Below are 72,089 nucleotides of genomic sequence, written 5' to 3'. Positions count from 1 at the left end.
CTCAAGGGGCTTACATGGAATAAATAAGACATCATATGCACCATGTCTGGTGCATGGGAGTCCCCTTCTCAGCTGGGTTGGGGACCTTGGAGGCTGGTGGAGGTGATGGGGACCACTGGCTATTTGGTCCAAGTTCAGTGGCAATCTAGAAACCTTGCAAGATGATCTGAGTTTCAGGTTCCCGTGATTTGAGGATTCTTGGCTCCCTCTTACTGAATGGAAGTGAAGCCCACTCATATTTACTGGCCAAGAAATATTCTTTCCACCAGCTGGGAACGAGGAGGGGAAAAAAAGAAGAGAAGAAAGCACATCAAAACTCGCTGCTTGTACTGCCCTGGAGGAAGGGCAGTGAATGGTTGCGGGAGGCACTGACACAATCCTTCCCGTGGTAATGTGGAGAGAGCATGGGAACTAATCTTGGTTGCTGTGTTTGCAGTTTCCACTAGAATAAAAAGGAACTGAAGGAAAGAGCTGAGTCTCTCAGCTTAGGCTGGAAAAGTCCTCAGTTTTGACCTTTTCCCTATTTTCTTGGCCTGGCAATAGGCTTGCAACTTCCTGATTGGACAATGACCCTTCAGGCATCTGAGCCCAGGGAGCATTTTCCAAGACTAATCAGAGTTGAGGAGACCGTTTGCTGCAGGGCTTCCCTGTTCAATGGCCTCCCCTTAGGCTTCCTTGTCCTGGGGGAAGGAGAGAGGGGAGCCTGCTTGCCTGAGACCGAATAGGTTGGCTTAGAAGGGAAGACCGTGAGCCCGATGCTTGTTGATCCTGACTTCGTTAGTTATGCTGGAACAGCTAGATGACAGACAATGTGATGTCTGTTCCCTGAGATTAAGCTGAGAACACCAAGTAAATAATACTCACGAATTCCACCCGAAGGGGCAAGGACGCAAGGACTCAGGTTACAGGCTTTGGGAACAGCCCAGCACGCAGCTGGGGCTGGGCTGGCGCCCAGGGGCAGGGAGGTTGTCACGCATTCTCTTCTTCTTCTCTACCTTTGAGCCCTTTCTCAAGGCCTAGAGTTGTCTCTCTGTTTTCAGGGCTCCCAGCTCCTCTTTGCTCTTCCAGTGGGAGGAGGAGGAGAGGTGCTGAAATGCTGGATGGCACATGGGTGGGGTGCTACTTCCATCTTGGGCTGAACTCAGAAGTCCTAGAAACAATGTTTCTGGTACTGTTTATCTTCTGAGTCTCTGCAAGCCTCAGCGACAAACTGCCTGGCCGTGCTCTATACTCACTCAGACAAAAGGCTTGTGTCCAGGGCATCCAGAAGGGCCAGGGCAGGAGGGTTTTGGAGGTGGTGACCTGGCATCAAAGGAGCTCCCCAGTGGCTGGCTCAGAGCAAAGCACATCCTTGGCTGTTTATTTATTTATTCATTCATGCATTTATCAAGTAGCTACATCTGTCACACATTGTTCTGGGCACTTGATATACATAAGAGAACAGACTGAACATTCTTTTTTTTTTTTCTTGAGGAAGATTAGCCCTGAGCTAACGTCTGCTGCCAATCCTCCTCTTTTTGCTGAGGAGACTGACCCTGAGCTAACATCCGTGCCCATCTTCCTCTACTTTATATGTGGGACGCCTGCCACAGTGTGGTGTGTAGGTCTGCACCCGGGATCCAAACCGGTGAACCTGGGCTGCTGAAGCAGAATGTGTGAACTTAACTGCTGAGCCACTGGGCCGGCCCTGAACATTTTTGCTTTCATTGATTTTGTATTCTAGCAAGGGGAAGATAGATAATAAATAATAAGCATAATAAGTACATAGAATGTTTAAGGCGTAGGGGAGGAAGACATTTCCTCTATCCAAAGTGGGTTCGTCTGGCCGGAGAACGAATTAAATTCACATGAGACAGAATAGCAAGAGAAAATTAAACAAAGCTTTATAAGGACCATGGCCCGGGGCCTTTCTTCCCGAAGGAAGAAAGGGCACCGAAGAAGTGGGGTGCAAGGAGTGGTTATATACCCCCAAACAGGGTGTTTCACATATGATTGAAATGTCCCTCCCACAATAGTCACAAGATTGCCGTGTCGGCACAGCGCTTGATGGACACAGCAGGTAGTGGTCCGCTATCTCAGAGGGCATAGCAGGAGGCAAGTCTATTGTCTCAAGCTGGGTGGTCACAGGTGAGCGCAGCAATCAGTTCCTAGCCTAAGGAAAGATGCTTAATCCTTAAAGAAATGCCAACGTTGGGAGGGGGAGGGAAGTCAGTTACAGGAGGTTACCAGACAAGCACAATAAACAAATGCAGACTTAAGTCCTTGCCTTCCCCATTGATTAAGAGTTTCTAGAGACAAGGTCATCTCCCCTTCTTCCTGGTAGAGAGGGAGATATCTTTACAGATGGAGAGTTCCTTTACACTGGAAATGTCTCTTACAAAGGGTAAGTAAATTATACTTTTCAGTTGCTTTCCTGTCTGCAAAGTAACGAGCCCCAAATAATCATCATGCCAAAGAGACATATCTTGGGGTGGCCAAGACCAGACCCCCCACAAAAGTTAGAAGATGTTAATGGTATGGAAGCAAGAAAGAGTAGAGCGGAGTAAAGAAGATGGCGTGCTGGTGGGGTGGTTGCAGTATTAGACAGGCGGTCAGGCTAGATGCCATGGAGGAGACTTCAAAGACTTGAAGGAGGTTGTCAGCTTGGATCACACCTGAGGGCAGAGTGATCAAGGCCAAGGGAACTGCTAGAGCAAAGGCACAAACGTGGGAAGATGTCTGGCACGTCCAGGGAACAGCAAGCAAGCCAGTGCAGCTGAACCAGCCGGAGAAGCAGGGAGAGTAGCAGAAGGGTTCAGAGACGTGATGAGTGTGGAGGAGGAGCTCATCCTAAGGCGCCTTGGAAGCCATTGTGAGGACTTCGGCTTTTACTTTTGGTGAAATGGGAAGGCATTTCAGGAATTTTGAGAAGTGGCATTGTCACCAACTAGTTCCCCGGAGGAACTCAAGGGCGGGTTTGGATATTTTAATTGTTTCTCCAAATTGTTCTTTTTCCTCTTGTTATGTTAAGGAGATGCAATCACCAAGAACCCTGAACCAGACCAAGCCTCACCACAGAGCTATGCCTATGACCTTGGCCTTATTTTTAATGCCAAGATCTCTTCACAGGAGCTCAGGCCTCATTGCTATAACCTGCAGTGTATACGGAAGCATGTTTTCCAACTGAGCCTGTGTGAGCAAATACCTACCTCTCCCTTTTGAATATTCATCCCCCATCTGAAATAAAAGGTCCCTGCTTCCCTTTGCTGGGGGACGCCATGACTCTGGAAAGGATTCTGCATGGTTTCCTATTTGCTGCAAATATACTTTACTTTGTGAGACAACTACTTCTGGTGGAGAGTCTGATTTAACTCACCAGGAGGGAACCCACTTCGGTTTCGGTAGCAGCATGATCTGGCATGTTTCCAAAGGATCACTCTGGAAAGACAGCAGCAGCAGTGGCAGCATAGTCTTTGGATATTTCTGAATCCCCACATAACAGCAGACAGAGAAATTAGAATGAAAACGAAAAACCCTTGGACAACATTTAGCTAAAAACTAGGTGATGAGGTATCCTCTTAAGCTCCAAAAAAGAAGTGGAAGGAAATCACTGAAAACCACAAGACCGGGCTGGTTCAGCAGCTCTGCAGAGGGAAGGAACACGGCATTTGATGGACCTGAGGACAGGAGAACCACAACATGGGCAACAGTTATTCACCGGGAGGTGCAGGACGTTAATTTGAGAAGAGCATATCACTGGTGGGTAAGGCCCATGGAGCTGGAGCACACTAGTCCCTCTGAACTTTTTTTTTTTTTTTTGAGGAAGATTAGCCCTGAGCTAACATCTGCCACCAATCCTCCTCTTTTTGCTGAGGAAGCCTGGCCCTGAGCTAACATCCATGCCCATCTTCCTCTACTTTATATGTGGGATGCCTACCACAGTATGGCTTTTGCTAAGTGGTGCCATGTCCGCACCCGGGATCTGAACTGGCAAACCCCAGGCCACTGAAGTGGAACATGCGAACTTAACAACTGCGCTACCGGGCCGGCCCCTCTCTGAACTTTTGAAGGTGACCATTCCACCCTCCCTTCTTAGATATAGTCCTCCTTGAGAAGCTGCTGGGAGTGGATTCAAAACGGAACGAAATAGCACAAGGCTGACGTAGAAAGAGAAGCTCCACAGCAACGTGGTGGAGGAGAACAGAACCCGGGAACCTCGGACAGCAAGCTACCAGGGTTTGTTTTGTTTTTAATATTACACAAAAAACAACAGAGGAAGAAGCTCTGTAGAATTAGAAAAGCTACCTGAATCAAGGCTTCTTCTAACAGTTCTGGAAAATATAATTGACCTAAAAATGGGCAACAGAAAAGTATCCAATTTAAATCCATATAAAATTGTTATAACAAAAAGCAGAATAATGATAAGAATAACATTTCTACAGATCATGAAATCATGCCAGAAAGATATGCTAAAAAAAAAAGATCAACACTGTAATATATTTTTAAAAAATGAAATAAAAGACGCTAAAAAAAGTCTTAAATCAGAATTAGAGGAACATAAATCAGAATTAGATAAGCTCAGAAATGAGGTGACAAAACCCGAGAAATAATTAGAAGTGAAAGGAAAAACGTCAAAGTAAATCTCAAATTAGAGGGAACGTAAAAGCAAATACACACAACAAATAGCACCTTAACAGAAATAGAAAGAAAAAAGGCAGAAAATTTTAAACATCAAAAATTAATCAAGATAAGGATTTGAGAGAATGTGACAAGTATTTCAGACTGGCAAAAAGATACAACATAAAGAGAAAGGGAGTCCTGAGGAAGAAAACCAACACAAGGAAATAAGACGAATATTAAGCATTACAACTCAAGAAAACTTTTCTAAATTGCAGAAGAAAGAAAGAAAAAGATTTGGAACTATGTATTGAAAGAGCATGTAGCGTACTCAAGAGTAAACACATATTAGTAAAATTCTTAGACTACAAAGACAGCAAACAAAAAAATTCTGTGGGCATCTCGGTAAAAAACCATGTTGGTTATAAGGAAAAGAAAGTTTATTATCAGACTTCTTGATCACAATGCTTTATGCCAGAAACAACTGGAGTAACATGTTGAAGATAGTCAAGAAAAGAAAATGCGAACTAAAGACTTTATATACATATATATATATTTTTTGAGGAAGATTAGCCCTGAGCTAACATCTGCCACCAATCCTCCTCTTTTTGCTGAGGAAGAGTGGCCCTGAGCTCACATCCATGCCCATCTTCTTCTGTTTTATGTGGGACATTTGCCACAGCATGGCTTGCCAAGTGGTGCCATGTGTGCACCCAGGATCCGAACTGGGGAACCCTGGGCTGCTGAGATGAAACATGCGCACTTAACTGCTGCACCACCGGGCTGGTCCTCGAACTAAAGACTTTAAATCCAGCAACACTTACCTTAAAGTAGAAAGGGCCCTGACAAATTTATCAACATGCAAGAACTCAAGGAATATTGTTCCCATGAGCCCTTTTTGAGGAATTTTCTAAAAACGTGCTTCAGATAACCCAAATGACTTGAGAATAATCAGCATAGGGACTATTGGTGAGTATTAAATTTATAGTTACTTGTAGAATTAGATTAAATGAGAGTTAAAACTCATAGAGCATAGTATATTTAATAGCTACGTGCTCTGACAATGTAAATTTAGTACAATCATTAAAAAATAAAAAGGAAGAGAATAGAGATGGCGTAAGCAAAAGTTTTAAAACTATTTTCGATAATTATAATTGGTGGTGGTATTACTGGTATTGTCATTCTGTGACTGCTGTATTTATAACGCAGAATAAAGCGAATGAGTACTGTGGGATATTCTAGTTCTATTTTCCCTGGGTCCTTGAGAAATAGTATTCTCAGAATTTGAGTTGGACATGTCAGTCCTGCATTTGAATTAGAAACATCACTATGAGTTCATAAGAATTTTATCTTCAAATATGTATATTTCTCCCCTAGTTCTGTCTGCTAAATGGTTCAGAAACACTCCCGTTCTGGGCCACAAAAGTGTTCCAAGATGAGCCTAGGACATCTTTTCACACCAGACAATGAAAAAGTTATCGAAGACTATGTATTAGTCTCCAAGGCTGCTGCAACAAGGTTCCACCAACTGGGATGGTGACAACGACAGAAATTTATAGTCTCTCAGCCTGGAGGCTAGTGGTCTGAAGCGAAGGTGTCAGTAAGATTAGCTCTTTCTGGAAGCTCTGGGGAGAATCTGTGTCAGGCCTTTCTCTACCTTCTGGTCACTGCTGACAATCCTTGGCTGGTAGATGGAGCACTCCAGTCTCTGCCTTTGTGGTCTCATGACATTATCACTGTGCGTCTGTGTTCAAATGTCCCTCTTCTCATGACAGTCATATTGGATTTAGGGCCCACCCTAATCTAATACCACCTCATCTTAATTTGATTACATCTGCAAAGACCCTATTTCCAAATAAGGTCACATTCACAGGTTCTGGGGAAACACAAATTTTGGGGGGGAGACTATTCATCTCAGCACAGACCACTGGGGTCATGGCAAAAGAACTCAGCTTGAAGAGGCTCTCGCTGGCCGAACCTGGGATGAAGGAAAGCATTTTCTTCTTGAGGAGGCTCCTCAACTTGGATAATTATTGGTGGACAAATAAATGAAAAAAAGAAGTCATAAATCTAAGAGAAAAACTGAAGGGCCATGAACATCTTTTCATTTTAATGATCTCGCTTGGCAATTCTGACAAGTAGCAGGTTTTTGAGCTTCAATAAGGGTAAAAATTGCAAAGAGTTGAAACTCATTATGCGTGGGCATGTGTAAATCTATGAGTTTAAAATTATACATGCACATATGCATATAATAAAAACTGGTCACTTTTTTTTTTTTTTTTGGTGAGGAAGATTGCCCTGAACTAACATCTATTACCAATCTTCCTCTTTTTGCTTGAGGAAGATTGTCCCTGAGCTAACGTCTGTGCCAATCTTCCTCTACTTTGCATGCAGCACACTGTGACAGCATACCTTGATGGGCAGTGTGTAGGTCCACACCCAGGATCTGAACCCACCAACGCTGGGCCACTGAAGTAGAGTGCGTGAACTCAACCACTACACCACTGGGCCGGCCCCCAAAATTGGTCACTTTTTGAGGATGAGAGAAACCAATTTATTATCTGAAAACTGAGGATAGAAATGGGAAGAACCAAGCACTTGTGCTAATGTTCCTGTATCATCTGTAATAATAATCGAAGAAACATCTCTTCGTAAAACTGAAATGAAAGCAAAATCATACAATTAGAATATGCCAATTTTACAAACTCTAATGGATTAATGGATCTAGGCATTGAGCAGCAATAGTTGCTAACATCAAAAAAGGGTGGAGGTTGGCCCGGTGGTGTAGTGATTAAGTTCACTCACTTGCTTCAGCGGCCTGGGGTTCACAGGTTCAGATCCCTGGGGCTGACACAGCACAGCTCTTTAAGACGTGCTGTGGCAGCATCCCACATAAAATAGAGGAAGATTGGCACGGATGTTAGCTCAGCAACAATCTTCCTCAAGCAAAAAGAGGAAGATTGGCAACAGATGCTAGCTCAGGGCCAATCTTCCCCACACACACACACAAAAGAAAGTGAAAGCTAAAAAGTAAAGTTTATTAAATACAATTAAAAAAATAGAATGAAGGCCAGACTCTATGTGCCTCCTGTTGAAAGAACATACCACAGTTTGCCAAAGGGATCAAACCGGAGTCTGATCAGACTCTGGTCCAGCTCTCAATGTGCAGGACACACAGAGGACAGAGGAACATGTTGAAATGCACTGTGAGTGTTCAGTAGGCAAAACCCAGACTGCTGGGGGAGTAGCAGGTCACGGCCCAGGTTCTTCAACAGAAAAACTGTAAAGAAAAGAAAAGCATGGAAGGGATCCTGCAGATTAAAAGAGACTTAAAAGATGTATCAAGTTTTAAAAAGTAGGCAAGTCTAAACGGTATTGCCTGGGGATGCCCCTGTGGATGTTAAAGCCATAAAGAAACACAAGGAAGTGAGTGCTACAAAGGCAGGATAATGTCTACCGTTGGGGGCACAGAGGGGCTGTGACTGGGATGGGGCACATGGAGGGGTCCTGGGGTGACTGGGAACATTCCGTTTCTGGACCTGGGTGATGGTTACAGGGTGTACATCTTACAGTAATTCATGAAGCTGAGTATTTGGGTGTTTTTTTGTATCTTTGTATTTTTTACAATAAAATAGTGAAAGGAAAAAAGGTCAGGATCAGTCTGGCTCTAGGTTAAGAATAAATTATAGGGTTGTCAGAAGAGAAGCTGGGAGTCCAGGTAGGAGGGAATTACAGAAACCTGGGGGGCCGGCCCGGTGGCGCAGTGGTTAAGTGCGCACATTCCTCTTCGGGGGCCCGGGGTTCGCCGGTTTGGATCCCGGGTGCGGACATGGCACCGCTTAGCACACCATGCTGTGGCAGGTGTCCCACATATAAAGTAGAGGAAGATGGGCACGGATGTTAGCTCAGGGCCAATCTTCCTCAGCGAAAAGAGGAGGATTGCCAGCAGTTAGCTCAGGGTTAATCATCCTCAAGAAAAAAAAAAAAAAGAAATCTGGGTGAGAGAGAAGACACTGGATCATACTAGAGGAGGCGGTACAGAGTGGTCAGATTCTGGATGTACTTTGAAGATAAACCAACAGGATTTCCTGATGGTTCAGATGTGTGGTCTGAGAAAAAAGGAGGAGTCAAAGATGGTTCTGGGACTTTGGACTTGAATAACTGGAAGGATGAAGTTGCCATTAGCTAAAACAGGGACCATTATGGATATTAGAGATTTTCTGTTTTGTATGGGGGAGTAGGATAAGAGTTCAATTTGAACAAGTTGAATTTGAGAAAGCTACTGGATGTGTGAATGTTGAATGGGGAGTCCTAGAGGATTTTTTTTTTTTTTTTTAAGAAACCTGGAGTCTGGGTCTGCCCGGTGGCGCAGTGGTTAAGTGCGCACGTTCCTCTCGGGGTTCACTGGTTTGGATCCCGGGTGCGGACATGGCACCGCTTGGCAAACCATGCTGTGGTAGGCGTCCCAGATAGAAACTAGGGAAAGATGGGCATGGATGTTAGCTCAGGGCCAGTCTTCCTCAGCAAAAAGAGGAGGGTTGGAGGCAGATGTTAGCTCAGAGCTAATCTTCCTCAAAAAAAAAAAAAAAGAAAGACAGAAAGAAATCTGAAGTCTGACAGTCAGGAGAGGTGCGCCTGGGTCAGAGATTATGTCCTTGGGAGTCATTAGCATAGAGATAGTATTCACACAGATATAGATGGCAGATAGACTCAGATGATTTGAGGGTGAATTTCCTGCTTCCTAGCTTGTGCCATCCTCCACAAGCTGTTTACTGTCTCTGTTAATTATTCACTTTGCTCACTGGAACTGTTACGTGGCGCCCACAACCTAAGGTTGTGGTGCTGCGAGTCTGAAATGAGATAAAGTGTGTCAACTGCTTAGCAGAGTTCTTACATAGCAAAGCACTCAATAATTGTCAGGTTTGTTCCAGTTTTCTGTGTTCCAGTATCCTGTGTTCCGTTTTCTAAAGCCCCTGTTTCCTGGTAGTTTATCTGGTAGGCGAATTGAACCAGTTAATGTTGGTAATGGTTTAAGGAGCCGTTTAGACACGATCAACACGTACATTTTCACAAACGCTTTTAAAGCTGTGACTTAAAGAAGAAAATCCTGAGGAAACATTTGGTCCTCAGCAGAAGCAGTGAGACCACACTGCCAACGCAGGAAGCTCAATTCTTTGCTAAAGAAAAGACCCCTCTGAGTCTTACCCCTTAAAGAAGAAGCTCATGACAAATGCCCTTGCAGGCAGCAGAAGTTTTTGCTCCAGTTCGACTCCTACCCAGAGCCCTGTCTGTTTCTTAGCCCGATTAGACTGAACTGAGTTATTTTCTTGTCTGGCCATTGAGCATGGAGAAAGTACCACAGAGTGATGCAGAAATGGGCCTCAAGCCAACTTCTCAAGGCTTTTTCAGGATAGAGGCTCAGAGTCTTATGCTGTGGGATCTGGAGGGTCTGATCACTCTCTCCCCAGGCAGCTATGGGCCCAGGGTTCAAAGTCATGGGTGCATGAGAGTTCACTGCGTCCCACAATCTCTGCACTACCTCACAGAGAAGGGAGTGACGAAGCATTTGGTGATGGAAAAATTGACTGCGTTTTCTTCTCTCCGTCTTTAGCACTCAGCCGCGGTTCTCTTAGCCACACAGTGCACAGAGCTCAGCTCCTCAGCACCCACCCTCCCTGACAGACCTTTAGGTGATGGGCGAGAAGGTGGACAAGCGGACGCTCCCATTTCAGCTTCAGCCTTACACTATGCAAACAATCAATGTTCAGTTTCCCGAGGTCATCTTTGGCCTCTGAGACTAAAAACTGCACAGGAGAAAAGGATGCTACAGTATCAGTCTGCTAGAGGAGACAGTATTTGCGTGATCGAAGGTTTTCAGTGACGGCGTCTCATCGCTCTCTGTGGATTCACAGGAGGCAGGCGTGGGACTTGTGAGCACTAATCCTTTTACATTATAAGACTTTTATTTTGAGATTTATATTGGCCCTCAGGATATCCATAAACCTTCTTAAATTGTATGAAAATTTGATAATTATGTACATTATTTTCCTGGAGAGTTTGCCTATAGTTTTTATCAGATTCTTTGTGTGTGTGCAAGACCAAAAAGTTGTTAATGAAAACAACTATACTGTCCTTTCGCTATCTCTTCTGTTATCCATACATTAAAACGTGTTCTCCTTTTTGCTGTCTGCTACCTTCTTTCATAACTCTGTAACCAATAAAAAAAATAATAATAAAAAGCACTAACAAATATTTGTCCAGGGATTAAGAGTGTTCCAAGCTCTCAATGTCCTTTAAGAACCTTCACAGAGACACTGTGAGGCTAAGTACTATGACCACTGCATTGTAGAGAGGGAAACTGAGGCTCAGAGAGGCAGGAAGACGAGTCAAGATGACCTAAGTCAGGATTCAACTCAGGTCCTTCTCACTCTGAAGGTAATTCTTTTCTCACTTTACACAAAGCTGAAATAGTACATGATGCTACTCCCTTTGTACCCAGATGCCAAGAAATTGTGTGCCCAGAGAAAAAAGTCCCACTAAAGCAACAGATACTCAGTTTTTGGTGGGAAAGGATGATTCACTTCTTCTGCTGACAATCTTCTTTTGACAATCTTACGAGGGTACACGTATGGGAGCTCGTGGGGAGTTCTGGGAGGCTGGTTTTTCAGAAGTGATTGAAGGGCTGGGGTGGAAAAATATTCTTACAAAGGAAAATAGCCCCTTTCCACCAGTTCTCAGGAATGTCTCCTACCATAGCCAGTCTCCTAATTTCCATCTGTAAGGGGTCGTGACTGAAAGGAGCTTTGCTGCACAGTTCAAACAGCCGCCCACTCACATTTTTCTAGCCCACAGACTGTTTCCCTACCCAGCAAACATCGCCCTCTGTCACTGCAGCACTACCTCTGGTGGCTGTAACAATACCCTAAAGACATGTCTTAGACAGTTCAGGAGTTCACATTTTTATTAAGTTCCTCATTTGCCACCTGTGTTCCTTTTGGACTGGCTTCACATTCCCCAGGCCCCGGAGAACAGGCTGCATGGGAACGGTGCCATCCCGATTTAAAGCTGAAGTTCTATGTTGTTTTCTTTAATCTGTGTCTGTAATCCCCAGGAATCCTGCCACGTCGTGTGCCTTCTCACAGTCTCCTAGGTCCACAGCGACTTCCTGGCACACATAGACTCAGGGTCCCCAAGACTACCACCTCACATGCCCTCCGGCTGCCCCCAGCCTCACCTCTTTCTTTTCTGTCCCTGGAGCTTGGGCTCAATGGACAAACACTCGGACTCCGTCTTGTTATGTAAGCTTCCTGGTCCCTGAGCTGGATGACTCAGCATGAGGTGGTGCCCCGCTGTTTCCCAGCCTGGGGCAGCATGCTCGCCAGAGCCAGGTCAGCAGCAAAGTGGAATGGAAAACAAGGCTTCCTAATGGGGTCCAGCTGAGCAGACTTCATTCCCAGGGGTGTCTGGTGAGCCCAGGAAGCCCATGGGAACCCCCCAGGGCTGTTTTGGACTAGGCCATGGGTGGGATTCTCCAATTCCCTGCTCATGTCCTGTTTCCTCTTCTCACCTTTGCTGAGGATCACCGTAGGTTCCATTCAGTTTCCCCTTTGCCCTGGGGCTACCACCTTCTGGGTCCCTGTTATGAACTGAATGTTTGTGTCCCCCCAGAACTCATGTGGTGAAGCCCTAGCCCCCCAGTGTGACAGTGTTAGGAAGTGGAGCCTTTGGGAAGTAATTAGGTTCAGATGGGGTCACGAAGGTACAGCCCCCATGCTGGGATTAGCACCCTTATAAGAAGAGGAAGAGACCAGAGCACCCCACCTGCCCCACTCCACCCTCCCCTCCCCCGCCCTCCGCTGTATGAGGACACAGGGACTCAGCAGCTGTCTGCAAGCCAGGAAGAGGGCCCTCACCAGAACCTGACCATGCTGGCACCCTGATCTCAGACTTCCAGCCTCCAGAACTGTAAGAAAATAAATTTCTGTTGTTTAAGCCACTAAGTCTGTTGTATTCTGTTATAGTGGCCCAAACAACCCATTCAGCCTATAACAACCAGTAGGCTGTTATAGCAGCCCGCTTTGTCTTAGTCAAAAACAGTCCTACTTGCCTGAGTCCTCACCTCTGGGTTCTAGTGAGGCTCAGGCAGGAAGTGATGCTGGTGCAGGAGGATGCACCCTTGGGTATGGCTCAACCTGGACCCAAACTTTCTCCAGTTTCCCAGGTCCCAAGCACGGAGTAGGAAGTCCGCTGGGAACACTGGTTATGGAGAGGACAGACGTTGGCTGATTCTGGTCTTATATGCCTCTCCCTCATTTCCCTCCCTTGCAGGCTTGTCATTGAGTTTTCTTTTCTTTCCAGGACAGGAACAGGTGCTGGCATCTTGCTAACTACAGGACTAGGAGCCAGAGACCTCAGATTCTAGTAGAGGCTGGCCGCTGACCAGGTGTTCGGGGTGGGCAGCTCACTTTTTCTCTGTGCCCTAGAGACTCATCTAAGTGACACCTGCCTTAGAATTGTTACTCATTCATTTAATAAAATTGTGTAAAATAAAAATTCCAGTGTTGGGATATGCTGCTAAAAAGACAGCTGTGGTCCTTGTTCTCACGGAGCCTGCATTCCAGAGTCAGGAGATAATTAACAAAGAAAACAGGTAAATAAGATAATTACTGATTGTGACGAGTGCTCTGAGGGAGATAAACAGAATGACGAAATGGAGAGCAACTTGGAGGGTGGAGTAGAGAGCAACTTGGAGGAGGTGATATTTATTTAAAAGCCTCCACCTGCAGGCTGAAAGGAGCCAGCCCTGTCAACCGGGAAGAGTTTTCAATGCAGAGTTATGGGCTAGCAAAAGTGAAAATGCTGGGGCCGGCCCCGTGGCTGAGAGGTTAAGTTCGCGCGCTCTGCTTCAGCGGCCCAGGGTTTCACCGGTTTGGATCCTGGGCGTGGACATGGCACTGCTCATCAGGCTATGCTGAGGTGGCATCCCACATGCCACAACTAGAAGGATGCACAACTAAAAATATACAACTATCTACTGGGGGGATTTGGGGAGAAAAAGCAAAAAAAAAAAAAATCGGCAAATTGTTAGCTCAGGTGTCAATCTTTAAAAAAAAAAGTAAAAATGCTTTACGAAGGATATAGCGTAACATAGATATCAAATTTAACACACGTTAAACCCCCTTCATTCTAGGTGGCTTTGCCCCACACGCCTTGATCAGAGCCTAGAGTTAGCTAGTGTCTGAAAACCAGTGTTAGGACAATTTCAGTCACACAGGAGCCAACATTAGGGCTCCCGGTGGGAGGGTGCGGTGGAAAGATGAGTAGACTCAGAGTTTTGCTTTCTGTGACGGTGTGACAATGCAATCTATACAGGGAGGCCCTTCTCCTCCGACAGCCTCACGTCTCCAAATGCTTCAGTTCTTTCTCATCCTTCTTTCAACATTCAGCTCGCATTTATGGAGGACCTGTAAGGGGATGGGGATAGGGATCCTCCCCTCCTCCGAGCAGGAACTCAGGAAGTAACACAGCCCTCCTCCACACCTTAGGCCTCTCGGAGGCCTCCTCTCCTAGCCTGTCCATGTTTGGGTCCATGTTGGCTACCATCCATTTTGCTTGTCATTTTGTTCTCCAATTAGATCCCTTTGAGGAGCCAGAGGGTCTCCAAGTATGCCATGTTTGTCAAGTGATGCCATTTACCAGCCAGAGGGGCCATCTAGGGGCTGGAATGTTTCAGCATGTGTGTTTTCTCTCTGGACAAGTGTCGGGAGGCATGTGGAATGGTCATACGGCCCATCTCCCTCAGGGAATCCTAGTAGCAAATTCCCCAACTGACCAAGTGAGCAAACTTCACTACCGTGGGCCTAGTGGGCCTACTCTTCAGATTCTCTCTGGGTGCATTTCCTTAGAACCAAGAACACTGGACAGAGAGCCACATATCAGGGTTTCCATGTGCTAAGCCTGGGGCCTGATTAGCAGTTTTATGCCCCTTTGACTCTCAAAAGTCCTGAAAACATAACGGCCAGCATTTGTACAGCATTTGTCTATACCAGTCAGCTTCAGCACTTGTCGCTGCATGTCTCCCAACTGAAATGTAGCTCCTGTGTGGTAGTGACATGCCTTGTCAGTTTGGTGGCTATCAGTGACTATCAGAGCTCATGGAACGTAACAGACAATTAATAAAGTTTCCTCAAATGAATGAATGAATCCATACATTGCACAGGGCACTTTGCAAAAGTTCTGGGAGTGTAAGTGGCTTGGTTCTGATCACACAACATCTAAGACTTCTGAAGGTCCTTTGGGGTAAGGGTCTTTCTTATGTGGGCATCATTCTCATATGCTCACACCAGAGAACAGTACAGGTGTACACATGACTCATATGGCAGAGAGAAGCGTTTGTAATGACAACCAGAGGAGTGAAAGAAAAGTTTGTAAGACATAAGTTCAAAGGCAGACCAGGTGCCATGTGCTGAAAGATGTGTGTGTGACAGGCGGGGGTGAAGGGTCACGGGTAGGAGCTGTCATTTGAATTTCCTCATGTGGCTTTGAAACACATCATGTGAGGCTTTCCCCCTACTGATTTGCCTTTCTCATGATCAACTTGCACGTTTGGCTTTAGTGAGTACGAGGACAGATTTGTGACTCTTAGCACACCACAGCAAGAACTAAGGGAGATTGTTCCTGGAAGAAACTAATCTGAAATTACATGCCATGTGTCGCATATTTCGTCTGGTTTAAGGGTCAGACCCAGGGGCTAGACTGACAGCTGAACACATCCTTGGTTCTTACAATGCAACCAGGAGAGAAAGCAGCCTACCAGACTCCCTTCACGAGCTCCCACTGCTGTCAGAGGAAATTCTAACTACGGTATGGCCACACCAACCACCTCATATATTCCTACCTGTCGGCCCAGGCTCTTTCTCTCCTCAGAGGCTTTGACATTGCTGTCCCTGCTGTCTGCAGAGTCTTCTTCTGGCTCCTTAAAAGGATGGCTTGTTCTCATTCTTCAGGTCTCAGCTCAGAGAAGCCCTCGCTGACCTCTCTAAGACATCCTCCCTCATTTATTTTGCCTACCATTCTACTTATTTCCTTTGTCTCACTTACAACAATCTCTAATTATCTTGTTTAATTATTTGCTTATTACCGGCTCCCCCATTACTGTAAGTTCCTTCTGGTTAAGGACCTTGTCTGTCTTGAACACGACTCTAGCCTCAGCCTTCAGCAAAGATTTGTGGAGTGAATGAATTAATGAGAGTGTAAAAGAGGATTCTTCAAGACAGTGGTTCTCAGACTTCAGCATGTAAGGGAATCAATCAGCTGGAAGGCTTTTTAGTACAAATTGCTCCATCTTCACTGCCAGAATTCCCGATTCTGAATGTCTGGGCAGGGGCATTTCTAACAAGTTTCCAAGAGCTGCTGATGCTGCTGGTCCAGGGACCAGAGTTTGAGAGACACTGCACAAGATCAAACCCCATATGGACCCTATTAAAGGACATCTGTTGGCCAGTCATGGGGAGGAGGCTGGAAGGAGGGATCAGGTTGAGGGAGAGGGGACGTCAAGATGAGATGATCTTAAAGTTACTGTGGGAAAGGTAAGGGACTCCAGGACAATGGTCAGGTCTCTTTTGTCTCAGACATCCTGGGCTTCTGAGATAAAAGGCTGCTTTTCCAATGAAGAAGCCTGGGTGGACCAACAAATCTTTCCTCCCTCGGCTGCCAGAATAAGCAGAGCTAAAAACTTGTTCTCAGGTCCCTAAACTGAACATCTATCATACTCTTAAGGTGCAGTGGTAACTTGTGTTCTAAATCAATTCTGGCTTCAACAATCCCAAAAGATCTAAACCAGAGGTTAAAAAGTAGTCAAAAGAAAAATTCTTATTTTTATCCAAAGACAGCTTTTCCCAAAGTGTATTCTGAAGAATATTAGTTCCACAGTCAGGCTGTGAAATAAGAGTTCCATAGTCAAATGCAATGAGAGGATGCTGAAAGCCGTGTCCCCTTCTTAGAGACTTACAGTGCACATCTGAGTCTTATAGTCAAGAAAGTGTAAGATGGTTAAGCTTAGTCTTTGGAAATAGGACCAAAGGGCATCCTTGCTTATAACACATATTCTGCGGCACGCATTTAGAGAAGCACTGATTTTGGATATCTTTTCTCTTCAAAGGGAGGAATTTTGTTTTGTTTGGGATGGAAACTTCACGTAGGCATGCAAAAACAATACACACATGCACGCACACACGCTCACACACACACACACACACAAACACGGCTGCCTCCAGTCTCAGTGCCCAGATAGGCAGGAGAGGATGTATCCAGAATAACCGTTCCAGTCTCTTCCCTTCCAGATGTGAAGCTGCCCGAGGTATGACACTGCTTGCTGCCTGGGTGGGGCGTGGGGTTGTGCTTTAATGGGGCAGTTAGGGTGGGTGGAGGAGGAGGAGGAGGAAGCTCTGGGAGTGGGTGATACGCAGCCAGGAAAGTGCTGGCCTCGGGAACATCAAGTGGAATTTTCCTCTGGAAATGCTTTTGTACTAAGTGGATTTGAATGTTGCACCCCTGGTTGCCTAGATCCCATGGCTAAGTGATTTTGTCTTCATTTTCCAGTAATGATTAACATTGCTGTAGTCACTGCTGTCTGGGGACAGTTTGTCGAACTGTGGTGATGGAAATAAAGAGGAAGCCCCTCCCCATACCCCTCAAAAAAACCTGATTTCCACTTCTGACTGTTAGTGGGAAGAGGGGGGACACAAAATACTCCTGTGTTTGGAAGGATTGTTCTGCCTTTTCTTAAATCAAGCACTTCTCAGTGTCTTACTATATTCTTTTAACAAAACACCTGTTTTGGGCTAATAGACCATGTTTTCATTAGTTATCCTAGTGAAACTCCAGAGATGGTGCTTTTAGATTAATAAGCAGAGGCTAAGAGGTCCAAATCTTTTCGGGTCAGGAGCAGGGAAGAATATGGTGTCTTGTCTCCTAACCCACTGGAGACCTCTGATGCCACCTGGCAAGTTGTGCTGGTCCCACATTTCACTTTGAATAAACAAGTTGAATCTGATAACCAAGTGAGGTCAGAGAGGCATGACCCTGGGGTGGAATGCTGTTTATATAGCCCCTGCATTGCAGATGGGCCACCAGCCCCCTATTCCCAGCAACCAACCAACGTTACAAAGCATGACTTTGTTTTGCGCTTTTAATTTTGTTTGTTTCCAAAAGCTTTTCTCTCTCCTCCCTCCCTTCTTTCCTTCCTCCTTTCCTTTCTTTCAATGAAAAAGGAAAAGATAGCAAAATATTACTCGTTTGAGAGAAGTAACAGTAGGAAGTCATCAGAATCTGCCTCTGGGAGTAAGGGGAGAGCTTCCTTTTCCATGACCTAGTGCACGTCATAGAATGTCAAAACAAGGAGGGACCCCAGGGATTGTCCTGACCCACCCTCTCAAAAAGGGTGGAGGCCCAAAGGTTAAGCTCTTCACAGGATTCTCAATCAAAGCACCTCCTCTTTCTACACTCCAGGCTGGAAGTGGGAGCACTTCGTTATGCAATTTCATGAGTTCTGCTGGAGCTCTCTCTGAAGCATGGCATGACATGACACTTTTTGGACCTTTAAGCTGGAGCATCCTGTGCATCGTGCTGAGGACTTGGCCACCTTGGTGATATCTGTGGGCCGACTGGGTGGGTTGAGGTAGGGATGAGATGATGAGCCTGCGAAGAGAGGCTGCTTACCCTACACCTGAAGATATTGAAAACATGCTTGATGCTTTTCTGAGTGTTCCAACAAAATTAGTTTGCCAACTTTAGAATGTCTGAGGCTTCTAGGATGGAGACAGAAGGAAATTGAGCAAGGTGTGGAACATCCCAGGCTCAGGGAAACCAGCCGGGACTCTGCCATCACTTGAAGCCCCTGTGTAGCTTCATGTCTCATGAGATGATGGCCAAGTTTAAATTCTGGGCCTCTCAGCCATGCTGTGAAAAGCTGCCTCCCACAAAGCATGGTCACTATGTAAGTTAGGGCCTGGAGCTGAAACAACACCTACCCATCTCGTTCCTCCTTCAAGGGGGGATCTCCCTATCCACAGTTTCATGTCATTTGGCCTTGGAGCTACCAATGCAGAGCATGACAATGTCTTTCTCAATACTTTATTCCTTATTCTTGTGACAGAGGGATAGTCTATTATATGGGCTTTTTTATGATCAGCAATATCATCCAGTATCAATGATTTGTTAACCACATTCTTAAAGTTAATATGTAATGACAGGAACTAAGTTAATTATACCTGTGACTATGTTAATAAAAGTACCCTTTAATGTCAAGTATAGAGATGGAGTGATGGAGAGGACAGGGAAGAGAAAAGCAAGGAGGGGGAAAGGACATAGGGAGACAGAGAGTTCTGCAGGTGATCAAGAGCGTTGCTGCTGAATCTCTAAAATCTCAGTCAAGTCCTCATCTAATCAGGTATGTTGTTTTCTCTGGATCCAAAGTAATAAGTTGAGCTACAAATAGGAGTTAGAAAGTGCATTTCCCAGAGTAGGGGTACGAATATGTGGTTTACAGCCTGAAAGTGAATCCCCATGGCTGCACTGGCTCACATAGGATGCAACACAACTTGACACGTTCCTCCGGTACAGCCACAAAGAGGGGCGGCCATCAGGAACCTAAGATTGCTGAGGACATAAAGCCCACCAAATACTACGGTTGGGAGGACTCTGGAGGTCATCTAGTCCTTTCTCCTGTTTTCTAGCTCTCAATCAATGAGTGAATTGTGTGTGTGTTGGGGTCAGCGGTGGTGGGGGGAGGACCTCCTGACTCTGATTTTGTCCTAAATATCCCAGAAATAAGGATGATGCCCTGGCCATCAAGATGCTATCAATCTATTCTAGTGCTTGGGTTTTAAAGGATCCCCAGTATATGAATAAGAGTGGTTCATATTATTGAGGGCGCATAATGTGTGCTGAGCTCCTCCAAGGCATCCTACCTCGCTGAATACTCACAGCAGCCCTATGAGGTAGGCACTTCATTTCACAGATCAAGAGCTCGACACATAGGCAGGGTGACGACCTCATTCGAGATCACAGTTAGCAAGTGGCAGAGCTAGGATTCAGACCCAAGTTTGCCTGATTCCACACTTCAAATTCTACAGAGCCATTCTACTCCCCGTTGGCAAGAAAATCCTACTATTGTGAAATGGTTCTCTTTATATGCTGAATAACTAGTTTTGATTTATAGGTCAAAAGGCAATTTCCCTTACAAGTAATAAGAGGTTCATTATTAGGGTTGCCAGATTTAGCAAATAAAAATATAGAGTACGAAGTATTTTTGAATTTCGGATAGATAACAAATAATTTTTTAGTTTAAATATTTTTAGTATAAATATGTCCCACATATTGCATGGGACATACCTAACACAAAAAAACTATTCTTTATTTACCTGAAATTCAAATTGACTAGACATCCTGTATCTTTTTTTTTTTTTAAAGATTTTGTTTTTCCTTTTCCTCCCCAAAGCCACCTGGTACATAGTTGTATATTTTTCGTTGTGGGTCCTTCTAACTGTGGCATGTGGGATACTGCCTCAACATGGCCTGATGAGCGGTGCCATGTCCACACCTCGGATGTGAACTGGTGAAACCCTGGGCCACCGAAGCAGAGGGCGCAAACCTAACCACTTGACCACAGGGCCGGCCCCCTGACATCCTCTATCTTATCTGGCATCCATATTTAGAATGAATGAGACCAAATGGGCTCTGTTCCAGGCTACCACTATCGACTGGGAACCTCTTCATGTAAGGCTTCTGTGAACCCCTCAGTCCCAGAGTCCCTCGGTGTCTATGTATATCATAGACTATATTCTAATTTATTTATTTTAAAATCTTTTTATTGTTAAATGGTTGATGCAAACAGAAGAATATGCGTAACACATTCTAGCTGTCAATTGCTGAGTCAAAGGTTATAGACATGTTCAGCATTGCAAGGTAAGGCCAAGTGTTTCCCAAAATCATTATTATTCAATCCTTCCATTGGTGCGCACGAGTTCCATTTGCTCATATCCTCAGCACACATCGGGTATTGTGAGCCTCTTTAACCTGTGCCTTTGTAGGGGGCATGAAGCGCTCACTCACCGTGACTTCAATTTGCATTTCCCTGATTTCTGATGAGGCTGAGCATCTCTTCACAAATTCATTGTCTCTGTTTTTTCAGATGTCTGTTTGAATTCCAGCTACATGCTGAGATCTAAAAGTCCATTGTTTTAAGGAAGATACTTGGAGATAGTAATTCAGGAAAAGATGAAGCCAATGAAGCTTCAGATATAGAGTGCACACGGGCCTCAGTGAACAGGATAAGTCAACTGTGCTTTGTAAACAGCACTACCTGGGGCCTGGAAAGCTCTCGATTGCCCAACCACCACTTAGTTCCTCCCCAGTGGCAGCCAGGTGTTGTGGAAAGAATTTCCAAGTCAGATAGACCTGAATTAAATTCTACTTCCTAGCTACATGACAGCAAGTTACTTTCTTTCTCTGAGTCTCAGTTTTCTTGTTTATAAAGTTGGTATGGAAAAACAGACTTGGTGGCGTTGCTCCAGGATTACACAAGATAGCAACTAGACAGCACTGCCAGGTAGGTGTTCAGTCAAAGTTGCTTTCTTCCAGGCTCCTTTATGCTACTAAAGAAATGACTAGAAGAAAAACACCTCAAGGCAACCAATGTTCTATTCCAAAGCTTAGAACAAATTGTCAGCAATTTTGCACTTAATATCCTATTAGTGGCAAAGGTAAACCTAGGGTTTTTCCTAGAATCACAAGAGTGAGTGGATTTTGGAGGCCATCTGACTTGATGACTTCTTTGCAGCAATATTAGTAGATCGTTTGGGAGCTGAGTATCAGCCATCATCCTGATACACCTTCAGAGGGAGATTTCACCAGCACCCAGAGACCTGTCTCAGTGCCTCACAACCTGTACAGAGTTCAGAGTCCTTCCTGCTGTCTTACTTAGAATCTCTCTTGCTTCAGCAGAAACTGTGCTCTCTTCTTCTCATAGTGAGGGAGCACTGCTATGAGACAGACGTTTGAACTACACAGCAAGGTCTTGTTTCATTTAAAGTTCTGCCAGCTGCTTCACTGGCCTGGTTCACAGGTTATTATATTATGGAACGTTGGGCTTAGGCCAAACCTCTTAAATCGCATGAGAAAACCGAGGCCCAGAGGTCCAGTACCTGGCCACAGTATACAGCTGGTGAAGGGCAAGAGCTGGGTTTCAACTCAAGTTTTCTGAGTCACAAATTTAGGACTTTGTTTCTCTGTCCCCTTTCACTGAGGGTCTCCTTCTGTTGGGCCTATGTACAAAGGTGACCCAGAGTCCTGCAGGTATCTTCAAGGGCCAATTTCGGACATCTTAGCCTGGGCCCAGGAGACCGCAGGTCCAAACTTGGTTCTCTTCAGAATTGCTCCTCTGGAGAATGCAATGACAATAGAGCTTTTGCTTGTGTTTTTGAGGGATACCAAGTGACACGTGTCAAGCAGGAATAGCCTTTGGAAACTGGAGTCTTTTCATGGGAACATATATATATATATATACATATTATTTTTTAATGGAGAAAGGAGTTATAACTTTCACACCCCCCTTTTTTTATGCGAGAGATAGGCCCTCAGCTCACATCTGCACCAGTCTTCCTCCATTTTGTATGTGGGACGCCGCCACAGCACAACTTGATGAGCGGTTTTCACTCAGTTTTTTGTTTGTTTGTTTGTTTGTTTCTCTTTTTTTTTTGAGGAAGATTAGCCCTGAGCTAACATCTGCTGCCAATCCTCTTTTTGCTTAGGAAGACTGGCCCTGAGAGAACATCCATGCCCATCTTTCTCCACTTTATCTGTGGGACGCCTGCCACAGCAAGGCTTGCCAAGCGGTGCCATGTCCACACCCGGGATCCAAACCAGCGAACCCCCGCCGAGAAGCGGAATGTGCAAACCTAACCGCTGTGCCACCAGGCCGGACCCTTCACTCAGTTTTTAAAAAGGGGTCCAGGAGGGGCTGGCCCCGTGGCCGAGTGGTTAAGTTCGCGCGCTCCGCTGCAGGCGGCCCAGTGTTTCGTTGGTTCGAATCCTGGGCACGGACATGGCACTGCTCATCAGACCACACTGAGGCAGCGTCCCACATGCCACAACTAGAAGGACCCACAACGAAGAATACACAACTGTGTACCGGGGGGCTTTGGGGAGAAAAAGGAAAAAATAAAATCTTTAATAAAAAAATTAAAAAAAATAAATAAATAAATAAATAAAAAGGGGTCCAGGACCTAAAAAAAGGCTAAGTAGTTCATTCGTTATTCACTCATTCAGCAAATGCTTTTCAAGTGCTTACTGTATGTGAGGTACTCTACTAGGCCCAGAGAATATAATGGAAATGAAATAGACCTTATCCCTACCCCCATAGCACTTACCTTCCAGTGAGACAGACAAATGATAAACAATCAACAAATAATAACACATGGAATAACACCTACGACAGACTGAAAGGAAAAAGAAAACAGGTTAAGGACGGCTGATGTAACTAGACTTTGTATTTCTCTCTTGAGAAAGTCGAAGCCCTCTAGAAACAGACTCAGTTTAACTTTTCTGTTGTAAGTCGAAGGTATGTGGTTAAGTCCCTAAGCCCTCTGCCCCACCTCCACTTTAATAGGATTGTTTTGTGCAGCCAGGCTGATGAGATTAACCCTTCATTTCTCCCTGCCTCCCAGGCAGGCAGGATAATTCTAGGTCTCTAGAAGTGAAAGGCAAGTCTGTCTGGTCAGGATCAGCAAAGTACTTTCCCCTGGCAGAATCTCCCTGCTGATTACAGCCGCTTGTGCAAGACTGCAGGCTCTGAAAGCCCCAGAAAGACAAACCACCGAGAAGCATGGGTGAATTTTCAAAATTTGTAGATTCTCATAATGAGGATATTGTTCAGAATTTTATCTCAGATCAAGTTTTGTTAATTGCTGAGTGGACTTTTCATATGTGCACATCTATTGTTCAAAAATGCAAGTGGTTTACACCCCCCCACCCCGCCATTTCCAATCCTTAACAAACTCACAGAACAATATGACATTGTGCAGCTAGAATTGTTGCTAATTTTGAACTGGTGTTGTCCTAAATTCACCTATGGGGGTGAGCAGTAGAAAGAAGGGGTGACTTGTTGAAAGCCTTGCAACCCAATGGCAAAGCTGAAATTTGAATCTAGGATGTCTGACTCTGCTCTCCGTGCGCTAGATTAGATCCACTGCCTTGCTCAGATTACACATGCATGCACACACAATAGTATCGGAATGCTGTGTGGTCCAGTTGATTAGAATCCTCAGGCCTTACTAATTCTAGGGAAAGTGTCACACCATCAACTGAAAGGCTACTTCTGATTTAGGGAAAAACAGACTCTGTTACTTAAACATGAGTGCGTGGTTGTAACATTTTGGAATGAAAACACAAGTAAATGAAATTTAAGAAAAGATGTTGCAGAAATCATGGATACGCTTGGAGGGTGAATAATGAAAAGTAAACGAAGATGTACAATTAAAGTTACCAGCTTAGTATTTGAAGTCTTGTTGATTGTCCAAAGGGGGTCTGAGTTGGTTTGAACTCAGTCAGTGCTTTCTCTTTTCCATTACTTTCTTCCTGCATCTGCATCTTCCACTCCATTTCTCTATTCCATCTATTCATATCTTGGACCAGGTGGGAAGGTGACATCTCCTTCCCCTGAGAGTCTCTTTGGGGTTGGGCTTCAGGTCATGATATTCTAACCTTAGAAATGAGTTAGCTTTTGGGGTCTCCTTTAGACAACATTGCCCTCTGCAATCCCCCAGAGAAGGCCTGGGAAAGTGTCAGAGAAGGAAAAGAGCCTGAGCTGGCGAGAAAGTCAGTCTTCCTTCCCAGGCAGCTAGTGACTATTTCAGGAGAGCCAGGCCCAAGATTTAAGCTTATTGTTGAGAAGGAGTCATGGCATAGACTGAAATACATTAGGCACTGTGTCCTCCCATCTGTGAAGTCCATGTAGCATTGGTCCCTGGGCTGGAGGCAGGGAGAGGGGAGTGCTGTCCTATACTAGAAGAGACTGAAAGCCAATCTGAACAGGAGACGCTGCCTTCGTAGTTACTGTGACTCAGCCAATTTCAGGATTTAAGCTCAGGCCTGTCAGACCCTAGATCCACTTTTCTTGGGAAATGCTATCTGTTGTGATACTTATTTCTGGGCAGCAAAAATGCTATTATTTCTATATTGATGATGTTGCTATGTGGCGCGGCTTCTATTACTCTCCGCCCAGACAGCAAGGAGAAAGGGTAGGTGTCACCCAGTTGTCATCATTCAATTCACCCTTTTCTTGTATGTTCTTCTTGTATGTTCTCAGTTGACTGTCACAACGTTCACTCCCTTGACCTCACACATACACACCCAACCCCTCCCTTAGTTTTAAAGCCATGACACGATTTAAATGCTTGTGTGAATTTTCACATGCAGTCTAGTCTTTGTATCGAGTGTACTAAGGCTCAATATTTGCCTAGAGTAAATAAGGAAGTGTTGCTAGGAAAGTCATTCCTTAGGATCGTGTTTATGTCTTAAACTAGGCCAGTACCTTTTGTTATTACACTTGTTTTTTAGTGTGGTATACACAGGCTTGCCTTTCTGACTCCTTATTTCGAATGCATTGTTGGTTGACACTCACCTGTAAGATAAATTTCTACACTTTCTCTAATCAGTGGGCCAAGTTCACATGCCAATTTAGGCTGGTTCATCTGCTCAGTGCTGTGAATGATTTGAATAGGGCCACCTTCTCGGCACTTCTTTGACCCCAATGTATAGGCACACTCTAATCAGGAATGTAGTCGTCTTGGCATGGGAGCTCGCAAACTCCTTACAGGTTTCAGGAGTGCGTGAGCACAGGCGGATGGAGACGAGGGACACATCCACTGGCTTGAAACTCTGGAGACAAATCCTGCTCAATGCCCAGGAGAGCTGGTTTTCTGGTTGAAGTCTCAGGGAGACCAGAAATTCTTGGGGTGTGGGTTATAGAAGCTAGGGCTAGAGATGGAGAAGGGAGAAGGAAGCCATGTGCTAAAGACAAAAATCATAGATGACGGTCTTGATTTTTCTCTCCTTCTTACCCCTCATAACCAACCTATCAGCAAGTCTGCCAGTCCCACCTTCAAAGAGTGTCCTGAGGTCACATCTGTTTCCCTTCACTATCATCACCATGGCCAAGCCTCTGCCATCTCTCACTTAGTCAACCAGATTATTTCCTCCAACTAGTGTCCAGGCATCTTCTCTTGCTGCTTTCTAATTCATTTTCCATGCAGAAGATAGAGACATCTTTCACAATTGCAAATTAGATCACATTATTTCCCTGCTTAAATCCCGTCGTCACCTCCCCGTTGTTCCTAGAAATACATCAAGTTCTCTCCCAAGACCTATAAGCCCCACGTGCTCTGATTCCTGCTAACCTCCTCCAAGTCTTCTCACTCCACTCTCCTCCATAGTCATTGTCCTCCAGATACACTGGAGAAGATTCCCAGCCAAGCATTTTGATGCCTCAGGGCCATTGCTCTCACAGTTCTCTCCGCTTGGAACACTATTGCCCACTTCTTCACCTGGCTGGTTCATTTTTATGTTGCAGGAACCACCCAATCCTCCCTCCTATGAGAGGCCCCAGATGACTTCCTCATCTAAAGTAGCAATACTCCCCATCCCTACCCCAGTTGCTATCTCATCACCATTATTTCACTTCTAGCATTTATCATAATCCAAAATCATCTTCTTTATTTATCTGTTTATGCATTTATTTTCTAGCTTTCACACTAGTATTATGGCAAGAGACATTTCTATCTAGATCTATGCTGTCCAGTATGGTAGCCACTAGACCTGCATGTGGCTATTGAGAACTTGAAATGTGGCTAGTCTGAATTGAGATGTGCTTTAAGTATAAAATATACACCAGAATTTGAAGATTTAGTATGAAAATATCCTAGGGATAAATTTATACTAATTACATGTTGAAATGATAATATTTTGGATACATTAGGTTAAATAAAATATAAAAATTATCACTTTTTTCTTTTTACTTTTTTAATGTGGCTACTAGAAATTTTAAATTACATATGTATGTAGGGGAGGAAAACTTTTCCCTTCTCCCCTTCTAGGTTCTTTGTCTGGCCTAATAATTAGATTGACATAGACAGATTACCAGGAGAAAAACAGATTTAATTTTGTATATATGGGAACACCAAAGACATGAGGCTGTCTGACAGTCAGGCATTTGAGACTTATAAGCCATCCTGAGTTAAGAATAAGTGGGTAGGGGCCTGAAACTTCAAAGGGAAGTGAAATAATTCACAGGAAGTTGGGAAGAGCAAATGTTTGGTACACAAATGTTTGCCATGCCATGTAGATAAGTCTTTCCAATGTAAAAAGTTATCTTTTGTAATAGCTTTCTTCCTGGTACAGGCCCGCTATCTAAATTCTTTTAGGCAGTTAAGAGGAAAGTAAAATGCTCTTCTTGAGTCTGTGGGGCCTTGATTGTCTTCAGCTTAAAATAGCCTACATATCAAAGTGGCACATTCTGGGGCAGCCTGCCCTGAACCTCATCAGTTCCCTCCTCTGAAACTGCCCTGGAAGTTTCACATATTAAAGGCTGAGCTGGTAGATTGCTCCATTATTTCACTGAATTAATCTCTGAGTCTTTGAAATTAAACAGCTGTGCCTCGTTTCAGGAGGTGGGGACGGAGGTGGCCTAAGTTAGGTTTATGGTGCTAGCAATCCGGTATTTAAAAAGAGGCATATATACGGAAACAAAAAGAAATGTTTAATGAGTGGGGCAAATTATAAACCAGTTTCTGAGTTCTGAGGATAACCAGGCAAGAAGATTTCTAGATGTCAGGCTCAAAACATCTTCAGATAGAATGAGGGCAGGCAGTGACAATCTGACAAATTTTCCCGGTTTTCAATTTGAACATCTATGGTGATCTTTTTGAGTGGTCCACACGGCAACTGGAATATTGTCTGTCTGTGAGCCATTGTTATGAGTTCCTTGAGATTATCTAAGGTTGTCCAACTTTAGCTTGCCTGGCTTTAGAAAAACGGCAGCTTTAGTCCTCAATGATTCCAAGTCAGAAAGGTGGGAGAAAAATTGGAAACGTTAGTTTAGAGAGTTGTAGCTACATATTAGAGGTAATTAGAAGAATTCAGGATCTAGTTGAGTTTACAGGTAGAAAACAAAACCTCAAAGACAATTAACAGAAGTAGAGTCTAATCTCCACAAGTGAATATAGTAGTTTGTACTGAAATGTAATTTTTTTTCTCTACAATTACCCTCTGTTCTATCAAAGATAACCATAGTAAGACTAATATGTTTGTTGGGGCTGGCCTGGTGGTGCAGCGGTTAAGTTTGCACGTTCCGCTTTGGTGGCCCAGGGTTCGCTGGTTCAGATCCCGGGTGTGGACATGGCACCACTTGGAAAGCCATGCTTTGGCTGGCATCCCACATATAAAGTGGAGGAAGATGGGTGTGGATGTTAGCTCAGGGCCAGTCTTCCTCAGCAAAAAGAGGAGGATTGGCAGCAGATGTTAGCTCAGGGCTAATCTTCCTCAAAAAAAAAAAAAAAAAGACTAATAAGTTTGCAAATTAAGTCTAGTTTCAATAAACTTGGCTTGATTATTTACATAAGTGTAGCAAGAATAACAGTGACCATTTAGAATCTTTTAATATGCTTTACTGGAACTTTTCATAAGGAATCTTGGATTGGACTTTAAAAGACTCTTAAGGCTAAGAAGCCAAGCCAAGGACTTGCCATCAGACCTCAGATGCAATACCTATAGATTTGGGTTAATTCCTCTCTTCTTAAGGTCCCCAAAATATTCTGAGGTTCCTGGGCCTTCCAGGAAGTGACCTTCCTTACTCACCTGGTAAGGCTGACAGGAACCCCGTAAACAAGATACCAGACTGACATTTCCAAGGGGCTTTATTGGCTCTGTAAAGTCAATCTTAGTTCCTTAAAGATGTCTGATCATATCTGAGTCTATGTATGTCTCTTTGAAATATGACATTCTAGTCAAAGCTTTGGTAATATAACAAATGTTTCCAATTGTATACTGTTACAAGAAGAACAGATTCTTATTGAATTTATGCAAATAACTATATTGCCACGAAAATATAGGAATACTCACTGAGAGTTTCTAAATTCTGGAGGGATCAGGTAGGGAGAAAACTAGTAACTGTTTCATAACAATTCATTCATAAAAGGTATATTTTACCAAATTGCCTACGGCATAGATAGCTTAAGAGAAAAAGTTTCCTTAAATCAGGGAAAGCAAGACATTAGACAACCAGCAATATTTCAAACAAGAAGTCGAAAAAAATATAATTATCCTCCTCAGTTAATTCAGCCACATGTTATTAATTTTTATTCTACTTGAATCCAGTTTTTCCACTAGTTTGGAAATTCTTACCCAGTTCAGTTGTATTATCTTAAAGTTATCAGAAAGTTGTATTTGTCAAAAGTCCTCTTCTTGAATCACCTTGAAGAGGAATTACTTTTGCAAGGACACTTTTGTGAAGCATCAGAGTAAAACAATAACTCTCTGTAAATGACAAAAGACTGAAAAATGCACACTATTAAAGATTTGGTGAGAGTTCATTATAATGCAAGTGACAAGGAAATTTGCTTATCTCTGTAACATAGGACACTTTATGATAATAATTGGGATTATGACTGATAACATTAAACCAGGACATATTAGATTTCTAGGAATTTCACATAATTTCTGAAACACTTATATCATATACCTATACAGACACAACATAAAGAAGTCTTGGTATTCCTTCTTACTTTACAATGCTTCCCATGTAATTTAATATACCATATAAGCCTAATTTTGTTAGCATCTCCCTTTTTTTCCTTTGATTTTTCTCCCCAATTCCCCCCAGTACATAGCTGTACATTCTAGTTGTGGGTCCTTCTAGTTGTGGCATGTGGGATGCCACCTCAGTGAGGCCCAGTGAGTGGTGCCATGTCTGCACCCAGGATCCAAACCAGCAAAACCCCAGGCCGCTGAAGCGGAGCATGAGAACTTAACCACACAGCCACAGGGCAGGCCCAGCATCTCCCTTTTTGTAAAGAGAGAGAACAAATCCTTTGTGACATTTCAAGGGCCCTCTGGAAATTTCAAAGTTAGTTCAGGGTCAGAAAGACTTCATTTAGAATTTGATTTTTGGGAAGTTTTTCAAAAACAACAAAAAGCTTTTAAAACGCTTGGTCAGATAGAATCAAAGTAAAGCAATAAGTGGTAAAACATAAGTAAGTAAAGACAAGTAAACAATAAATTTACATAACTTAAGTAAAACAATACTATTGTTTACTTAAGTAAAACAATACTTAGCTATCTATTTAACCAGAGTGACAAAGATTTCCCAGGCAAATATAGAGGATTACACAGCTCTGAACAAAACTTAGCTCTTTTAATATTGAGAGAACTAGGTTTAAGTAATAAAAGATGCTTTGAAACACAGGAAATTATTTTGGTAAGACACAAAATCTTTGTTTTCTAGGCAGATCACTTAAAACGTAAAGGAAAATCTTTCACAGTATCTTATTAAGAGCAGACCAATAGTCCAAGAAAACTTTGTTCTTTTATCAGATGAAAGAAAATTAAGTTCCAGTTTTATAGAAGTACACTATTGATATTAAAGCTGAGTGTTACAACTCTTATAACAAATTCTTTCAATCTTATCCAGCTTGATCACACATAAAATTCCTTTCCCCAGGATTCCTCTTCCACAAACCTTCTACAAGTTTTTTTTCATTTTTATTTTGTCCTATGTTTTTCCTCTTTCCTATTTTGAAATAGCCAGAAATAATTAGCCTCTCTTTGGGACAAAATTATTTTATTTTCCCTCAGCAAAATGCATTTCCGTTTCTCATACTTTAGCTGAAAACACACATATTCCTTGTCTATGGAGATATTTTCTTTATTATTTCTAGTAGCTTTTAATTACACATTTTAGAATTTTTAACTCTTAAAAATGTTAACCCAAAAGTAAGCAATTGTGAACTCTCTGTTATAGCTGTATTCTTTAGCTTAGCAAATTTATGAACACATATCATAATTTCTAGAGATATACTTCTTCATAGTACAGTTTTTCAATGTGATACGAAAAATGTTTATAACAGACCCAAATATCTTTGTTTCTCTGTAATAAAAAAGCCAAAAGTAGATAAACATATATATACAGTAATTAATGTTTCTGTATTTTATCTTATTTGGAAATGATCTAGATAATTAATGAATTTCCATCCTTTAATTTAACTTAGCAAAACTCTAAGAGTATAAGTTACCAGTGATTTAAGAAACTGTTTAAGTAGACACATACTAAAACAATTATTGTTAAAAGTTCACCTAAAAACTCTTATCTCACTTACATCTATTTAGTTCATTTGTTCTTAACAACCAGATTACTCATGAAAATTTCATGAGACATTAAAGCAGTTAGTCATCACCTTAAGTCATTTTTTTTTGCTGACAAATTTTGTAACAGAGATAGCAAGAGAGTATTTGACTTTCAGTAAACCTAAGTGGAATAAAAACGTTATACTTAATGTTGATAACTCTAAAGACATACCTGTATTAATTAAACCAACAAAATTAGCCTAGCTTTTATTTACTGAAAATTATCCAAGATCATGTGAACTTGAAAAGCATTTGGGTTAGTTTTGATTATATATTTAGTTTATTTAAATGCTTGATTTACGTTAAGCTAATCATATAGAGCTCTTTTACAAATTAATTTGGCAATACCATCCAAAGTAAAAAAAATCATACCTGTAACATACGTGCATAGACATACATAAACATCCTGACAGACACAAACAGAGATTGCATAGCTTTAATTCTAAAACTTTAGTCATGACTCAAGTACAATACAAAATTCACTAGTTTATAAATAATTGTGTCTCTGGCAGATGGAATGAGTTAAGGTTACCCACTTAAAAGAATTTTTTTGCTAATATTTGTGGAGAAGACTTTTAAGATTTGTATTTGCCCTTGAGGAGTAATCTTAAGGAGGCTGTGGTCTAGAGTTTGGGTAAGAGAGTCTTTCTAGAAGTTTGTATTTTTAAAAAGTCTCTTTCCTCTTTTTTCTTCTTCAGTCTCAAGCAAGTTTTAGTTGCCTCCTGGGATGTTTACATTTCAAAGACGTGGTAAGATTTACGTCTTCAAGGGACAGAGAAAGAATGCAAGTTTTTCCTCAGAGTTTTGGGACGTATTTGTCTATTATCAGAAGTCTAGGGTAATTACTATTTAAAATTTTTCTTCTTTTTCTTAAGTATGGGAAATTTTGTTTCTGATATCTTGATCTTTTATAATATCTACATGCATTTTGAGAGGAATAGGAATAATCTCAAAAATAGTTTTGAGATTGGTAAAGATAGGTGGGCTTTGAATTGCTTCTAGAGTTGCATTTCTGGTTTTGTAGAGACTTGTAAGACAAAGACAGTTGCTTCTATTGGCCCCTGAACATTGGCCTCCAGCTGATCCATTTCCTGATTACTTGCCTGGGAATTTGCTTAGGAAACAGGGTCATTTTTTTTTTTTGAGGAAGATTAGCCCTAAGCTAACATCTGCTGCCAATCCTCCTCTTTTTGCTGAGGAAGACTGGCCCTGAGCTAACATCCATGCCTATCTTCCTCTACTTTTTTTAATCTGTGGGATGCCTACCACAGGATGGCTTGCCAAGCAGTGCCATGTCCACACCCAGGATCTGAACCAGCAAACCCCAGGCCACCGAAGTGGAAATTGCAAACTTAACCACTGCGCCACCGGGCCGGTCCTGGAAACAGGGTGATTTTTATGATGGAGAATTTACAGTGGATTTTGTTTTAAGTCTAATTTCTGTTCTTTCATCTTGTTAAGGGAATCCCCAAGGCTAGCTGTTATTTTCCTTTGTATCCACTTTATAATTTTGTCTTTCTATAGGTACCAATAAGACAATTGTTTATGATGAGAGCTCTCTAAAAATTCTTTTCTTTTAAATGCAGCCCATTCAAAGGATCCATAAAAGGATCTAGTAAACTCAACCGTGACCCAACCAATAAACCTTTTTATGGCTTAACTAAGAATACAAGAGATGTCCCACAAGAGAGTGCAAAAAACTCAGCTCTTACAAAACTCAGAGAGTTCACTCCTGAGTTAGCCTAAGAGAACAAAGGCTTTTGTTGTCCCAGGCAGTAAGAATCGTATAGTGAAAATGGCGTCTCTGGTCTCTCACAGGGATGTGAGACACCTCTAGTCACAGACCCACTGACCTGTGACACTGAGCAGGTGCTACTGGAGTGAGACTTTTCTAGCACTAACAAGATAACAAAGGTTGAGACGACAAAGGCTCCTTTAGGACTGGGACCACTTATAACAAAGTCCCCTGAGAGCTGGCATGGCCAGATAAAGAGAATGCTGCTTGTGACTTCAGGTCTCAGAATCCCGGTCTATTCTACTGGCCGTCAGATGCACACTGGTGTGTGCACCTTCTGGATGGCAGAGGACAGAGAGACTATTCTCACTGGTCACAAACTAAGCTCTCAGGACAAAGATGAAAGGAAAACCTTATCAGACCTATGGTTTCCTGACAAATGACACAAAAGACAGAGACAAAAGAAAACACTGATCATCTCTAGGAAGAACAGTATCGATAGAAAGCAAGAGTACTCATAACAAATCTTTATCAGATTCTCTACACCTAAGAAACAAATTCACAAAAATATTTTCTCCTACTAGTCTAAATTTCAAAAAAGGAAAGGACTCTCATCGCTCTCACTTCCACCAGACCCAGCAGGCAGAGATCCAGGGGACTGATGCAGTAAGAATTCTTACCTTCAGCCAGCACTTGTCAGATGCTCCAGGATCTCAGCTGCAGCAGCCTTGGAGCAAGCAGCATCCAGCCAGTGAAGTCTCCTGGCTGACTTGCCAAAACTGTAGGGGAGAAAAACTTTCCTTTCTTCCTTTATAGGTTCTTTGGCTGGCCTAATAGTTAAGTTGACATAAGGCAGATTAACAGGAGAAAAATAGATTTAATTTTGTATGTATGGTAACTCCAAAGATGTAAGGCTCTCTGATCGTCAGGCAATTGAGACTTATAAGCCATCATGAGCTAAGGAGAAAGGCGTAGCTGTCTGGAACTGCAAAGGGGAGGATAATAATTCACAGAAATTTGGGAAGAGCAAATGTTTGGTACACAAATGTTTTGCACGCCATGCAGATAATTCCTTCCAATGTACAAAGTTTTCTCCAGTAATAGCTCTCTTCCTGGTACAGGCCCCCTGTCTAAGTTCTTTTAGGCAATTAAGGGGGAGGTAAAAAGCTCTTCTTGAGTCTGTTGGGCCTCATTGTCTTTAGCTCAAAATAATCTACATTCCAGGGCTGGCCTGGTGGTGTAGCGGTTAAGTTCACACACTCCACTTCGGCGGGCTGGGGTTTGCATATTCGGACCCCAGGCTTGGACCTACACATCCCTCACCAAGCCATGCTGTAGTGGCATCCCACATACAAAATAGAGGAAGATTGGCACAGATGTTAGCTTAGGGTTAGTCTTCCTCACACACACACACACACAAATAATGACAATCTACATGCCAAAGTGACACGTTCTAGGGTGGCCTGCCCTGAACACCATCATATGCTCACATTATATTTCTATTGGCCAAGTCTAACATGGATCACTGTAGCTCTCCTCAATGTGCATTAAATACTTGTCTACTGAATAGCTGTTTATTTGCTTTCCCTTCTCCTTTGAAATTTACCAAAGATAAGTGGCTTCTAGAATTGTCAACCATTCTTCATTTCTCTTCTATCTGTTCTGAATTAGGAGAAAGACAAAGCAAAATTCAATACTAACAGAGACAATATCAATAGAAGATATCCACTGAGCCATTCAGCCCCTAGCAGAAAGCCAAGGAAGGCAAGCTGGGATTAGGGAGTGAGTGGCTAACTGGGGATGGTGGCAGGATGGAGTGAGCAGTCTCTTAGGCCTAGGAGGTGACATAAGCAATTTTCCCAGGACCATTTTGACACAAGCAATAAACCAAGTAAACAAGGTGGAAGGTAGCTGGAATCTGGTCTCAGTCAGTTCTGGCGTGATTCTCCCTTATCACGTGAGCCAAGGGGCTGGCGGAGAAGTCTCCTCATTCACTGGCTCCCCTGAAAAACACAGCTTTCTGCTTGTGTGGTAGGAGGAATTGCAGAATTTGGAGAGTCGAAGTTGGGTGGGGGAAGGGAAATAACTGAGAATTGGAAAAGCCCTAATGATTTTTTTTTCTAGCTCTCTTTTTATGGGCTTCTGGAGTTAGAAGGAGATTAAAACTTCAAGTTAGGGGGAGTAAAAACTCTTAGCTAACTCATTAGCTGGATTTATCTGATTAATCCTGGGGTGCCTGGGTCACAATTCAATCAAACAAATGTACTGAAGTATGAAGAGTTAAAAGTGTTTTGAAGCGGGACAGGCCCTACCCCTGTTCCTTGGATAGGGGAGTGGGTGGGAGAGGGTGGGAAGGAATGAGATAGGGCCAGGAGCTGCCTGTTCTGGGAGCAACAAAGCGGAAAGAGCCCCCAGGCCAGCTGGAGAGGGCCCAAGACTTTGCTCCCTTCACAGATCTGAGTTTCCCATTCTAGCTGTACTTTCTTTCAACTCCACTCATTCATTCATTCATTCATTCCGCAAACACTGAGGGCCTACTATGCATTAGGCCTTTGCTAGCACTATAAATTGAGTAGAAGATTGAACAAAATATATGAGATCTTCAACTTCTTGAAACTTACATTCTGGTGGAAGAGCAGACGATTAAAATGTAAACAAAGCAAATGTAAACTAAGTTCCTGAAAGCAGTTAAACTGTTTGCCCAGTGAGCAAGGAAGTCCTCTCTGAGGAAGCAACATTGACTCCAAGGTCTGGAGGGAAGGATTACTCGCTGCCTCTTTGACATCATGGAGATTTTATGTGTGCATTTATTCAGTCATCAAACATTTCTTGAGTGCCTTTTATGGCCAGGCTCTCTGCTGGGCACTGCTGAAAAAAGATGAATAAGTCAGGGACTCCGCCCTAGAGGAATTTATGATCAAGTGGAGGAGACTGACAAGTCAACAAGAAAGCAATTGCAGTGGCAATTCAACACAGCTGATCCAGATGATCTCTAAGGCGCATTCCTGTGTCTAAACATTCTCCTGTTGAATAAGTTCTTGCTGTATGTGTGGTACTTTGGGATGCCCGTTTTCTCCAAGGACTGGATAATTCAACTGTCAATAGAAAGCATGCATATATGAAATATTAAGACCTCAGAAGCCAGCCTGTAGCAAATTATTCCTATGTTCTCAGCTCAGCCCCTATCTACCCAGAGAGATTTAAGGATTTAAAGCCTTTTAAATCAATCAGGCCTAGCACCTCTCCATTAACCATTTTTAAATCCCCTCCAGTTTATGGCAAGTTGTACCTGCATTGCCCTTTTCGGCAGGGCCCTCTGAGAGGGTCTGGAATGAGGATTTAGGTACTGCCCATCTGTTACCTGCTCTGGGTAAGACGCCTCCTGAGTCTCAGCTGCTCCATCTGTAGTCTTCAATCTACGCAAACTGAGGTCTATTCTGAGTTCCAGGGAGGAGCAGGGGCAGCACACTGGAAAATTAGTTGATATCCTGGAAGCAAAAGCCCAGAGGGAGGTTGCTCTTGCTGTGGACTTCTAGAGTTGCTGACTGTGCTTTGAGAAACCTCAAATATTGCCTTAAGATCGTTAGCAGGGAAGAAAGTGCTTCATCTGAACGATCAGGTAGGCGGATCCCCCCCTTCCTCCTTTTATCACTTCTCTGTAGCAATGTGAAATCCCAACCACTCCATCCCTTTGATGTTTTGCTGAAATCACTTCCACTAAGTTCCCCAGTGACCTCCATTTTGCCGAGTCCATATCCACTTTTGCCTGGGGAGTATCATCATCTCTTGAAATTCTGTCTTCCTTTGGCTTTTTAGGGCATCTCTCTTCCTTGGTTCTCCTCCTACATTTCCAGCTGAGCATCTTTTAATCTCCTCCACCTCTTTGGCTGAAATTCACACCCAGAAATCTTTGATTCCAAAGCCTGCGCCCTCGGCCATACACCCTGCTGCATGCACGACACTACAATATCCTTACCTCGTGCTTACAACAGGTGTAGGTTGGGGAAGCCTGGATGCAGTGGGTTGGGGCAGGGATGGGAGATGGTCTCTGCGCCTGTTTGCAGGATTTGGAACTAGGACGAAGCTGCTTTAGCCACAGCTGGTGGTGGGCTGCGTCTTGCCTACTCTAGGAAGTCGCTGCCTCTGGATGGCGTACTGTTCTGAGTCAAGTCAAGAGATTACCTCCACAATAGTTCTTTTCCTCAGCTTCCCACCCCCTCCAAACCTGCTTCTTTACCACCCTCCCACTTTCTGCAAATCATCTTCAACACCATCCAAATTTGACCTCAACAGTTCCTACTTAAAATCCTCCCATAAATCCTCCTTGCGTTCAGGATAAAACCCAATTCTTCGCACTCCTTTGCTGACACACAGAGCCCTTCCTGGATAGGGTCCCACCCCCCCTCCTTGGCTCAGTCCCCCACCTGTGACTAGGCTCAGATACACTGTGTGGTCTGCTGGCCCTCTCCATCTTCCGGGCTGCTGGAATCCCTGCCTGGAAGGCTTTCCCAACACCCGCCTTCTTAACCCCACACCTACCCTGATGGTGTGCATATCACCTCCTCCAGGAAGCCTGGTCTGACTTCCGCAGGCTGGGCTAAAAGGCTCCTCTTGTGTGCTCCCGGCATACTTTATTTACACTTTGCTATCTACACACTTGTTATTGCTCCCTTCTTATTGTGTTTGGTTCATCTGCTAGCCTGGCTCCTTCTCAACTACTTGAACTTAGGCAAGTTACTTAACCTCTTAATACCTCAATTTGCTCATCTATGAAAGGGGGTGAAAACAATATCTACCTCATGAATATGCTGTGAAGATTAAAGGTACTGAAAATATATTACAGTATATATTAAATATTAGAATGTATTATTATTATTATTTGAGGAAGATTAGCCCTGAGATAACTGCTGCCAATCCTCCTCTTTTTGCAGAGGAAGACTGGCCCTGAGCTAACATCCATGCCCATCTTCCTCCACTTTATATGTGGGACTCCTACCACAGCATGGCTTTTGCCAAGCAGTGTCATGTCCGCACTGGGAATCTGAACCGGTGAACCGTGGGCCGCCAAGAAGCGGAACATGCACACTTAACTGCTGTGCCACCAGGCAGGCCCCAGAATGTATTATTTTATATTATTATATATCCTATCTCAAAACATATATTAAAACATATCTTAAAATGCTTTGTGCAATGCCTTGCATAGTGTAAACGTGAAATAAATGTCACTGTTAATTCTGACTTATTCAATATTTAGCATATCGCCTAGCATCTGGTAGATATTCAGTAGACACTTGGTCTACATCTCTCCCCTTTTTTCAATGTTGACTTTGCCACTTGGTTCTCAATTCTTTTTGTTTTTTTTTTTTTTTTTTTGCTTTTCAAAAACTGAGTAAGGTGAGAGGGAAAGGGGAAACAAAGATATTTGCATTGACTCATAGAGATTTCTCAGCCCTGAGCTGTGGTCCAGCTCCCAAGGGGTGCAGGGAGATGTTATTTCTGTAGATAAGAGAGCTTTGGCACCAACCCTCGTCTTTCCCACTGGTCCACACCCCTTGCTCCCTGTAGAGATCCCTTCCTGCTTTTACTGCCTCCTCTGTCTGCTCCTGAGCTCTTTGAAGATTTTCAAAGAATGTGGTGGTAGCGGTGGTGGTATGGAGAGGAGGGGAGTTTGTATGTGACTTACAGGAAAAATCCAACTTTCTGAGACAGTCCCAGGAGAGCTGAGGTTGTGTACTTTCCCTGAGGGCCCGAAGCCTCCAAGAGCTTTACCTGAACAGGAGTATCCAACCAATGCTGTAAGGCAGAGGGGCAATCATTCTTTTCCATGTTCTTCTTGAGCATTTGGAAGTACTGAGAATAGAGTTCATTCATCAGATAAGAGTTCAGGGGGGTCGGGAGCTGGACTAGATGAAGTCATTACTATGATTCTATTTTCCAAACCAAAATAGGACAAAGTATGGCACAAAAGAATTGTTGAGATCCTGATTTGTGATTTTATTTATGTAAAAGATCATGCAAAGATATAAAACAATGAAATCACATTGAATGAACTGTCTTTATTAAAGACCATAATTACACAAAAAAGTGCCATTAAAAATATTTTAATGTTTGTAATATTTCACAATAAAGAAGGTTTAATTCAAGTCTTTTGCATTGAATTGTCTGTTTTTAACTACTGATTTCCAGATGTTCTTTAAGAATTCTGGCTATGATTGCAAATATATTTTCTCACTCAGTGGCTTGCTTTTCATTCTCTTAATGGTGTCCTTTGATGAACAGAATATTTAAATTTCAAGGACGTCTATGTTATCACTCTTTCCCTTTATAGATAGTCTTTTTTGTGCTCTGTTTAGAAGTCTTTGCCTATCCCAAGGTCATGACAATATTCTATGTCTTCTTCTAGAAGCTGTATTATAGAAGAGAATGTCCAGATGGCTAATAAGCACATGAAAGGATGCTCAACATCGTTATTCTTCAGGGAAATACAAATGAAAACTGTAAGGAGGTACCTCTATACCAGAATGGCTAAAAAAACAAATAGATAAAACAAAAACATACATTTCCAAGTGTTAGAGAGGACGTGGAGCAACTGGAACTCTCATATTCTGCTCGTGGGTGGGTAAATTGACACAGTAAATTAGTACGATCACATTGGAAAACTTTTTATCAATATCTATTAAACCTCAACACAAGCTTACCCCATGACTTAACATTGAACTTCTGAATTGCTTATATTTGTGTGTTTGAAGAATGAAGCTCACTCAGTCATTATGATGCTCACTGATCTGATTCATTCTGATATTTGCAGGTATTCAGAGTTGCTGTGAAATGTCAACAATTTATGAGGGCTGGGATATGTAAATTTAATATAGCCCCAGGAAATACAAGGAGTAGAGTTAGAGGACCTCTAAGATCCCTTCTGGGCCAAGACATAATGAATTGTCTGAGATCATGTATAGTAATGATAATATTATCCTTTGATTAGAAAAGCAGTAAGATATAAGACTTATTTGAGGTATTTGTAATAAGGAGAGTATAGCTATGTAGAATGTTTTGAATTTCTCTTTAGGAATGTTGACTGGATTTACATTGACTTTGCATTTTTCTGCAGAAAACATTCTAAATATTTGGATCTTGTGTTACACCTTTCAAAGATCTTTTCCATATATTACGATTTGCTACTTACAGCACGTTAAATGAATGAATGAACAAAAGAAAATACCATTAATTTTTTTGTGCTCGGTGCTAGGGTTAGAGCAACGAAGCTGGACCAGCTCTCTGCCCTGATGGGCACTAATATTCTAGTAGGAGAGACTGATCTTCAGCAAGTATAGGCATAGGCGTGCTAGGAAAGGGACATATGGTCTCATCAAAGGGGTCTAACCTTGCCTAAGGATTGCAAAGAGTTCCCTGAAGAAGCTGAGATGAGCTCAGGGTTGCTGGATAAAATGGGAAAATGGAGATCATTTGCACAGAGGGAAGCATAGGGAACAGCATGTTGCTTTGGAAGGGAAAAGAATCCAATCGGTTGGACAAAGGAATTTGAGGAGAGATCTAGAAACTATTAGATGTGGAGGGCCCTGTTTGCCCTATTAAGGATCCTGGACTTTACCCCAGGGCAAGGTGAAGCCACTAGAGGTTTAAGCAAGTAGGTTAATCGTATTATAAGAAAATCAAACTGGAATAAGGACAACTGTCTCCTTTTGGCAGGACCTGTGGATAAGAAGTAAAGCTGGAACTAGACTGCAGCTCTCCAGGGGCCTGGCCCCTACGGCCCTAACTTCTCTGCTCTTCGTCAATCTCAGACTAAAGTGAAAAAGGAAACTGGGTGTTAGAAGCTGAGCTTAAGAGTGCGGCTGGTCCCCTTTCTCTTCTTTCCAGGTACCACGCCGTATGCTGGAGAGAGGAGGGCTGACTCCTGGCACGGATTCACAGCAGACCCCTTTACAGAGAAGCCCACCCTGCAAGGCTTACCCCCACAGCAAGACTTTTTAATCCTTTTTATTGATTTTATCTAAAAATACTTTTTAGGCAAGAACCAAAATCCCTCAAATCATAGGTTTCCATAAGGCCCACTTGGAATTCTGTAAAAGAGTAAATGTCATCTTGGAGAGTTGTAAAAGTCAATTGGTCTGTTTCTAGAACACAGTGCCTAGGGTGAATGACTAGGAAAGCAGAGGTGTTTTCCAGGACAGAAAATTGGTTTTTGAGAGGAAAATTAAAAAAGAAGAAACTAGGAAGGCATAAAGTAGTTGTAGAAATTCACTTCTTGAAGTGCACTCTATGCTCCTACTTCTTCAGATCCACTGACTCCTGAACCCACGGGGATTTGCCTCCTGTTCCTACTACTTCTCTGAAACTGCTCCTGCCCAGCTCACCGATCGCTCCCTCTTGCAAACTCAACAGCTTCTTTTTGGTGCTCATCGAAAACCATTTGTCTGTCCTGGAAAACACCTCGGCTTTTCAAGTCACCAACCTTGGGCACTGAGTTCTGGAAACAGGCAGACTGATTTTTATAAATCTCCAAGGTGGCACTTAACTCTTTTACAGAATTCCAACTGGGCCTTATGGGAACCCATTATTTGAGGGATTTTTGCTCTTTGCATTTTATTTATTTAAAAACTTTATTTATTTTTGAGGAAGATTAGCCCTGAGCTAACATCCGCTGCCAATCCTCCACTTTTTGCTGAGGAAGCCTGGCCCTGAGCTAACATTTGTGCCCATCTTCCTTTACTTTATATGTGGGACGCCTACCACAGCATGGCTTTTTGCCAAGCGGTGCCATGTCTACACCTGGGATCCGAACCGGCGAACCCTGGGGCAGTCGAGAAGCAGAACTGCAAACTTAACTGCTGCGCCACCTGGCCAGCCCCTGCTCTTTGCATTTTAATCCTGTTGACCTTCCTCTCCCTTGGAGGAGAAGCTTTCTTCTCCATAGCTTCCATGACTCTCATCATTCTCGATTCTCCTATTTTCCCATCTCTAGTTGATTTCTCTTGTTTTGCACCCCACTAAATGCTAATACTCCCTAGGGTTCTAATTATAGTTTTTTCCTTTCACATTTGCTAAAATGTGGATGCACTGACCTTGAAGTGGATGCAGTGTCCCTGAAAGTGGATGTAGTGTTCGTGAAGTTGTATGCAGTGCCCTGCAGTGGAGGCAGTGTCCATGAAGGTGGGAGCAGTGCCCCCAAGGTGGATGCAGTGTCAAAGAAGGTGGATGCAGTGCTTTCGGATGCATGCATCATTGACTGATGATTCTTAAATGTCTATTTTTAGCTCCTACATCTCCTGGGCTCTAGACTTAGAGTGTCAATAATTGCCTACTGGATTTGTTCACCTGGATGACCTAAAATTGTGTCATCTTCCACAAGTCTAATTCAAAACTAATTATGCACAAGTATCAGCCTCATCCGCAGTAGAACTGCTACTCCTCTAATCTCTTCTGTTTTAGTTCATGGCACCAATACCTGTCCAGGTACCCAGTCCAGAAACCTGGGATTCATCCTTGAACGCCGTCCCCTCCCTGCCCTGAGAGCTCAGTATGTCATGAAGTCCTGTTAAGTCTGCATCCCAGATCCCTCTTCCTGCCCCACTTCTCCATCACCCATGACTTGTTTTTAACCCAGAATTTCCCTGTGCCAATGATCACTTCAAAGCACACCTCTGATGATGTCGCTCCCTTCTTTTAAGTCTATGAAGTCTCTCCATCACCTCCAGAAAAAAGCGTCACCTCCCACTGTGGCACATAGGCTCATCCACAGACTCGTCCCAGCTTACTTCCCAAACGTCTGCCTGCATACCCCCTCTGCTTCAAAACGCCGTTGGTGTCTCTGCATTTGCCCTTGCTGCTTTCCCGTACCTCCAGGGCTTCACCCTCTCTTCATACCCAACAAACTCTTCTCCATTCTTCAAAGCTGTCGCCTCTCAGTGACTTTTCCTGATGCTCCTCTTCATACCCCAACAGAAGAAATTCTTTTCTTTGCTCCCTCAGTACTTTGTCCGGACCTCTATTTTCACCATTATTGCATTGTTTTATGACTATTTGCCTTATTGTTGATCTCTTCCTCTCTCAGGGAGGGACCTTTCCTTATTCATCACTGTAATCCCCAAAGTGCCTGGCATATAGTCAGCACTCAATAGTGTATATGTTTTAATGCTTCCTCCCTCTTTTGTTTCTGATCCCTTTCCAGTAAACTGATTAAAGGTGTAGACAAAGCCCAACTCATATTTTTCCCAGCTGAGCCTATGCAAATGGACACAGCAGGCCCTGAGAAACAGCAATGAGAGTGAAAGATCAAGGGCTGGGAAAACAAAGAACACATTGAGTTTCTTCAGTAGGGGTGACTGAGATTGCACCACCCCCAAGTGCTTGCTCAGAAAGTAACAGCAATGCTTTATAGCTCATTCCTGTCATACCCTTGCCAAAGTGCAGGCTCCTGGTGTTAACAACTTCATGGTGAATGAGCCAAAAGGTGTATGTGGATGCTGGTGGGCACATTTTTGGTGACAGAGGGGAAGGTATGATCTCATCTGGGAGGTGGGAAGCATGGCTGGAATTGGGTCCCCTGCTGCAGGGTTGACCAACTTTTTCTGCAAAGGGCCAGATAGTATCTGAAGCTTTGTGGGTCCTATGTAAAAGCAGCCATAGAAGATATATAAACAAATGAGCATGGTTGTGTTCTAGAAAAACTTTACTCAGGGACACTGAAATGTGAATTTCACATCCTTTTCACATGTTGCAAAATATTATTCTTCTTTTGATTTTTTTCTTCTAACTATTTAAAAATGTAAAACACATCCTTAGCTCTTGGGCCGTATGAAAGTAGGCGCCAGGCGGGGTTGGGTCACAGGCCATGGTTTGCTCTCTCTGCTGTAGTGCTCGGTCCATCACTACGCTCCTTGGAGTAGGTTTATTGGGAGTGAAGCCATATGGAGAGGGTTGACCTTATGATACGACGAGAACAGCCTCATTTCCTGAGTGCCAGGCTCTGTGCTTCGGCGCAGTCCAGGGCTCCCTCATTTGTTTTACCACAACCCTGTGAGGGAGGGGCTAGATCATCCCTATTTTCCAGGGCATCAAACTGGTCACCCAGCTTGTAATTGTCAGTGTCAGGCTTTTGAAGGTCCGCCTGGTTCTGAGGTGCATGTTCCCACCACCACATCATCCTGCCTCCTGTGGTGGAGTATCATGGCCATGGAAATCATATGTGATGGGTTAGGTTTTTCAAGAACACAGACATTTTTATCAAAAAGAGGTCAATTTTCCGAAAGAAAAATTGGGGACAAAGAGGACCAAAGGACGGATGTGGTCACATGCTGACAGATGGGGGAAGACTGGCTCACAATCCCCCGAGACTTAATAACTGTTCTGAACTTATCTCGTTCTTTCCCCCAGGAGTTTGGAGGAAGCAGAGACAATCTTCTCAGTCTCCAGAAGGACCCTCCCCTCACCACCTCCCACTACTCCCCCACCTCTTTCACCAACACACACACACTTCTTAGGTGTGCATTCCCCTGGAGGAACCAACCACCACACTTCTGTGCCTGCTCTTTCCTCCCCTCTGCTTCCACAGTTTCTCCTCCTTGGACACGCACCCACTCTGAGCCCAACACTGAGGGCAGCTCGAGGGTTGGACCACAGTAACAGAGTAACGGAGGTGGGAATGGCGTGGGGCTGGGTGCACTCAGCTGCCCTCTTACACTTCTGACAAGTCTATTCCAAGCTTTTCTGTTTCACTCCCACCGAGCCCCACCCTCTGCATTCTTCCTGACCTCTCAAGCTAGTTCCAGCTGCAAGAACTGAAGTGTGACTGTCACTCCTGCAGCACGAGCTGCAGACCCTAAACAAACAAGTTCAGATGGTTAGATGGTGAGGGCATTAAGTTGGGGGTGGAGGTGGAGCTGGAGGCTGAGGGAGATAAGAGAAACACAAACACAAAAGGGAACTTAAAAGATCTGCCGATGAGCAGACTAGGTTGGAGCCAGAGGAGGAGGTGGGGTGTCCGTGAGCTGGCTTGAACCTTGCCTCGTCTCCTTGGTTTTCTCCCAGCCCTTCTTTTCCCACCCTCGGAAGTCCTTGGAAATCTGCCAGCTTCTGAACAGCGCAGTTTCCATTCTTTAATAGAAATCCCCCTCTTGGCGCCTTTGCCTCATTCTCCTCCTACTCCTCACCTCCTCCCTTTCCCATTTTGCTAAGGAAGCTTTCTGGAGCAAGCTCTGGGGGTGGGCTGGGGGTTGGGGCACAGCTGTGGAGCCACTGGTGGCCTTTAGGCCTATCTCTGACCTTGATTCCTACAGACCTATGCACCTGAGCTACCTCGCCTTTGTGGTTTTCAACTCCCCTCTGTCCTCTGAGAAGGGTAACGGCCTTCCCCAGACGCTGTGCTGGACAACAGGAAGGAGGGCTGGGCCAAGGGGTAGGAAGATCTGAAGGCCTTTGTGCTCCGGTTGCTCAGCTTTCATCCAGGCTTCTTGATGAGACTGAGTTGGGGTAAGGCGATCTACATTTGAAAAACAAATTAAAAAATTTATTCCTCCCATCTACCATTACTAGAGTCACATTTGCTCATGGTAAAAAACTTGGACAGCACAGAAACATACAGAAAAAAAGAAAGCAAAGATCACCCATAATTGGAGAAAACTTCTCCTGGCATTTTGACATATTTCCTTCAACTCTTTGTTCAATGCTTATCTTTGTCTCTATCTCTGCCTGTAACACATGGTATCCACCATTTGATAGCCTGCTTTTTAAAAAAAAATAAAAATTGGGATTCTTTTTTGAGTATTTCCCCATTAAAAATTCTTCCAAGACAATTATTTAATGAATAGATATTTGCCTTCCAAGACTAAAACAGCATTCTTATCTAGGAATTAGTTTTGAATTGGCATTGACAACGTTAACATCCCTGCTGAACACTACGTATGCGCACACTTATCCTATCCAAAAGTTTATCAAGAAGGCAGGTGGATTAAACACCCCTCACGATGAGGCCCAGCTCTCCAGATGGGACCTGTGGGCTTGGGGTGGGGTGGAAGGCTTGGGGTAGGAGGCACGCACAGGGGGATCGTTTACAGCTGCTCATTCCCCCTCTTGAAGCTCCCACGGACCAGAGAGCTTCCTCTGGCATGAAGTGTAAACCGGTTACCTGACAGCTGGACTAGGGCTCAGAACTACGTGGGTGTGTGTTTTGATGCTCAAGCAAGCAAAGTGATTCGAGATGAACTCTGCCAAAACAAAACAGGCTCAGACAAGGGGGTTTTATGTTTTCCTGGGAATGCTGACATTATCCTCCTACCTCGTGGTCTAATTTCGCGGTTCCCTGGGTTGGCCTCAGTTTGGCACATACTCTCGAACAGATGCACCCTTACTGTGGAGATGGTGGGCCGCGTAGCCCCAAAGGCCACCGGCACAGCCTGTGTGTCCAGTCCCCCAGGGGCACAGCTCTTGGCAAAGTTTTGGGTTCTTTGGAGCTAGCACAGGGCACGAGAGCAGTGTGTAGGTGGGAAGGACAGCCAACAGCAGCTGTGAACCCACCTCAAAGAAACCTGACACAAGCTGTAAGAGAGAGTTCCCAAGGAATGGCTCTGAGGGCCAAGTTTCTCAGCTTTGAGAGCCAGCAGCTGGCCTCTGCAGGGACTGACAGCACTGGGAGCAGCAAAGAAGTGAGAGGAAAAGTGAGGGCAGAGGTGAAGGGATGGGAGCCGGGCTTGACGGCCCAAGGGACCGGCTTTCATGCTGGGTGGGGCATCCAGAATTCATGGGAATCACCAGTTTTTAAAAAATAGAATTTAGTATTTCACAAAGAGCATTCATATATTGCCTGGGGGTGGGGTAAGGTGGAGAAGAGGAAGGTAATTAGGACCTCAATCATTTTTAATTATTAGGGCCTGAACAGTTCCTGCATGGGCAGGAAGGAGATGGGAAAGGAGGGAAAGGAGAAAGTTGAGGATAAAGGGAAAGAAGGAAAAGCAAGGATGGTGTCCACGTACCTTATAAGTATGTATTAAGTGTCTCCTATGTCGTCGGCTCTGTGCTGGAAACTGAGAATATAGAATTAAAACTTTCAAGCCCTGCCTTCAAGGAATAGTGTGCACAGAAAATTTATTCCCTAAACCCCTGCCCTGGTGATTGCTCCTAAAGACCTTCATTGTTTGGATTACCCGGATGGTCCTAGGCTTGTGTCATGTGGAGTCAGAGGCTGTATACAGATTTCTGGGCTCCACGTACCATACTGGTCATATCTACTGGGCTGGCTCCCTAGCTGCCGTTCCTTTATGTCTGCCTGTTCTTTAGGGGGAAACCCAATCTCCATCTTTAGGTGGAATGTGTTCTAGAACCTTGGGGAAGGGCTACGACTCTATAAGGCAAATCAAACAAATGTCCTATGTCTTCATTTAAACAGGGTCTGGCATGTTCATCATTCATTCATTCATTTCTTCATTCAATTTTCAGACCAAGAGCTTACACCTTATTGTTATAGTCATGGTTAAAAAGGATAGACTAGCCATTGCTTTTCCTCAGCACTTCAGTTCTCTCTCAGGGGTGATTGTTCCAAGAGTAGCTCTAGATTGGTTGTCTCTGTGGGAGGAGCTGAGTTCAGAGTCCACCTATGCTGCCATCCTGACTGGGACCTCCTCCTTAGCACTTTATTTATTTATTTTTTTGAGGAAGATCAGCCCTGAGCTAACATCTGCTGCCAATCCTCCTCTTTTTGCTGAGGAAGACTGGCCCTGAGCTAACATCCATGACCATCTTCCTCTACTTTATATGTGGGACGCCTACCACAGCGTGGCGTGCCAAGTGGTGCCATGTCTGCACCCGGGATCTGCACCAGCGAACCCCGGGACGATGAATCAGAACGTGCGAACTGAACCACTGTACCACCGGGCCAGCCCCATCCTTAGCACTTTAAAACACAGGGAAAATTGTTACGACAGCTTTTTTCTCTGGCATTAACTATTTTGGAAACAAGTCGGACCTTATACCAAATTAAGAACGGAGGTAAAACCATTCTTGAATCACTTAAAACTGGGGACTATATGGGCTCAAGGTGAAACCCTTGGTTGAGATTTGGGGACAGACCTGGGAAGCCTGCTTGGAGCTTCATTTTCCTCAGCTTCAAGGTATCCAGTGGCTCATTCCCTGGCAGAATACTGAAGGTGTGTGTGTGATGCTACCGAATCAGTGCTCTGCGCCATCAGCTGCCTTTACCATCCAAGATTCTTGAGAGACCACGCTGCTGTCACGCAAGGCTGGAGTTACAGAGCTGAAGAGGATGCATTCCCTGGCCTCAGGCTGCTCATGGCCTAGGATAGGAGGCAGAAAGCTAAACAACTGATTGGAATATAAAGCAGAATAAAGTGAGTTCTAAATTGTGGAAGAGGCCGTGGGTTGTGAAGACTCAGAAGTGTGGCCGTTCAATTTTATTATAGGGTAGGATTACAGAAAACTTCACAGAAAGAGTATTCATTTCAGGTGGGCCTTCAAGGATAAATAAGATTTCACAGGTAGAAACGATGGATGGACATTTTCCAGGCTAAGGGAATTACGTGAAAATATGTGATGGGTTCCAGGAAAAGTGACTCTTTTGAGGTGACTTGAAAGGAGGGGGAATGCACAGAGTGATAAACTTAAAGTCATAGGAAGGGCATCTGAGGGACCCGCAGGAAGAAACTCAGCAATCTTCCCACGGACGTTCAGGCGGGAGGCAGTGCGGCGCTGTAGGAAGAACATCGTATTCCACATCAGGCACACCAGAGTTTGCCTCTCAACTCTATCTCATTCTTGCTGACTGACCTTGAACAAATTATCTAACATCTTTGATCCTTATTTTCATAATAATAAATTGAAGATAATATTCTTATCTCTCAGACTGGGATGAAGTTTAAATGATATGATGTTCAGAAAATGCCAAACAAGTGCACATGATGGATAGGCTCTCATTAAATGTAGCCCTTTCTCTTACCCCCTCCAGTGGAATAATTTAGGAAATGTAGTTGTGCATGAAAGGTTTTCCATACTGTCACTCATTTTACAAATAGTTATTGACCACCTACTCTGTGTTACGTCCTGTCCTAGGTGATGCAGGATATCGAAGAAGCAAGCTCTTAAAGAGAGAATAATACAGTTGAGGGGATGATACGCAAAGATGTCAAAGGTTAGGTAATAGTCTGAGATAACAAGCCCAGAGCCTTCATAAGGCTGTCTTCGACTGATGAAGGGACGCGTGTGCAGACAATGAGTGCTGTGCGTGAAGTGCTGGTGGACACAGAGTCGGGTGAGGTTGCTGAGGGCTGGTGGGGGTGGAGGCTGTCTAGAAAGGAGTCAAGGAACAGAGGAAATGTGAACCAGACCTCAAACATGGTTTTAGCATTTGGAGAAGCATAGGGGAAAGGGAGATTTGTGCTAAGTGGTAAAAACCCAGCCATGGAGCAAGGTGAGCACAGGGTACAGTCTGTAGAGGTGGGGTTCTGGGAGGTAGGCTGAGAGGCAGATGGAGGCCAGATTATAGAAAGCACTGGGAGGCAGACTAGGGACTTCAGTTTCCATTCTAGGCAATGTCTTTTTCATTGTGTGCTCTAGGCCACATGGATCTGTCCCCACCCACACCCTGCATTTTTTTTATGCCACTTATTCTCTAGCATCTATATATTGCCACGTATATTTTCCCTGTTGGATATATGTCTCGCACTGTGCCCTAAGCAGTATTGTAAATTTCATAGGACAGGTCACATACAGATTTCCTAACTTGGTATGACTCAGTGTGAAGCATACCTTTGAAGCTGAGAGATAAAGAAGGTTGGGGTGGGGATACCCGTGGAGAAGCTGGGATCCGACTGTTGTGACAGCTTGTACGACAGGAAGTCCCCGCCACTGCACGGGCACTATAATCAGCATGTTTGAAGTCTCTCTAATGTTGATTTTAGCCAGGATGGTTCTTGGTGTTGCCTTGATGATTTGGACCTCTAGTTTGAGCAAAATCTCTATAGACCATATCTGATGTGCTTGCCATCTATTAATACAGAATCCTCAAATATCAGTGGAGGGGATACTTTTCTGCTGAAGAGTCTTAGCCCTTCCAGATTCTTTTGGGTTTTGGCTGTTTGAGCTCCTTGACTTTCCTGAAGAAACAAACCAAAGTCTGATCATTTAACAAGAGAACTGCTGTGGGCCCCTAATCCCTTACCTTCTACAGATCCCTATCCTTTGCTATTCCCAGCTGCCCTTTCTCAGCTTAATCCCAAGGAGGAAATCAACCAGGAACCTTGGGAATCAGGTGACCGAGGGCAGAAAGCAAGAACTGGTTTGAGCAAACAGAGCCTGCGTGGATGTTTGCTTTGGTTTAAAGAGTTACTGGGGACAGCATACTAACCTTTTGTTTTGCTGGGAGCTTTACTTTCCCGGTAAATAGCTGTTTTGGAATAGCGATTTCTTTATGTGACCCATCAGATTCTTAAAATAGACCTGACTCTCTTCTCTGTGGATCAGCCAGGATGGCAACAGTGATACCTGGGCCACTGGCTCCACTCACATGCCAGGACAATGACCAATCAGGAGTGCACGCATTCCTGGTCTACGCAGGGCACAGCGATTCGTTCATCTCACTGCCTTTTGAAGCCATACCCTCTGGTGGCCCTGACCACGACCAAGTGGTAGAGTCCTCACACGAGTGTCTGTCGTCCTAGACACTGCTGGAGTGGGGGTGAATATGGGACTGGAAATAGACCATATATACCTAGTGGTTCCTATAAGGAACAAGGGCAAGGTCTCCCCTTCCCAACCAGAGGCTGCTCATGCTGTTGTGGAAGGGAGTGTGTAGGTAGTTTGTTGATTGCATCACAGCTTAGCCCTCAAGTTTCCGCAGATGCTGACTATCTCAGTTTAGTTTTTCTTTCCTCCTCCCCTTATATATATTTTCACTGGAGTAAGACTAGCTCTTTACCGACACCCCAAGTCACATACATATATGCACCTTCTTCCAGTTCTTTCCTCTGGCCTATGTTCCCCATGTTCACGCTGTTCTTTTCTCCTATGAGTCCTTCCCTTTCCTCTGTGTCTATTCAAATCCTTCTCATCCTTCAAGGTGTAACACAAACCTACTTCCTCCATTCAATCTCCCCCAAATGTTCCCTCATCCTTCCTCATAACTGGCCCTGGATCTTGTCTCCTTGTATTATACATGTCCACAGAGTCTGCAAACTCTGGGAGAGCAGAGGCCATGCTGGATTCTTTTCATGTTTTGCCCACATTACCTAAAATAGCTCTCATTCTCTAGATCACTTATCTCCCCCTTATCATTCACTTTTGAAGTGCCCATACCTACTTGCACAGTTGATGATTGATAAATGCTTGCTGATTGGTTGATTTATCCAGAGTTTATATTAATGAGAAGAAAATAATCATTAAAATGACAAAAGGCTCAGCATAACCCATGAGGCTTATTTTGGATCCTTGAAAACGAGCATGTCTAAACACAGAATGGCTTTTGCGTGCATTTCTTTTTCATTTAGCTGCCGACCAAGGGAGTCTGACTCTAGCCTCTCTTATGTTTAGTCAGAACAATTCAAATTACTAAACATTAAATGAGCATCTGCCAAGAGCACTGTGCTGGATCCTGGTAATGGGCCCTGAGGCCCTGCTCCTGGAGAAGAGAGTCAGAGGCCTTTATTAGTCACCAGTCTCTTATTTCCTTCTTAGCCCTAATGGGAAGTGACCAGTATAGCTTAGAGCAGTAGCCACGGGCTATTTAGCACAAGGCAAAAATAGAAAAGGAGTTCTGAGGAGTCAGAGCTGGAATGAAGGCCTTCAGCTTCCAAGATCACGGACTGGTTGATTCTCAGAGTAAATACCGTGGCCTGGGGTGACTCAAATGACTAATTATGCAAGTGGCACAGCAGTTACCAGAACCAGATGAGACCTCTAAGAGAAGGCAGCCAGCCCAAAACTCTTGCTGGGAAGCACTCAAACCTTCAACAGCCATGGAAACAAAGTCAGCAAAGATCCTTGAGAAGAGCTAAATTTAGCCAGGTTGCCTGAGGTGCTTGAGGGCATGAACTTCAGGGAAAAAAGTGCAAAGGAGGACCACATATCTGCCAGGAAGAGAGACCAGAAAAGACGGCACCCATGCTGGTGAATCACAGCGAAAGAGGGAAATCTCCCCAGTGCTGACCGGTAGCAGCTGCCGAGCCATATCCCAGTGTGTGGGGGGAGGTGGGGGAGGGGGTGGGAGGAGTCGTCTTGAACTGAGGCGCTGGAACCACCCTGGGGATTTACAGAGAACAGAAGACCAGGAACCACATCAAGCTTCCATTACTTCCAATGACTTACAGCAATGTCATGTTTTCCCAGAGACCCAGATAAACAGCTAAGAGTTACAAAAGCATGTCAGCTCATACCCAATGATCAGAACGTGCAATGCCCAGGGTGCAATAGCTTGGTGACATCAATGTGGAATCCCACCTACTGGGGGCCCACAGAGGAAAATGCTGAGATCATTCTCAATCTGGACAACGTGTCTAATTTGCAAGGAGTTGGAGGAAGCCAAGATGAAGTGTTATCTTGCCCATTCCAGGGTGGCTCTCAAGGGTAAGATGAGCAGCAGGAAGTAGGAGGTGAGGGAGCATTTGTTGAGTACCTATTGGTACCTTTTGGTAAATACTATCTCATTCAATCCTTTGAGGCAAGTATCATCCCCACTTTATGGATGAAGAAACTGAAACTCATGGCGTTTCATAACTCTCACAAGATCACATTGATAATAATACTAAAGTCAGAGTTCAAACGTAGGCTGCCTAGCCCCAAAGCCTCGGCTCTTTCTTCTCCGCAGCAGTGTTTTCCAGCTCTCTCTATTCTCTTAGGGTCTCAAATCCCAGCCAGGGAGAGCCTCGAGGGAGGGCCTAGTGTAACTGACACGGGAGGAGATCAGGAGCTCCTTGCTCGTAAGACCTCCTGGATCTTGGTCCAATCAAAAGCTCACAATCAACCAACACCTCTTCTAGGCCGATGCAACACTTTCCTCCTTGGAATTTCTATTTTTCTCCAAAGTGACATTTCTCTGAGAAATACATTTAACTAGGTGAAAGGTGGATGTCATCGCCTTTTCCCCTTTGCTTTTAGCATATGATAACCTTTCTGGTTACGTCCCAGTCTCCTTGGCCTTTGCCCTCAGCACAGAGCAAGCTCATATTTGCCCAGCCTTTATCCCACATGGCTCTGAGCAGCAAACACTCTGATCTGGACTAAGTCCATTTAGCAGAGGGGTGGGGGCCTTCTACTGACCCTTCCAGGAAACATCTGTCCTCCCCAGGTTCCCTGGGGCCTCTGCTGGTGGCAACAGTCTAGGATGGGGGCAGAGTGGGCAGAAGCCTACTTTGTTGCAGGAAGTCCGGAAACGGTCACACCAGCTTCTCCAGCCTGAACCTCTAATCCTCTGCTCACCCTTAGATCCTCCCACTTCCTTCCTTCTGTCACTTCAAGCATTGGCTACACAAGCTTGTAATATGTTTAACGAGAAAATAAGCAATGAGGCTCTCATTCCTCAGTTCAAGACATATGAGACAGTTATTCAGAGACAGGCGTAGGTTCCAGGAGCTCCTTGTCTTCTTTACTGTTCCTGTCCTAAGGCTGGTGTTCCTTAGGATTTTGTCTTGGGTGTCTTCTCTCCCCTGTACTCATTCTCCCTGGGCTATCTCATTCTTCAGTATGACGGCAATCATCACCTATATGTCAATGACTCCGAAGTCTCTCTTCTCAGACCCCAGCACCCACTTGTCCGCTAGACTCATCTACTTGGAAGTCCCTCAGGACACAGTAGCTGCTCAATAAGTAACTGTTGACTTCATGGACTATCTAAACCCTGACGGTTGGCGGCGCAGGCAGAGGGAAGCCTCTGACTTGTTGGATTTACAGCTCCCCTTTCATCGCTATTGTTTTGTGAAGCAGTTCAGTGGTGGAAGGATCACAAGCCTCAGAATTACAACTGTGTTCGGATCCCGACCTTGCTTTAACATTTATATGTGCTTGGGGATCTGAAAGCTACAAGTCAAGCTCTGACATAGGCAGTCTGGAGTCCCCCCCAGGAACCTAGATGTGGTTCTGATGCAAGTAAGCTGGACAGCTTTGGGTGAGGCCCTTTGCCTCTCTCGGTCTCATGAGATAGTTGAACTGGATAATTTTTAAGTTTTCTTGAACATTTCTGTTTCAGTGTGAAGCATTCTAGCCCCTCTGGGTAGGATGGGGTTTTCAGACTAACCAGCTCATAGTTCTGGCTGGGAGGAGATCCTAGAAATCTCAGCAACTTGGCATGTTTCATTCTGTTTTTCTATAGTTCTGTCTAGACCTCTCTGAGTGAGGCTGAGAGCCAATTTTTGGTTTCAACACTCAAAATTCAGACTTCTGTCGTAACAGGTGTGCAGGTAGCTGTCTTAAAGATGAAGGTGAAAATATCTCCATCCCACATAGACACATTTTTGTCTAACTCGTCCACTTTCCTTCTTCCTGAAACATGGCCTGGCAGAAGCAGCTGTCACCTGAGCACACCGGGCAAGTGTGTGTCTGCAGCAGTGACTGCACAGGGAACCGTGACTCCAGCTTGAAAAACTGCCAGATGCACGAATGATGCATCAAAGCGAGTTGCTATCTTTCCACGTATTCACCTCGGTAGGTGCATGGTTCTTTTAAAACTGTGTGGGGGCTACTATTTATTTCTGATGGTAAATTAATTACATTTTTATCAAAGTGACATAGACCCTGATTTTAAACAAGTCAAATGTGCTAAAAATACTTATCAACACAGCTGCCCAGTAGCCTCGTGACCACCTCCCCCATATCCTGCTCCTCAGAGGCAACTGCATTCAAGTCTTTTGGCTCTTGTGATATGCACTTCCATATTTTAATTTTATTTATTTATAAACTGACTGTGATAGTCAAATCCTTTGAGTATACTAATAATCTTTTTTTGGTTTTTTTTTTGAGGAAGATTAGCCCTGAGCTAACATCTGCTGCCAATCCTGTTCTTTTTGCTGAGGAAGACTGGCCCTGAGCTAACATCGTGCCCATCTTCCTCTACTTTATATGTGGGACGCCTACCACAGCATGGCTTGCCAAGAGGTGCCATGTCCCAATCCGGGATCCAAACTGGCGAACCCCGGGCCGCCAAAGTGGAAAGTGCATACTTATCCTCTGAGCCACTGGGCTGGCCCCTCCATATTTTTAAAATAATGTGCTTCTACTGCTATCACTTGATTAATAATTTGACACAAAAAATTTTACTATAGATGAGGTTCTAGATTTCTTGACCCTCTTTTTCTCCTCTCATACTTTTAATTTCTCCAGTAGGAAATTTAAAACCATATTCAGTGTTCGGAGTACTACGGTCATTGAAAGATTGTCTGTGCTAAGCCAAGTAGTGGACTATGATTTCAACCTTTTGTTTTTTTGGGTAATTTATGACTGCCTACTTCCTCCTCCTCCTCCAACTCCTCCTCCTCTTCCTCTTCTTCTTCTATCAGTTATCTTTGTATCTAGGGCTAAATTCCCCTACACTATTCAACATCCCACCTCCCTTTTTTTTTTGAGGAAGATTAGCCTTGAGCTAACATCTGCTACCAGTCCGCCTCTTTTTGCTGAGGAAGACTGGCCCTGAGTTAACATCTGTGCCCATCTTCCTCTACTTTATATGTGGGATGCCTGCCACAGCATGGTTTGCCAAACAGTGCCATGTCCACACCCGGGATCTGAAATGGCAGACCCCGGGCCGCCAAAGCGGAACGTGCGCACTTAACCGCTGCACCACCAGGCCGGCCCTCAACATCCTCTTTATATAAATTTCCACGTGATCAAACCAGGTGTCTGCTGGAGGTAAATTCGCATTCTTCTTGACACCTGCTACGTGTCCAGCTCCATTTTTTTTCCGCAGACCTTCCTCCTGGAGCCTCTGTCTTCCTGCTCCTCTTTGGGTTTTCTGCCCAGGCCTGCTGCAAACCTGGCCCCATGGGACTCCCCTTCACAGTCATCCTGAGAATTTCCCTCATCTTTCTCTTAAGGCGCATCTTCTGTTTCTTGGATCCCATGCCTTCCCCTTTCTTGGTTTACATCCTCATTTTCTTGGGGGCACATTCTCTAAGAATTCCTGAGAAAAGGCACCTAGGCAGTAAGTATTTTGAAATTTTGCTTGTACGAAAATGTCTGTATTCTTATGCTCACATTTAATTGGGACCTTTAGTTGGGATGAGATAAAAGTCATTTTCCTTCAAAAAGATTTTTTTTTGTCCACTAGCTTCTAGTGCTGATGATGAGAAGTCTACTGCTGTTAGTCTCCTTTTCTCTGTCTGTCCCCTATTTTTCTCCCCAGAAGCTTTTGTTCATCCCTAGGATGTTAAAATTCTATGGGTAGAGTCTTCAGTGTTGATGTTTTTTTATTCATTATGCTTTCCACTTGACGGGCCTTTTGAGTCTGGAACTTTGTGTCTTCAATTTCTTGTATTATTTTTTTGATCGTGTCTTCTCTATCATTTTTCTCTGTTTTTTTTTTTTTTCTTTCTGGACCTATCATTGGTCAGAAAAATAACTCCCTGTATTGATTCTCTGATTTTTTAATCTTCTTATCCATCACTTTGCACACTTTTTTGTGCCTTTTGGGAGGTTCCTTCAACTTTATTTTTTACGTCTTCCGCTGAGCTTATTGTATCTCTACAATCAACTTTGACTATAAAGCACTTTTTCTTATTCTCATGGCTCCTTTTGTTGTTGCTTTTGCATCTTATTCTCTTTTCATGGATATAGTCTCTCTCCTGTCTCTCTGAAGATACTAATGAGACTAATTACACCTGCCCGTAGTCCTCTGCTTTCTGGATCACCTCTGCTTCTTCCAGGTTCTTTTATTACTATTTGTCATCATCTCCATCTTTCATGTTGGAGGGTTTTCTTAAGTATCTGATGTTTCCTGGTTGTCTGTTCTTATTTAAGAGTGAGGTTTGTCAATTGATGGGCTACATTTTAGGGTCCTCAGGTAGCAGGTGGGCTTTTTCACATACAGCTGGTCACATTTGGCAGGTCAGAAAATGCAGTACGAGAGCCAAGTCTCTGAAACAGGGATCAGGGTGGCGTTACCTCACCATTAGTATGTAAAGGTTCAATGCTTTTGCCTTTTCGTTCAGGGTGACTTGTTTTTGTTTCATTCTTGAGCTTTAGAAATCATCAAAGGGATTAATAAGTGATTACCCTTTGCGGTCATTTAAGATGCTGTCTAAAACTTAGAACTGGATGTGAGGTTGGAACTTCAGCTCATTAAGCCTGAAGAGCGCCCTTTCTGGAGATGGGCGTGAACAACCAGCTGGAAAAAATTAAAAGAAAGATTTCTTGGATATTATGACTACCGACAAAATTGAGATTGATGCAATTGTACCAACAAGAGTGGGACTACTGCACAGATAAAAAATCCTAATGTTGTATGATCTTTGTGTTTGATTTTCATGGGAGCAGCTGCTTGCAATATCACTGTATGATTACTATTGTTGACTAGGAAACTATCTGCAACAGGACAGTCATGAGGGAAAAGAGAAATTATGGACAACACTGTCTGTAAATTACTTGAAATGTCTTTTCTGTGTTCTCAAAACTAAGAGTTTTCAGATTTTCAGTGAAAGGTACCAGATGTGTGCTCCCTCATGATTTGCCTGCAAATTCATCAAGGGGAATGCTTTTTTCTCTTTCATCTGTTCATTTGTTTATCCATCCAACCACCTATCCTTATCCTACCTACTTGTCATGATCAAGTCTAAGAAGCTTTGCTCAACTATTTCATTCTACTGATTTCTCCTGCAGCATAGCTATTGGCATCATGCATTCTAGCTTGTCATAGCTTAAATTGTCCTCAGGTGTGGTCACAAACACGTATCTCCCCAGTGCTAGGCAGATAATGTAATTGAAGTCTTCCCCATGAGTCAGCTAATAGAGAGTTCTGGGGACTGGAGTGAACTGGAGAATGGATGCTCTCAGTAATGGGCAGCCACACCTTTGCTCCAGTCAATTGCAGCCTGGTAGGAATGCAGGTCAAGGGTCATATATCTTCTAGTTTTTCAAGAGAAGCCAGATATCCAGGTTTTTATGTAGTTTTTTAAAATGATGTTTCAGTTTTACAAAAACACTCTGTAGGACAAACACAGTGGGTGTTTCACTCTGTGGGTTCGCAGCCTCTGACACGAGTTTTCTCTCTCCATGAAGTGATGAGCTTCTTGAGCTCATTCTTTCTGAATTCCCCACATCAGATCATGCATTAACCAGCATGCATAATAGGTGCCTGATAAATGCCTGTCCAACTTTCCAGAACACCATATCCAGGCCAAGCAAATTTATTGCCTCAGCTGACTTCCTGTAGCTTGTAAGTGATACATAGAGAAATCTTCCCCTAAAATTCACATATGTATTAAAGCACCTTGCTCTTGCTGCCAAATCTGGTGGGTCTTGATGCATTTGCCTGGCACGTGTAAATGAGATATTAAGGTGTTATCTGCTATCTGTACATAAAACCCTCTCTCAACATTGCATTCCTCTGTAGCCACCACTAATAGTGTAAACTCCCTACCTCTTCTTCATCATCTCATTTGCTTCTACTCATCCTTCCACATAGACCACTCCCCAGAGATCACGCTCAGTAACGAGGCCACCAGTGACCTCTTTGCTGTTGCATGCAGTGGTGCTACCCAGCCCTGCCCCTCCTCTTACCTGACTTGAATCAGCCTATATCATTTGATGCTGTTGATATTTCCTCCTTCTTGAAACTCCTTCATTTCTTAGTCTTTGGGGCTCTATTCCCTCCTGAACTTTCTTCAATCTTCCTAGATACTCCTTATCAGGGTCCTTTTCCTGTCCAATCCCTAAAATGCCAATTTTCTGCAGGGTCATTTCAGGCCCGCTCCCCTCTCCCTCCATGCATTCCCCTTGGATAACCTTATCTTCCCCCATGACTCCTCTCCCCCCCAACTCTGCCCCATGAGTGCCAATGACGCCCAGTTCTACCATCTCCGCTCCAGACTCATCTCATCAGCTGCCTTCTGGCAGTGTCTGTCTCCATTGATACTTCGAACTCACATGTCTGAGGCTGAGCTCATCACTGCCACTCCGCCTCCGCTGCTTCTCTTCCTGCATCCCTGTCCTTTGTGAGCGGCATGCCATCCATCTGGTGGCCCACACAGGAATTCTGAAACTCCCTCCGAGTGTCGGATTATCCAATAAACATGAAAAAGTGCATGCTTGAAACACCCACAAAACCAGGGTGCCAAAAAAGTATTTGGAGGGAATTTAGAACTTAAAATAAAGCCTAGAAAAAACCAGAAACTTTTCGGTATTCCTTACACCTAATTTATGGCTAGACGCTACTTTCATTTTGAATGATGTATATAGGAGGGTGAGTGGGCCTAACCTTTTCAGGGCTTAGGATCACTAAGTAAGCTCTTGCTACAGCCCTGGTCACCCTCAGCCCCCAGCCCTCCACACACAATTGGTTCCTAAGCCCTGATGTTTTTGCCTCATTGACAACTGTTGAACCAACTCTAAAGCTATCTTAGGGCCTTTGCTGTCTGCTACCTGGATTGCTACAGCAGACTCTTAACTAGCTCTCCCTTCCCATCCACACTTCACCGAGCTTGGTATCTGCTTCCTGTATGTCACTCTCCTTCCTAAAATCTTTCCATTGCTGCTTAGTAAGTTCAAGGGCACTACTCAGCCTAGCTGACCAGACCTGCATGCCCTGCTTCTCCTCACTCGGCCTCCTCACCCCCGTGCACTACTTCAATTCTAGCCTTCACTCTAGACTTCCTATGCTTACTTCACCCCCTGCAGCCCCAATGGCCCCCCAGCTGGGGAGACGGCTGTGTGAGGAGTGAAAGGAAAGACACGAGACTCTAAATCTATGGTCTCCAGAAAAGAACTCAATGCCCCTTCCATCTCCCCGCACTGCCCATCTCTTAAAGCTTCTAAAGGAGGAATAATCAGACATACAGTGGTGGACTTCAGCCAAGAAATCTTTCCCTTCTGCTCCTGGGATTGTCTTTTGGTCATGGCTTTTGCCCATCAAATGCAGGTAGATTCATTACTGGGGCCACATGCAGAAGAGGGCCATTGTCTTCTTTCTCTCAATGCTCTGCTCATTGGGAGCATCTTCACGTCACCAGCCACGAGCCAGCCTCTCAGCTGACAGAACCCGTGTCTGCTGTAAACAGGATCTGGGAGAACGCTCTGTGCACCTCCGGTCAGGGCTCAGCCTTGGCTGGGGAGGATGGCATTACTCACTGGAGCCCCATCCTCTCCTCTCCCCAACATTGTTTGCCCATTTTCACCAGGGGGCTCAAATGAGCTTGGAGGGAGGAGGCAGGAGAACACAGAGGAGTGGGCTGTTTGTTTTCTTCTTTGTGTTAACAATACAACATCTGTTCCCCAGCCTGGCAGCTGGACCAAAGTGAAATGATGTGAGCATTCATTGCCCTCTGGATCAGGGGGTGGGAAGTGGGAGAAGGAAGGAGGGAGGGGTGCGATGTGGGCCAAAGCTGCTGTGAACAACAGCAACAGCAACAATAATGAGAAGAGCTTCAACACCGCTTAGTAGGCGGGCCCACAGAACCCACAGAGCTGGGTTACTTGATGTTCCAGTTGATCCACATATTGTAACCAGTGCACTGAACAGTGATCTGTGTACCTTTTTAAAAGAATCACCCAATTAAAAGGACAGTGTTTACCTGGTAAATATCTATTTTGGCTCATGCACTTTGATAGAAAACTTTATTTACCTACTAGCGAGGCTGAGGGGGTGAAGCTGAGACAAGTAGAGTGAGAGTAAAATGTAAAATGAGAGCTAGAGCCAAAACCAAAATCAGAGTTGGAGAGAGGCCAGTCAGGGGAAAGAGGGAGCCCCCTGATCCTGGTTTTCCTCCTCTTACTCCTGTTCCTTCTCATTCTATGATGTCTAATGTTGACGTGCTCCAGAACTGAGTCAGTGGGCCTCATCTCCTTTCTACACTCACTTTCAAAGATTTCATCTAGTCTAATGACTACACGTACCGTCTAAATACTGCCCACTCCCAATTTATTTCTCCAGCGCAGACCTATCCCCGGACTTCCGGCCTCATCTACTCAGTCTCCTGATTATAATCTCCAGTTGGATCTCTAAAGGCATATCCAACTAAGCATCCCAAAATGAGATTCTGATGCCCTCCATCCTCTAACCTTGCTCATCCATAGTCTTCCTCTTCTCGGCTAATGGCAGCTTCATCCTTCCCTGACTCTTCTATTACTCACATCCCACAAGATAGTCGGCAAATCCTGTTGACTCTGCCTTCAAAATGTATCCCAGAACCCAGTCACTTCTCCTCCCCTCGACTACTTATCACCCTGCCGCAAGCCCTCGTTAGTGCTTACCTAGATTATTACAGCAGCCTCCTGGCTGCTCTCCTTCCGCCTGTGCTGTTGCTCCCCGCTGTCTGGTCTCTTCTCAACAAGGCAGTCAGACGGGTTTGATAAAACTGTAATTCAGGCTAGGTCACTCCTCTGCTCAAAACCCCAACTCCCCTTCTCACTCAGAGTAGAAGCCAAAGTTCCTACGATGGCCTACAAGGTTCTTTACAACATGGCCTCCTATTAGCTCTCTGACTTCTCACACAGTTAACTCTGCTTCAGCTTTGCTGGCCTCCGTCAATTTCTAGAATATGCCAGGCATGCTCCCAGGCCTCTTCCGGACTGCTCCCCTCTGTGATTTTTGCCTGTCTCACTCTCTCATCTTTCTGCCTTTACCTCAGTGTTTCCTAATTTCCTTTCTTAGTTTATTTTTCTCCACGACACTGATCTCACCTAACAAGTTAGATAGTTTCCTTATTTATTTTGCTCACTGTCTCCTCTCAAAGATGATGCAAGCTGCATGAGGGCAGCGGTTTTCATCTGTTTCATACTCTGCTGTACCCCCAGCACCTAGAACAGTGCTTGGCACAGAAAGGGCACTTAATAAATATTTGATGGATGAATGAATGAATTGATGAATGAACAGTAAGCGGATGCATGACCTCTGCTCTTGTGTATGGCAGAATGGCTAGCGGTTCATCCCACACCCTCTGCTTCAATGAGAAAGTGTTTGTGGAGTGTTTATTCTGGAAGCAAGAGCTCTCCTCCCCTGACAAAATGGTGGGCTAGGAAGACAAGGTGGGCTTTTACTCCTGGCTCTCGGGACAGGGATTTGGGGCTGCTTTTAGTGAAGGACGTGAACAAAGGCTTCCATTCCAGTTTACGGAGCTCCCTCCTCCTCCTTTTTACAGATTGGCGCAAAAAGACCTGGCAGGGTTCTGCTCTGCTGTCCACAGGGTCACCAGGAGCTGGAATTGGCTCAACAGCACTAACAACAAAAGCACTATTAACCTTGCAGTATTACATTCCTCTTCCTTTCCATCCACTGATCAAGTGAAAAAATAGGAAAGGTACCGTACTCTCCTCTTTGCTAGTCAAGGCAGATATTTAATGTAAAACTCTTTGGTTCCATCTGAAAGACTGACGGACATCTGATCTCTAAGTACAAGTCCCAGATCTTCTATCTTAATAGCTCTTGAGATAGTTGCAGGAAGAGACAGTTGAAGGCGGTGGTAATAAAGTGGAGAAGCCTTGAAATCAGTGACTCGGTTTCAAACCAAATGAAATAACAGTTAAGATTAAGTTGGGAGAACATTTTGATCTTCCAGACTTATTCTGCTTGAGTTGTTTAGAAATCAGAAACTCTAATGCCCCTAAAATGGTTTCTCTAAGTCTTCTTTAAAAATACTTCTGGTATTTTGTAAAGAGAAAGTGTAAGTAGTTTACTGCACCTAAAGGGATGTCAAGACTCATCTAAATTTGATTACCAAATGACAGTCTGTCAAGTATTTGAAGACAGCTGTATGTCTCTTGGAAGTGTGCAATTTTCTTGGCTAAATATCTTTGCCTCCTTCAACTGTTTCTTCTATAACGGGGCTGCCCAATCTGGATGTTTTGTCTAGTTGTCATTCAGTGGGCGTGTCAACTTGGAAGGGTGGCACCCAGAATTGAATGTACCCCTTCAGATGTGGATTGACCCGAGCAAAATTAAATGGTACTTCTCCAGCCCCTCTTTGGAATTTTGTATTTCCATTAATCCCAGCCACATCAGCGTTAGCTTGTCAACCACATCACTGTATTGTCATCAACTAAAACCTCTGAAATAACTGCTATTTCTTTCTTCTGAACAATAGTAATTTTTTCTAACTTTTTACTATGAAATAATGACAGATTCTTGGGAAATTGCGAAGATAGTACACAGAGGTCCCATGTACCCTTCCCCCATTTTCCCCTAATGGATACATCTTACTTAACTGTAATACAATATCAAAACCCTAAAATTGGCATTGGTACAATGTGTGGGTATAGCTCTATGACATTATATCTATTTTTTGACTTAAAAAAAATCTGAGTTCATTAGACAACAAACCTTGTAACTTCATAAGTTTCTTCAGATGCCGTCCTCTTTTTCCCATATTGGAATCATTTGTAATTATAGCGTCAGAGGTGAATTCTTGAGAGCTTCTCCTTTTACTTGAACTTTTCTCTCGTAGCATTTCTTAATACCTCCTCCAACAAAAAACCAACCAACCAAACAAGCAAAAACTCCCCCCCCAGTGTTCCCCATATCAGTAAAATGGCATGATCATTCACTCAATTACTCAAACCAAAATTCTTGGAGATATCATTGTGCCTTCCCTTCACTTACGCCCTATATCCAATTCATTAGCAAATTCTGTCAATTTTACTCTGAAGAATTTTTCCTGAAGCCAACTACTTCTTATCACCCCCATTGTGACCACCTTGGTCTAAGCCACCATCACTCTGGCCTCAACCACTGATATCTGGCCTCCTGACCGATCTCTTGGTCCTGCTCTCACCACCCTTGAGTCTATTCTCCACAGAGAACATGGAGAGATCCCTTAAAGAAGTAATTTAAGCCATTAGCATTCTTCTGCTTCACACCTCCAGTGGCTTTCCATATAAGAGCTAAATACTTATTTATGTAGCATTTACTATATGCCAAGGAATGTTCGCGCTTTATATATAACTCATTTAATCCTCACAACAACCCTCTGAGGCAGGTTCTAGTACAATCTACATCTTATAGATGAGGAATTTCTGTCGAAGAGTGGTCAAGTGACTTCCCTAAGATCACACAGCTAACATGAGACCTCGGGCAGGCCAACTGGAGAGTGCACACCACACCGTTCTGCCTTGTGCCTTTGGAAGGAAGTCCCAATGAACAGCCCACACTTAAGGGATGGGGAGTGTTAGGTTCCATCTCCTTGAGGGCAGATTATCTGCATAAATTATTTGGAATTCCTCCACATGGGAGATTTGTCTCTTCTCCATTTATTTGTTTATTTAATCATCTGTTTAATATCAGTATGAACTCAGATATTTATTTTACACCTTGGGTTATAATTCAACACTATTTTGTGGCTCAAATTATTCCAGTTTTGGCCATTGGGAGCTCTTTCAGTTTGCTCCTGTGTCCCTTTGACACACTCCCGTCAGTGTGGGCTTTTTTGGGTTTTGTTTTGAGCACTTCCTTACCTTCCGGCCCTGCGAGATGTTTCAGGCTTATCTTGTATGTTTCCTGCCCTAGTCCTAGAATCAGCCATTTCTCCAAAGAGCTTGCTCTACCTTTTAATAACACTTATCACTATTTGACGTTATATTACATATTTATTTGAGTATTTGCCTTTTGTACCTCCCTCCCAGGCTAAACTGCACTTTCCACGCGGACAGGAGCTTTGCTGTATTCTAGTGTGGAACGGTGCCTAGCGCATAGTCTGTGTTCAGTCCACATTGTTGAATCAGCTTCTGACCATGAAACCAGCGGTCTTTCTTCTTGGAACTTTAGTTTGTCCTCCAGAAGCTGGGAGTACACAACTCACCATTCATGTTTGGCTGTTGGCAGTTTTGGCCATCACAGTTATTCTTTCCTAAAATTTTCCTCATCACTATGATCCTGCTGACTGCTTACTTGTTGATCAAAATTAAGTCTAGAATAGCAGTTCCTTTTATTGCTTCCTCAATTGTATGTCCAAGAAAAGAATCTGGAGAAGTCCTGTACCTGATTTCCAGATCACTGAAAGCAATTTCTCATCACATCTGTATTTTCTGTGCTGTGTTGGGATAGCCTCATTCGGTCCAGCCATGTTGCCACTACTGGTTTTCCTTGTCTTTAGACTTCCCCTAAATGGTCCCCTCTGACCTTCCATCCTTGAGTTCATGGATACCCAAGACCTGCCATGTCTCCTGGGTCAGCAAATCTGCAGAAGCACGCTGTTCCATAGCCACATTGCACTCGCCAGACACTGTCCACTAAATCTCTAGAAAATCCTTAAGATTGTATTTGCATTCTTATATGGAAATTCCCAGTTTATTTTGTTACTTAAACTCTGGTATTGCTACTGACTCTATTATGTATGCCCTCTTAGTCGTTTTCCTTTGTGGTCTTTCTTTGTAGTCCGGATAGCCTTCCCAGAATCTGGTTTTGTACTTTTATCTAGGGTTGTCTCCTCATTCTTCAAATACTAGTAGAAAACCTCCTTGTTCACATAAATGAGTGTCTGTTTGTCACCTTCTCCCTGGTTCTGGTTAGACTTACTCTAACTCTGGCCAGAATTTCATCCTCTCTTGTTGGTTATAGGTCAGAGCGCTAAATCCTGTGGTATGTTTTCTTTCATTTTCGTTTTTAGTGCATTTGCTTAGGCATCTTTTCTCCTTCCACATTCTGAGATAGACTTGGAAGGTTGATAGTGATAAGGGCTAGGGGGAAAAGATAAAGCAGGCAAGAAGTATGTGAAATGCCAGGGTAGGGGCTGGCATTGTAGATAGCATGGTCAGGGAATGCCCCAGTGAAAAGGGGACTTTGCATAATGCACTGAAGGAAGTGAGGGACTGAGCCATGTGGCTGGGGAAGAACATTAGAGACAAGGAGCACAGCAAATACAAAGATCCTGAGGCAGGAGCAAGCCTAGCATGATCTAGAAGTAGCAAAGCAACCAGTGTGGCTGGAGCCAAGTGAGGCAGAAGGAAATCAGCAGGAAATGAGATCAGGGAGCTAAAGGGAGGCCGAGCAGATCATATAGATCACAGAAAAGCCTTTTTGTTTTTATGCTAAATGAGTGACGGGACTCCATTAGAAGTTGTGTATGTAAGCGTGTGTGGGCATGTATGTGTGGGGTGCACATATCTAGGAGCTTGCAGCTGGGATGAAGCTGAAAAGGTAGACTAGGGCTAAATTTTGCCAGACTAAGAAATAGGGACTCTTCCTTTTCAGTGGAAAGCCAGGCCATTAAGCAGAAGAGAGAATGCAGGTGTGCAACAGTTACCAGACTGCAGTTGAGTTCTGAGCACATACTGAAGCACTGTTGATTGGTTTATTGACAATTTCTTAATTCTGCAGGTGGAGAAACAGATGCAGAAAAAGGTCGTGGGTAACCAGGAAAGTTGAGCTAGGTTTTTGGACTGCTAACTCTGCACCATCTCTAGGCGCCATCAGAGATTCAGCTCTGATGAAATTACTATCAGATCTCTTAACCTGGAGCTGGGATCAGAATCACCCAGAAGAGAGATTTCAAAACCTGCAGGCCTCAGCCTATCCCTAGGAAGTCCAAGTCAGGAGTTTTCAGAGAGACCTGACTATACATATTTGAGATAGTTCCCAGGCGATTCTGATGTGTATTCCTGGTCAAGAAACCTCTGAACCAATGGAAGAATCAGTCCACTTTAATTTATACAGGACACAAATCGGTGAAATGCATAAGAATCCCTATATTAGTTACATATGAGCAATGGAAACTCATGGGAAAAACTCAAGGAAACAGAAAGATGAGGGGCACTTGGCTGTTTTGTGTGTGCGTGTGTGTGTGTGGCGAGGAAGATTGGCCCTGAGCTAACAGCTGTTGCCAATCTTTCTCTCTCTCTCTTTTTTTTTTTTTTGGCTTGAGGAAGATTGTCCCTGAGCTAACCTCTGTGGCAATCTTCCTCTATTTCATATGTGGGACACCACCACAGCATAGCTGACGAGTGGCGTGTAGGTCCAAGCCTGGGACCCGAAAGTACGATCCCTGGGCCGCCCAAGCAGAGCACATGAACTTAACCACTATGCCACTGGGCTGGCCCCACTTGGCTGTTTTTAAATATAGTTTCTTCTCCTTTGAAGAGAACATCATCTTTAAGAATTTTTAACCATTCAAAGAAGCTGGGGTTAAGAATTACCTTTGTTTTGTCTATGAACAATGAGCAGGTTGGTCCTGGGCTTCCCTGGGTTGTTTTTCTCAATGTATTGCTCTAATAATCAGCCCCACAGCTCAGAGTAGTTGTCCTTCTGGAATGCCTCTGCTGGGCTGAATACATTTGCACATTCTTAATTTAAACAAAGATGTTTAGGGTTTTATACAGTTTAATCTTAGAGGGAAAAAACTAAATCAGGTTTTTTAAAATTTGTCTGTACTGCTAGACTGACCGACTCTGTTGGTGGACAAACAGCCTCCCTCGAAGGTCCCACATGCCTGATCTAAGAAGACACGACTAAGAAAAGTCATGGTGTAAATAAGATCAGAGCAGGAGTTTGAGCATAGTAGCGAGGAGCTCAGATGGTGGGTCAGACGGCTCTGAGCTCACCAGGGCTCTCGGCCACCTACCAGCTTTGTGAACTGGGGTAACGAGCGTCAGCTTCATCATCTGCAAAATGGACATCATAAAGGCACCTATCTCCTTGTATTTTGCAGGAAATAAAAGAGAACGTTATGTAAAATGCTTAGGACAGTGCCTAAATCATAGTCTTTAATAAATGTTAGCTCTTACCATTTTTTCAGATTCTGAGACTCGTCTTGAAATAGAGTCTTGCAATGATAATCGCCAGTCTTTTTTCTTTCTGAGAGATTGCTTAAAGTCATTGCTATCTTAGATTTGAAGAAATAGGTATTAATGCTTACTAAAGTACACCATAGTCGATGACTTTAGCAAACACAAATTTACGTATAATAGTCTATGAGTTAATTTCTTTTTTTAAATTTTTATTTATTTGTTTATTTTGAGGAAGATTAGCCCTGAGCTAACATCTGCTGCCAATCCTCCTCTTTTTGCTGAGGAAGACTGGCCCTGAGCTAACATCTTTGCCAGTCTTTCTCTACTTTATATGTGGGACATATCACAGCATGGTTTGCCAAGTGGTGCCATGTCCACACCCGGGATTCGAACTTGTGAACCCCGGGCCGCCAAAGCGGAACATGTGAACTTAACCGCTGCGCCACCAGGCTAGCCCCTATGAGTTAATTTCTAATGTTTTGTTCGAAAAATTTGAATAGGTCCAGAAGATATCTGCTTGTATTCACAACTGAGTCAATGTGTCTATTCAATAATAAATACTTTCATAGATATTCCAAATGCCACCTTTTTATTAATTCACAGGGCCTCATTCCAATTAATGCAAATTGATGGCATTTCTCAAATCTATAAAAATGATTTTTTTTTAGGCAGACAATGGCAGCCAACTATTGTCTGAATCTGTTGAGGATGGCATAATGGTCTTTGGTTGCAATAAGAGAGATTGCAGTCAGAGAGAAAGGAGAACTGGATGAAAGTGCTCCAGGCTGGGTTCCCTTTGTCTCCTGCTCTGCTCTGACCTGACACTAACAAAGAGTCCTTGGAGGCTCCCTGCCGTGTCTGCTGTAAGGATGCTGCTAGGATATATCCGTCACCTTGCTCAGTGGCCCATTCAGAAAATGCTTTTCCTGGTTTTAGTATCAGCTTTTCTTCAATTATTCAACAAATATTCATTGAGGCGCCAGACTCAAACCAGGTGCTTCGCTCATGGACCTTATATAATGGGAGAAATATACGATAAACAAGTTATCAAATAAGTAAATCTAAAAATTTTCATGTAGCGATTGGGCGCTATAAAAAAAGCACGCAGACAGGGGGAAGCAATACCGCCTTGGGCTTGCGCGAAGGGAGGCTGTTTCAGCTGGGTGGTCAGAACAGCCTCTCTGAGGATGAGATTGTGAGCTGAGAGCTGAATGACAAGAACAAGTTAGACATGCAAAGATCTGAGGAAAGGGCATTTTGGGAAGAGAAAAACCTTGGTGCAAGAGTCTTGAGTCAGGAATGACTTCGGTGTGTTCAAGGGAAAAAGGAGACCAGTGTGGCTAAAGTGCAGCGAGGAAGCAGGGGCTGAGCTGCTGAGGTGGAAGGGCCCGGAAGGACCTGTGCATCAGGTTTTCTACGTGGCAGGGAAGGCGCTCGAGCTTAGGAACACCTGGGCTGCTCTGGACAGGTGCCATATTTAACTGCCTGGGTTTTAGCACGTGGCTACGGGTTTGGAAAGGACCACAGCCAATTCCCGCTGTTTGCAGTAATGTTCTATCAAGTGGCGAACACTGAATCAAGGAATACTGAGCCCCTGTTCCAGGGAGATACAGGTTAGGTGGTTGGAGCCTCTGGTCACAGCTTTCTTATCAACCAATCAACATGTACTCTTGTATATATTTCTGTTTAAAGACACTTTATTTAGTATATATTGTTGATTTATTAGCATTGGCAGACACCAGCGCTGTAACTCATGCCTGAACAAAGCTTATGTAACACATGTACTTTCTCTGTAAGGCACATCACAGCCTTCCTGTGCTGAGAAACACCACTCAGCACTTCAGCACTGTGCTTGGGGACCATTGTAAACAGTGAAATCATTGACAAAAAGCACAAAAATGTGAAAAACGTGGCACTAATTAGAGTGCGAAAAAGGACACTTGTTTTCAGTATGAGAGCTAAAAGAAGGCAGAGCATTGCCCAGTTCAACCTTAGCTGGGAACACGCACATCCAGTGGCTCAAAGTTTCCTCCGTTCTGCACGTGTGTGTGAATGACTGGGCCAGTGTCAGGGTTTTTGATTAATTGATTGATTTGGGGGTTACAAATAAATTTTAGCAAGTAGGTGAATTTGCAAATACAGAATCTGTGAATAGTAAGGATGGATTGTATTTAAAAAAAAATCTTGTTACCTTTGAAGTAGACCAGAGTAATCCCAGTATTGTGATATACAACACAAGACTGAGAGCTCTTTATTAATCGACTATACTTATGAAACCCTCAAGTAGAGTAATCCTTGAGGCATACTTACCTCAATGTGAAAAACGCAATTCATAGTTCAAGTTTATATATACCAAGAAGCTGAGTGCTTCAGTCCCTGTAGTACTGGTATCTGGCGATTATTTTCACTACTTGAAAGAAAGAGCTTACACTATTGGGAACACTTGGCAGCTGAATTTGAAAACTTGTTTCTCAACAGTTTTTCCTAAGGAAGTTAAGGAACCAGAAGGCATGATCAAAGCGGTCTGCTGGATAAGAAATTCCTTGAAGCACTGCGGTCAAGAGGAGAGTAAAAAATTCCAGCCTCCTCTACACAGAGAGAGCTCTTACTCTCCTGAGAGTCTGGACCTCACACCCAGCTGGCCTCAAGATGGCTGCCCAGATGGAAACAGAGGAACAAGGGGCAAGAACTGGGCTCTTCAGGCTGTTTCCTCTTCTTGATCCTCCTTTGGCCTGTGTTTGTGGTTTCCACCGTTTTCCTAGGTATCAGTCTCGGTTCTTCAATTATCCTTTGTACCTCTTTTCCTCGACCCACTGGTAGCCAAGTTCTATTTGTTCTTTCTCTTGAATCTGGATTCTGCTTTCTATGCCCACAGACGCTGTCTTACTTCAGGCCTTCATTAATGCTTTTCAAACCCATTGCCATAGATGCCTAAAGTTTTTCTCTACCTCTAGCCTCAACTCCTTTCAAGACAAATTCTTCCTAAAAGAACCGCTTACTCAAAAATCTTTTGTGACTCCCTCTATTGGCTGATTTCAGCTCAAACATCTTGGACTTCAGACTTGTCTGCCTCTACTCATAGTTATTCCCAAAGTGATCCCAGATGCTTTTTCTAGTCTAATCTAGTATGACTCCTCTACTAGCGCTCACATACTGTAGGCAAACTGTCTTGTTTGATATTTTCAAAACATAACTAAACTTCCCAACCCCATACCATTACTCGTTTTGTGCTTTCTACCAGATATAGCTTCTTTCTATCTCAATTATTTAAAACTATACACAGGAGTAATGATGTGTTTTCTAGTTCTCCCTAAATAGATGCAGTTTTCTTCTCTCCAAACCTTCACAGCGCTTTACTTTCTCCTCTACTGGAATTTTACGTGTTTTGCTTTACACTAATTATTTTTCTCTATATTTTTCTTACTGTTAGTCCTGTTATAAGGGACATAAAACTTCCCATTCCCCATAATCCTTAAAGGAGACCTTGTGTGTAATAGGTGCTCGATAAATATCTATGGAAACTAAAGAAAGTTCTTAACTATTCTATGGTAATTTGATAGCCACCTCTCTGGAAAGGAAAGGAGAAAGAGAGAGAGGATGCCACCAGGAGTTGTATCTGGGGCTACCTCAAGAGATATGAGATGAGTCCAGATAAAAATGGGAAATGTACTGCATACCCCACATATCCAAGAGGCCACAGACTAGTCTTAGGAGTCCAGAAAAATGTAAGTTAATGCCACAAACTCTGGAGTGAACTGTCAGGAAGAACTGGAAATCTCAGGAATTTCCCTCAAAACTTCTCTGGAACTGCTGTGGGCATCTCAGAGTGTTGTGGTCTCCTTAGGCTCTGGGCTCAGGGGTGATTCCACATGTGACAAAGCCACCCCAGGCTGACCACAGTCCCCTGGTCATCTCTAGCCCTTGGTTCAATCAGAACTTGAGGTTTTGGTGAGAAAATACATAGGCCAGGGACCTTGTCATATTGTGCTAACCACTCTGTTCTTCCCTGTCCAAACTCTCAGCTAAAAAACAAAAGGTCAGCACTTAGAGTGGGTGTGCAGCCGGGGGTGGGGCAGAGGAGATTCACTTATGGGTTCTCTCTAGGTTACTGGACAAAGAGAAAGGTCAGAAAGTATTCTATAGGCAAGAGTGCAGCAAATCTATTCTGCTTTAAAATAACTATCTTTGTCTAAATTGCACGTGAACCTGAGCCCGAACTGCCTCTCCTCATTTGCTCTCTAACTGTTGAGTGCCGGTTGGATACCAGGCACTTTTCTGGGGTTTGGGATACACCATTGACTGTTACAAACATCTTATCCCTCCAAGATGATCTGGGCCACCTGCCAGTGCTGACCACGAGCCTGTCTACGTTCCCTACTGCTCTGAACTTGATGATTCCCTCTTGCATATAAGACCATCACACCCAAAG

The 72,089-nt window shown here is 43.8% G+C and overlaps 3 long non-coding RNA genes across 3 annotated transcripts; 1 reads left to right on the top strand and 2 right to left on the bottom strand.

Annotated features, from left to right (window-relative positions):
* Window positions 1-28,309: 28,309 nt before the first annotated feature.
* Window positions 28,310-36,983, bottom strand: LOC139078839 (uncharacterized). The gene is made up of 2 exons (XR_011531991.1): window positions 36,147-36,983; window positions 28,310-35,880 (listed from the first exon to the last, which is right to left on the bottom strand). It is a non-coding gene; the product is annotated as an uncharacterized lncRNA (long non-coding RNA).
* Window positions 35,418-43,671, top strand: LOC139078840 (uncharacterized). The gene is made up of 3 exons (XR_011531992.1): window positions 35,418-36,404; window positions 39,189-39,282; window positions 40,496-43,671. It is a non-coding gene; the product is annotated as an uncharacterized lncRNA (long non-coding RNA).
* A 336-nt stretch (window positions 43,672-44,007) lies between these two features.
* LOC139078842 (uncharacterized) lies at window positions 44,008-61,562 on the bottom strand. Its single transcript, XR_011531993.1, has 4 exons — window positions 61,199-61,562; window positions 47,870-48,093; window positions 46,777-46,827; window positions 44,008-45,287 (listed from the first exon to the last, which is right to left on the bottom strand). It is a non-coding gene; the product is annotated as an uncharacterized lncRNA (long non-coding RNA).
* Between the last annotated feature and the right edge of the window lie 10,527 nt (window positions 61,563-72,089).

Source organism: Equus przewalskii, chromosome 23 (assembly GCF_037783145.1).
Source record: "Equus przewalskii isolate Varuska chromosome 23, EquPr2, whole genome shotgun sequence".
Taxonomy (NCBI): Eukaryota; Metazoa; Chordata; class Mammalia; order Perissodactyla; family Equidae; genus Equus; species Equus przewalskii.
The sequence above is the reverse complement of the archived record's forward strand: the minus strand, read 5'-3'. Positions and strand labels throughout refer to the sequence as shown.